This window comes from Raphanus sativus, chromosome 4, assembly GCF_000801105.2.
Source record: "Raphanus sativus cultivar WK10039 chromosome 4, ASM80110v3, whole genome shotgun sequence".
Taxonomy (NCBI): domain Eukaryota; kingdom Viridiplantae; phylum Streptophyta; class Magnoliopsida; order Brassicales; family Brassicaceae; genus Raphanus; species Raphanus sativus.
In genome coordinates, this window is record NC_079514.1 from 5,661,930 (window position 1) to 5,724,502 (window position 62,573).

A 62,573-nucleotide genomic window follows, 5' to 3' on the forward strand; every position below is an offset into this window, starting at 1 on the left:
TGTGTATCTTTTTATAACAAAAATGTTAAACCATTGTTCATTATAACATAATAATTTTAATATTTTTAATCATTTAATGTCATTTTTTCAATTCAATATATAACATATACGAAAAATCCAAATTTAAATTTTGTATCTAATTTGATTGTTTAATTTATTTTAATAATATAAATTAAACAAAAATGATTGAAGATATATAATTTGTTATCAAATCTTTATTATTAAAATCATTAATTGTCTTCATTTATGGTAATTCTTTAGATTTTATTTAAAGAAAGAAAATAAATAAATCAAATTAGACCATTCACTTTTTCAATTTCAATGTAATCATGACACGTATGATTAAATAACATCTTAATTGAGTGACATATAGGATAGGGGTTTATTTTAATTACTAACAATTTGAGGATCTAATTTTCGAAATGTTCCTCCTTCAATACATAGGGGATGGATTATCCGAACACATATCGAATCTTCAAAGATCCAAACCAAATCTGAATCGAAATTTATAAATACTGAATACAGATGAAATTTTTGATCCCAAAAACTTGAAAACCGAATATATCTGAATCAAATTCGAATGAAACCCGAACAACCATTCCTATATGTATGTAACATATAACTTTATAAAATACTTCACTCCGCGCAAGGCGCGGATCGTCACCTAGTAATTCAAGTATTAAGTGATCAAAAAAATAATTATGGAGTAAGTAGAAGGACACCATAGTAATTGACACAGACAAACCCTACAAAGCCCACTGCATGACCTACTCCTTTCCATCGCTGCAAATTTCCAAACTATTTTAGTATATGTAGCTAATTGACTCATTTTAATAAACATAAGATTTGACAACAACGTCGGGTAAGTAACCTCCCTAAAATAAACGAGGGGCTTATTTAATTGGGTGTTGTATATTATATATAGAGCGATTAAGAGATTTCAGCCGTTTTGAAATAATCAAATGCTAATGCATTTAATAATAACTAGTTTTTGACCCGCGCGCCCGCGCGGGTGTATATTTTTTAATTAATATATGTTAAACATAAAATTTAAACTTTCATATTTTTTTAATTTTTATATGTATTTTATTTTGTTTGTTCAGTGTGTTATTATAAAATATAATGTTAGAAAGATTTTAATTTTTTTAGTATGAAATATTATTGTGTTATTTTATTCAAATATATTAAAACTTGGTTATGTAAAGTATAATTTAAACATTTAATTATAGGATTTTTAAATAATATAACATAATGAAAATGTACCAAAACTTAAAAAAATAGAGATTTGTAAATTTTTAAGAAGCCCAACATTTTAAATTGGGCCATTTTGTTACTGTTTTGAACAATTATCAAAAATTTTAGCCCACACAATTTTTTTTCCGGGAAAACAACAGACATATTGAACAAAAAACATTTACATCGAGATTAACCACTTTTTTTTATGTCGGTCTCTCTCTCTTCTCTCTCGATCTGTCTCTCTTGTCTCTCGATCTTTCTGTCGAAGATTTTAACCGAAGAACAAAAATCGTTTGAAGAATCAATATTTATGAAAGCATTCACTTATCGATCAACCGGGTCAATCTTTGTACTTTATCTAAGGTAATTTACCTCTTTTTTTTAAATCAGATGAAACGATTTTATTTTTAACATTAGCCCTAACCATCAGTTTAATCGCTTCTTCTTATCTCGACAGATCAGTTATCTCCATGAGTAGATCGACTTCAGGTTTCGTCTTAGGAATTAGAAAAGTCTAAAACACACGAGTTTGAAAGAAGGGTTCAGCCTAGATGAAGACAGCAAAATCAACCTTGGTGCATGGTGGGTCTTTGATTGTGTCAGAGAAAGAGAGTATGGAAGATGTCGGTGGATATGCAGATGGAGCTAGAAATATCTTGTTTTCGAAAAGGTTGAGCTTCTGGTTCAGGTAAAGACCTCAACTTTGTTTGGTCTCTGTTCTGGAAATTGTATCTTAGACTCTTTATTCTATATTAGTTGTTCATCATATACAATAAAGGTTGAGCTTCGTACTTTATGTTATTTTTAAGGTTGAAACTTGATGTTAGCTTGGTCACTTCCATGCGTTAATCACCACCACGGCCTTCAACACCGCCATCTCCCATCCGTCAGCCATCTCCACCATTTTTCCGTCCGACTCATCTCCTCCTCGTCATCACCGTTCCTCTCCACCTCGTATCCTCCGGCCACAATATATTTCTCTCTGGAAATCGCAAGTTTATCTTCAAGAAAGCTCTTCGATTTCTGAGGTTTGAGATTTTTGTTTTGGAACCATATCTTTGAGCATGGACTATTTATTCTATATTTGTTGTTCATAGGATAATAATGTGTTACTGAAAACTGTAGTTGTCAGTTGTTGTACAGAGAAGAATTCTCAAAGATTTTGAAAGGAGAAGACGAACGGAGAACAAACAAATGTGACGTCTCCATATTCAGTATATACATAGAAAGGTACCTTTATTTTATATTCTGTGTTCTGATTTTATTTATAAAAATGGTGTAAGGGATTCATACGAAGAGCTTTCTGTCGGATAGGTATAGCTTGGACATCTCGGACAGAGTCATGGTGAAGAAAGGTGTCGGTGCATGGTCGATCACAACATCAAGTTTCATAGATGATGCATGGTTGGTCTTAGTACTTGCTATGGAAGATGTCGGTGGATATGTAGATGGAGCTAGAAAGATCTTCTTTTGGAAAAGGTTAAGCTTCTGGTTCAGGTAAAAACCAAAACTTTGTTCGTTTTATGTTCTGGAAATTGGGTATTAGACGACAATTTTTATACTTTAGGTTATTTTTAAGGTTCATACTTGATGTTAGCTTCTGAGGTTTCAGATTGTTGATTTGGAACCATATCTTTGAGAATTGCCTATTTATTCTATCTTAGTTGTGTTATAGTCTTTGTTCTGATTTTATTTTTTAAAATGGTGTAAGGGATTCATACGAAGAGCTTTTTATCGGATAGGTATAGCTTCGAGAACTCGGACAGAGCCATGGTGAAGGAGTCAGAAGGACCGGGAGAAAGTCATAAATAGAACATCTCTGAGAGAGTCATGGTGAAGGAGACAGAGGGATGAGATATAACAAAGGGAAGGCACACTAATCATTTAGTTAACATAAGTAGGAAAATTAGATCTTCATTTAGCAGAATCAACATATGCTGATATTGTCAGTTTATTGATTTTGTGCAATGATATTAGAGATGGAGAGAAGCAGGTACCAGCTATGAAGAAGCAAAAGAAGACTTCAATGCTTAGAGGACAACACAGTTACAATACGGTTAGTACTTACTGATCTAATCTAGCTATATGCGTAAGTTGAAAAGGATTATACAGTATACAATAAGTTTTTAGACTAAGGTACCCTGGTTTAGATTAGGGAAAATTGATTTAAGATGATTGTGGCTTTTTTTTAGTTTAGATCATCTGGAAAAAATGGCTAAGCGATTTCAATGTTATATAACTGTGGCTTTATTTCAATGTTGTTTTAAATGACCACATAGAATCCACACAGAATTCATGCGTTTGTGTGAATGAAAATCCCCCTCCCTCTTATTGAAATGAAATACTTGGTCTATAAAAAAGTACATTGTTTTTATACGAAAAAATAAGTTTGGGAACCAGCAAGCATTCATCCAACATAGATAACCAACGTACGGCTGAAACCTGCATAGATCAAAAATCAAAAATCATTAAAAGTATTATTATATAGTTCCTTACAAAAGAAAATGCAGAAAAGTACATTTTTTTGAAAATGAACACGTCAAAACATATACTGAAAAGACATCAAACTTAGAAATATACGTACTGTCTTACCTCATATGTTAAAGATTGTTGAAAACTTGTTTGAAAACTACATTCATAGTCTTCTTCTGTGGTTTCCCATCTTCGTCTAAAATCAGAATTTTCAATCCTTTTTTGGAAGTCACTCTAGATATAGCCACATACAACTGACCATGTGAAAAAACAGGTCTTGGTAGATAAAGACCTACTTGAGATAGAGATTGGCCTTGACTTTTGTTTATTGTTATTGCAAAAGCAACAGCAAGAGGCAGTTGTCTTCTCCTCATTTTGAAAGGCAATCTGGTGTCTGATGGGGTTATGAGCAATCTAGGAATATCAACTGTCTCCCCAACCCTCTCTCCTGTTAATATTTTAGCTTGAACCATAAAATCCATTAGCTGAGTGATCTGCAGTCTCGTCCCATTCATTAAGCCATCATTAGGTGCTATGTTTCTCAGAACCATAACAGGACAACCAACCTTTAGTCTAAGACTATGGTTTGGTAAACCAGAAACCTTAATTGTGTTTAGAAAATCAGCACTAAGAGCTTCATTGTTGGCAGAACTTGTATCAGACGGATCGATGCTATCAGCACTGCTATAGATTTTTTCCTGACCTGAAATTTTTTAAAAATAATTAGAAGAATCATAATTAAAATATGTTTCTGGGGAAATGAGAAGATGAATTCCTAGAAATTTACCCTGTAGTTTGTCCAACATATATTCATTAACTCTGTTAACATCTTCATTAGTTGGACAGAGGATAGCTCGTTCTTGAAAAAACTTTGGCTCTTTCTTTTCATGCAATGAAGTTGCTGTGCCATAAATCTCTTCGCAGATTGCTTCTATAGGATCATTACAGTCTTTAATCAAAAATTCATCTGGAATTTCTATCTCTGCCTCACCATCATTAGGCTCTGATAGTTTACCCTCACCAACTTTTAATATCCATTCTGAAAATTCTTGAAGATCCTTGGCCTCTGCTACTGACAAACCTGCTGATAGCAATCTCATATTTTTGGTGAGCTTGAGTAATCTGCAGCGCTTCCAAAGATATGATGAGTTAAGTGAGGCCATAGCTACTTCGGCTCTACCAGCACCATTTATAACAGGCAAAACCTGTCGAAAATCACCACCAAAAACGACAACCTTCCCACCGAATGGCTGTGTGTCGTGTTTCCCAACAATATCAGATAAACTTCTATCCAAAGCCTCAAAACAATATTTGCTCATCATAGGTGCTTCATCCCAAATGATAAGTGAAGATGCTTTCACTAAATTAGCTTGGTCACTTCCATGCGCCAAAGTACATGTAGAAGTTTCGTCCGGATTAAGAGGAATACTGAATCTGGAATGAGCCGTCCGACCACCTGGCAACAACAGTGATGCAATGCCGCTGGAAGCCACGTTTAGAACAATATCTCCTCTTGATCTGATAGCTGCAGAAAGCAATTTCCAAAGAAAAGTTTTTCCTGTTCCACCAAAACCACTGACAAAAAACATTCCACCATCTCCTTTATTAACAGTAGAAAGAATCTCCTCATATATCTTTCTTTGCTCGCAAGTCATCTTTGGTAGATCATTTTGCAGAGTCTCTAACAAAGCAGATCGATCATAGTTGCGTTCATCTAACACCAAGACGTTTGAATCGTGGCTACTTGTCTTTGGCAGTTTAGGCATAGTTACAAATCTTGCTAGAGAAGTTCCATTTCGTTTCAAGCTTTTTTCAATCTCCAGTAAAGCATACTTTTTTTTGTCGTCATCACTCAGCAACAGACCTATAATGAGCATGAAAAAGCGAAGACAGAAAAAAAAATGTAAGTCTGGAAACGCCTTTCATGTATCTAAATTTAAAAATCTCTGGTAAAAATAAAAGCATACCTGGTCTATTAAAATTCCTTCTCATAGAGTGCTCAATATCTTCAGACAAAAACATCCAAGTGTTTTCCCAAACTGACTCCGGTTTAGATAAAGTGTTACTCATAAGCATCATCACAAACACTTTACGTAGCTCACTTGCTGTGCTATCAAAACTTCTTCTTACTATGTCATCAATGTACTCCTGATCATCATCTAATAACCCACGAGCCCCGCATGCTTCTTTGTAGCTCGGATAGAGAACATCTTCGTATGTTTTAATGTCCTCATAACTGGTTGGTCCTCTAACAATATTCAACAATACACGCAAGTAATACGCATCTTCCTGGGTCCTTGGAGCATAGTTAATCCTCCCCAAAGCAAAACCCCGTTTCCTCCTGTTGAACTTCTTTGCCTTTTTGTCGTAAGTATAGAAGTTTGGGATCTGAGCATAGGTCAATGTTCTTGCAAAGGAGTCGATCTTGTTCAACTCAAACCAAGCTAGGAACATTGTATTTTCAATGAGTTTCCGGGTGACAACCTTTTTCAATTTGTCTTTCCCTCTGAATGTAATAACTTGCTTTCCAGGGAGATGGAAACTAAGTTTCTCAACAGCAGTTGCTCGATAGTGAATAGGGAATGCAAGGACTCTCCATGTTCCTTCACATGTCGAAACGTATCTGAAAAAAAAAAAAAACATCAAAATCTTAAGTCTTATACCAAACGAACTACACCTGTTCATTATTTTTTTTTTCATTTATTTGTCCCAAATTAATGAACTGTAAAATAATTTATGAACACATTGTTAATATTACCTGCAATCGAAGAATTCCTTGAGTTCATTCCTTTTCTTGTCAAGCTTCTCCTTAGTAAGCTCAACATCTCCTAACTCACTTGCAACCAAGTTGTCTGGGGGTTCAACCGCAATTGTGACACGGTCCTGTCCTTTGTTAATGTATTTGAATAAATACTTTATAGACCCAACTTGGTTGCACCACTCTACGTTGATATGAGCTCTGTAAAGAAGAGATAATTCCCGGTTATAAGGAATAACATGACGATTATCACATCTCACTCCACTCTTCATAACAAAGTTCTCTGACTGCTCACGCCTTTTGTACACCGGAAATCCTTCTTTATTGATAGTGGTCTTCTCAGCAAATGATTTAGGATAAGACTTAGAGCAGCGTCCATTCTCCATACATGGAGAATTTGTATTAGCTCTCCCACATGGACCATGAATCATCATATCCTTAATGACTTCATACAGCTCTGGTTCTTCCTTCTTGTTAGGAATCTCCGCAGAGATGATGTTGTCAATATCGTCTGTTGTAAGCTTCTTTGCCTTCTTCATGAATAAGAGAATGTGAGCATGTGGCAAACCACGTTTCTGGAACTCAATTGTGTACATAGCTGTTCCAAAAAAAAAGATTAGTCATAATTTTATCAAATTAAATCGTGAAAACAATTTAAACGAACAGGTCAGACAGATTTCACTTACATGAGTGAGTCTCTCCCAAAATATTTTTCTTGGTCAGAGTATCCATCAACGAATCTAGCTTCATCTTGAAAATTCTACAGATAATGTCTGATCTGTCTTCAGCCTTTAGCTTCCTCGCCTTAACATATCTCATGATCTCTGGCCATTTTGGATTACATGTGAAAGTGATGAAATAATCAGGGAATCCAAAATGCTTACATATTGCCATAGCATCCAAGTAACAATTCTTCATGTATCTAGGACTCCCAACAAATGAAGCTGGTAATGTAAACTCAGATCCTTGCTCACTCATGTCCACTTTGCCTGCGTTCTCAGACTCCTTAATGGAGTCATAACTATCTGATCGCAAAGAAGGCTGGTTTAACTTCAAATATCGCAGCCGATTAGACTCAATAGTTGTGAAGGCATCCACCACAAACTGCTGAAATAGCCTTCTAGAATGTAGGAGAGCGTGAGACTCATTCTTGCGCTCATGCAGACGAAAAGCAAACCATTGCCTCATACTGATATTAGGCTTCTTATGTTTTTTTGTCTTGGCTGTTGCTCCTTTCTTAATACCAAGTCTGAATCCATCTTCACCATATGTAAACAAAAGCGGATACTGAAGTGCAAGATAGGAAGCATGAATCTCGTTAATTCTCAACAGTTTCCCAGAATTATGTTGTAGAACAATATCCCTTTTGTCCATATCAAGACTAAAATCACCAGGAATCAGCGCAGCAACCTCTGAAGCTGAGGGTGTGTCATATGTCCTTCCATCCTTTAACCTCTCACTGACAATCCTCATATGGAAAGAATTATCAGGATCTGTGTTGAAGCGGTCCCTTGCTGATCTAAACTTTTTAACATATGGATTGACTTCATTCAACATCTTCATCAAAGTCTCAATAATATCTTTTCTGAGATGATCCTTTTTCTTCACCTGAATTTTATGTTTCCCAGAGCTAGCAAACAATTTAAATGGTCAAAATGTTAGTAATAAAAGAATTAAAAGGTTATATATTTTAACTGATTTGGAAAATTAAATACCTTATACACTTTGCCCTGTTTTCAACTTCATTCTCTGTGTCAACTATATATAGTTGTCCAAACTTTGGTTCACTTCCATCAGGTGGTGTTATACCAGCACCCAATAAATGGTAATTTTCTCCTTGAAGCTGAAACATATCAGGGCCCCTTCCTTTTTTGAGAGACCTCTCTACTCTTCCACCTAGAGAAGTGAAGGAAAAAACCATATTGTATGGCCTAATATGTTTCTGAAAATGTCTGCTCCTTGGGTCATCTCCTTGCAAGAGATTTTTTAGAACCGTCGGTGGTTCCTTCAGCAAAGGCAATTTCACTTGTCCTTGCATACAACATAGTGAAAATATAGGATTCTTTGCGTTTCTACGCTTGTTTAGCCGCTCTCCATACCACATGATAGCACCACAATGACAACAACTGTAGTCCGGATCACCTTCATCTAAGTAGCCTACAAATAAAATAATTTGTTATCAAAATAGAAATATGTACATAAGCTAGTATACTGCTATAAAATCGTTTGTTATAGTTTTAAATGAAAAGACAGACGTTCATTACCGTTTTCAACTAAAATCTTTTGTTTAGCTGCTTTTGGTGGCTTTACAACAACATCCGTGTGCTCTGAATTAGGTGTTATTCTCTCTCTCTCGTTTGGTTCAACCTCTGGCTCAAAATCCATATGATCATCTAAATCCGAGTCCTCAGTTTCTGTATCAGTGTTTTCTAGAGAAGAACAGTCAAAGACTTGTTCGCTATCGGTATCAATGATCCCTGGATAACAAAAATCAAATTTATCAATGATAAATAATAGATAAAACAACAACACAAAGTAGTAGCAATTAAAAGTTTAGCTACCTCCAAACAAATCAGTTCCGACTATATCATCTTCTTCTTCTATGGATTCATCGAATGCATTGAATGTAGATGATGATGAACTGGCATTTCTTGTCTTCAGATGTGCTATATTAGTAATGTCTTTCAATACATTACTTGAACTTCTTTTTTTCTGGCCTCCCTTAGTTTTCACAGATTTGAAACTACTCTTGTTTAGATCCTCTGGTATAAAATTAAAAAAAAGTAGTGATTAGTATAAACTGTAGAACCGGTTTTACAAAAGTGAAAGAAATAAAATTAACTAAAACTTACTTGATAATGAGGTTAAGCAACTGCTAAAGACTGGGGTGTCAATCACTTGGTCTTTCATTTTATCGAGACCTTGGAAACATTAGAAATTTGAAATCATGTTATATAAGTTGTAGGTTTTCCATATTTCACAGTGTTAATGAAATGGTGGTATAAAATGAATCACTTACCAAGCATACATCTTCTTTTATTTAAAGGTGTTTGTGGTGAAAGCTTGCTTATTTGTTGATATGGTGGAATAGTGTAGGTAGGAACAGGCCGATTTTCAATGGTTTCGAAGAGTCTATAGTAGATTGAACTTAATGGAATCGCCTGGACAGATTTGGGATTAGAAAAACTCTGAATCTCTTGAAGATTAGTCATATCACTGGCTGCCGTTTTTTTTTTTTTTTTTGCAGTGTCAAATCCGAGTTGCAACTCTTCTCTCTTGCGAGTCATGTCTCCTAATTTTCGGTATAATTTTTCCTTGCAGGAGAAAAAAGATTAGAGTTGTATGGGAAGAACGAACTTGGTTATGCTGAGATATGAAGTCATATTGAAAAGGTAACATCCTAATTTCCGGGGTGTATTTTTAGATTGAATATATATGGTTAGCTTAAATTTAGGAAAATAGTTAAAATCAGGATGTTAAATTAGGATATTTTCTTCTTCTGTGATTTGATTAAGTAATAAATAGTTAAAATCATTTAATAGTTTAGATACCTCCTTTCTTAATACAATTTTTATTCGAAGGATAATTTTCCATATCAACTTTTGTTAATATGAAAATTACACTATATGAACAGGTCTGATGAGACAAAACGATGGAACAGATTCGGCTATTTCTTTACACAGGTTCACTCTACTTCTCAAAAACGTTTATACTCATTTATCTCTATAACTAAGGTCGATAAGCTAGTTTTACTTTAGAACTATTTGAGTTGATTGGTTAGTTAAGTAGTTTAGATTATTTATAAATTTTACTGTCTTGATTGGTAATAAGTAAATTAATTTTTTTGTTATGGGAAACAATATCGAAAACCAGCATATTATTAAATAACTTAAAATTTGAAAACACTTTAACTAAAATAATGAAAATAAAATCCAGCATTGCAAAACATAAAAAGTACTGAAAATGCAAAAAGAAAAAGAACACATCTTGAAAGCCATATAGCAGATCATTTCATCTAGTAAACTCTTCTGATCATTCTGTCTTTGCCTTTTCCTGCTTGATCACTTTAGAACAAAGTTTTTTGGAGGTAGATGATTGTTCTTGTAGATCTGCATCATCTTCTTTGCGCTTCGAATAGGGAGTTTTAGGGTCTTCAGTTGAAATCGAATCCAACATCATCACCTAAAATGAGCATAAAAACGGTTAGTAGAATCAAAACAATAAGAGAAAAAGAAAAACAAATACAACAAACTTACAGCACCAGATGACATAGTAGATGAAGATGTTCCTACATCAGTAATTGCATCCGAATCAGTCTCAATACTTAGTAATTTATCACTACCAGAGACCTCTAAAACCAAGAAGGTGCTCGATCCACTTGTGACATTATCAGAATTTATAGACACACCAAAACAGAAAGATTTTCCCAGCAAAGCAATGATAGGTTCTGGTAGTATCTCTGGATCTTCTATCTATTAAAGATTTGAAACAATATGTGAGTTCTTGTAAAACTAAATCTAAAAATTATTTTCAATTTTTATAAATATACCTCTGCATAAGAACCATCCCATAGTTCTTCAGCTTTACTTCCAATGATAGAAGTTGCAACAGAGCCTAGTAACATTACATTACATGTCTCTGAATCATCTTTCACTACCATATGAAGTTTGAACCTAAATAAAATCACAAAAATTGTTATTTAATTTGTAGGCACGGGTAAACAATGTATGTAACATAAATATAATTCCAAAACTTACATGGGTGCTACATGAGTCACATTAGCATTGCAAATCTCACAGCGAAACATTGGTTTGTCTTTCACTGTCAACACTTCATAATCAATCTTGGGCAGCTTATTGACACGTTTTTTATGGCGGTTACACCCAATATAATACCAAGCATAATCAGTGTCTATAGACTCGACTGAGCAAATGATCTTGCAAATCCCAACCTGCACATCCATTTTTTTAAAGATAATTATACGATTAGGAATAACAAAAACGAACCAAGTGACATTAATGTATCACCATACAGACCTGATTCGAGGCAAGGACCTCTGAAATCGGTTTGATCTCAGCATCATTCCAGTCATATTGAATGCGTTTACCATTCTTCTTTCCAGTCGATTTCTCAACAGGAGCAAGTTGTAAATGATCATTTGACAGCCTAAAAAGTTTGAAAGCGAAAAAAAACATTCAATCAAGCGAAAACACATCCAAATTTGAAATTTTCGATATAATATTGAAGTACAAACCTCTCTGTTAACTCCAACACTTCAGGTTCAGTTGGATTGAGGTGCAGAACACTTGCACTAAAGGCGTTTGTGATTTGTACCTCTCCTAATACAGAAATATACACATCATTCCAGTTAAATTTTATATGGAGTCATACTTTTGATATAATAATGAAGAGCCAACTGAAATACCTCTGAAGAAGTTGATTTTCGCAAACCTTAACAAACAGACAACAGGGGTTTCATTGTATTTGTCAATGAAAGCTTCAATTTGCTCAGCATAAGGCCCCCAAAGACAACATAGCAGATCATTTCCTCTGTTAAAAGATAACTAATTTTATGATAACCAGTTTATCACATAATATTAAAATAGAGTTTTTGAGTACTTACTGTGAGTCCATTAATCGAAATTCCACCCTTTTTCTGTCTTCTCCTTGAGCTTTGACAGTAAGTACATTACCAAGCTCGTGAATTCTACCTATAACATCTGTAACATAAAAATATTCTGTTAGATTCAATTTCCAATATTATTTACAGAGAGCAAAATAATATGTAATTAAAAAAAATTTATGAATAGATATATGATACCTATAAGGTAGGGTATTTCTTTTTGGGTTTTGGATCCAATGTTTTCATAATCCTCAAGAGAAAGGAATATCCGATCATCACTTAAACTCGAACCTCTTACCACAGTATCATCTAATATACTCATCTTGTATGGGTGGCGTGTTGCTCGAAACTGGCCACCAGCTGGATTCATTTGACAATTTTCAATCACTCCCCATTTTCCCACTGGGATCTCACGTTGAACACGATACATGTGTGTCCTTTTGCAAGTGGCTTGAACTTTGTTTCCCTAATGTACAAAAAACAGTGGTAATATTAGCATAAAACGTTGAATAATTAGCTTGCTATAACTAAAAGGCTTAAGAAGGGGTATCTTACCCATTGATCGGCTAAAACCATCTCAAATGTGTCTCCATAACTTGTGTTCTGCCTCCAAGAATGTAAGCACTTCACTTGAACTCTCCAGTTGGTCTTGAATGGACGAAGTTTGGTGAGAGGTGCAAAGGTAGTAATTTCGGTCATTTTTAGAGTTTATGTCTCGAATGATACGCTTTTAGGTTTTATGAGTATAGGTATATATAGATCTTTAGGAAACGGGAGAGATAATATTAAATGATTTTCATTTAATTGGAGATTTAGCTTTAAATTTTGGAATATGCTCTATCATTTTTTTCCTAAACTGATTAGTTAGTTACTTAGTTAGCGGAATGTTATGGAGTTATTGTTTAATTAGTCGATTTCAAACTTGATTTGCAAGATTGGCATTTAAAGGAAATATTCTAGTAACTGATTGATATGGTAATTTATTTTTGATCCGAGTTTAATGTATATCACGAATTAAAAGTGTAGAGAAATAGGAATTTTGTGATACTTGATTGCCAAGAATATAGGAAGATCATTAATGTATATGTTATTGTTATTAATTTTGTGTTAATTGATTACCAAGAATATAGGAATATCTTGGTTATACTTCGAAGTCGGTTTAAGCCAAACATTGCGGTTTAATGTCACCATGTATTTTGGTTTAATTTTCCTTCAAATTTTGTCGATTTTTTTTTTAATCTGAGCTCTCTGTTTTTAGCAATCACTCGTTAACACAAGAAGGTTATGTTTCAGGCCCTGCTCCATGAAGGATCAAAGGACCTTTCTGTTTCATTGCCCTTCACAGTGAATCAAGCCTTACAGGTACATAAGTTAAAACTGGAATTTATGGCATGAAGGATCAAAGGACCTTTCTGTTTCATTATAATATTATCTAATGTAGTTCCAACTCACAAAGGATAATGTAGTTACTAAGGTTTCACGGTTTATAGCAGGTGTATGTAGTTAATTATCTTGGTTAATGTTCAACGTCGGTTATTAGGCAAACGTTCCGGTTTGAGGAGAGCATCGAAGTTGGTTTAAATTAAGTACAAAACACAGAGTTTTAAGACCAGTGGCATTTCATAGTAATATTTGTGCAACTCTATGGGTTAAGTACAAAATGTACTTCCCCTTTAATAGTTTAGATATGCATATGGCCTGGCCTAAATTGGTCGTATATTACAAGATACTCGACGTATTCTCCATGATTTATTGAACCGACCAGTGCTTATTTCTTCCCATTTCTTTAACGAGTTATTCTTAAGTTCACCCCCAAAGGTGAACTTCTAGATTCACCAACCAATAGTGTTTGAGTATTTGATATTTGATATCTTTTAAAAAAGGAAACAAAATTTAATTTCCAAACTATATTATATTTTTAAAATAACAAATATAAATACATAAAAATAGTAATAGTTACAAAAATAAATAAATTAATATTATTAAGCTTTTAGTAAAATACTAAACCTTATACCCTAAATCCTAAACCCTAAAATCTTAGTTAAATCCTAAACCCAAAAATTTACCTAAGCCTTTTGATAATCGTAAACCCTAAATCACAAATATTAAAAACTAAATCATAATAACACTAAACCCTAAATCCTAATCACTAAACCTTAAACCTTTGGGTAAACCCCGAACCCTTGGATAAATCATAAACTCAAACATTATATATTGGTCAGTGAACCTATATGTTCATGAATTATCCAAGAGTTTGAAGTTTACCCAAGGGTTTAGGGTTTAGTGATTAGAATTTAGGGTTTAAGGTTTAGTGTTTTTATGATTTAGTTTTTAATATTTATGATTTAGGGTTTAGGATTTATCAAAAGGCTTAGGGTTTATCTAAAATGTTTTGGTTTAGGATTTAGGGTATATGTTTTAGGATTTAGAATATAGGATTTAGTATTTTAGTGAAGATTTAATAATATTAATTTATTTATTTTTTGTAACTATTACTATTTTTATATTTTTTTTAATTTAATTTGGAAATTCAATTATGTTTCCTTTTCTAAAAGATATCAAATATCAAATACTCAAACACTATTGGTTGGTGAACCTAGTAATAAGTCTTCTTTAACGAGCAATATGTTTCCACTTGTCAGCTATTACGTTGCGCATGTGTAATATAAATGATCATTGGTCATTTTAACTTTGTTCAGATCCATTTTAACTCTTCTATGACTGTAACCATTCGAAGAAATACAAAACTCAATAAAAAAATGTTACGTAGCATGTAGTATATGAGTTGTTTCTATCGTTAGTGGATCGTGCATGATTGCTGGATATAGGATCTTTTGGTAAAGTTCCTGATCGACCAATCGAATTAGTTTGTTATAATGAAGTGGTTTCTGAATATCTTGACTATGGTGGATAAAACCCCATAAACATACTTGACAAAGAAAACTATTAGGAACATATACACAGTAATGCATATGTTATGGTAGATATGTGCATAATTCTTCAAAAGTTACCACGAACTTGCCATTAAGCAAATTTACCACATGATTTATGATGGATTAGTTTTCTTAGTTTCTGTTGCAACATTATTCGCATATCTTCTTTAAAAAAAACAGTATTCGCATATTTTAGAGTCGGATCATGCAATGCAATATATCATAACGAAAAGAAAAAAATGTTGGGACACATACGATATGAATTGAGATGCGTGGAGGCACATATGCAGGTGACATATAAACCACATTATATGTTATCATAACATCGTATAGTGTCGTCTTATCATTATCAGTCTGATAACATGTGGACTTTGACAAAATGAGCTTATATTTAGTGGTCGGCACGCATGATTTCTTAAACAACATTTTCTTTATGTGTTATTATTATATTATATATGATTTACCAAACCAAGTACCATCGATACCAACAAAAGAATAAAGGTTACTACAGGCTGTTTTCCTCTGTACAATAATAAAAAATAATATTGCAAAGACTAAAACATAGTAGTAGAAGAAAAATGACTGTGTTTTTGTCTTTTTCAACTGTATGTTTACACTGGTTTGTCGTCGTTTTTTAAAACCTTTTCGTGCACCATTTGTCGTCGGTTTACATTGCAATGCCAGAGATTGAAAGGATCTGATTAGGCCAACATATAATGTGTTATATCAAGATACATTGAATCTTGAATTTTTTAGCAAAGACAATAATCGAATGAATTAATTATGCACTCGCAATAAGTCTCTTATAATCTTACAACATTCAATTATTTAGCCAGAAAAAGGAGAGAGAGAGAATAATAAATGGCGACTCAAGAAGTTATCGATCTGTCAAATACTTAATTGGAACACTGAAAGAAACATATTTGTATACTATTTCTTTATAAAATCCGAATTCATGAATCCTGTCATTTTTAGTTGTGTCATAATGGCGTCAGCATATGTGTTGTGACTCTTCAATCGTCATAGGTGCAGCGTAGGATACACGTGGAGAACCTTCCTAAGATATTTGTATAAATTATAGCTGGTCTTCTTTTTTTTTTGAAAAAGTATAGCTGGTCTTTTCTGTTTATATTTCAATTTTTTTACCTTCAAATTTTTATTTGATTTAATAGTAAGAGAAAAATAGATGCAAGACCATTACTTCTTCATTGTTATTATAATTATTATAATTAATTTATATATGAAGACATTATTCTATAAATAATTATTCCCAGCTCCACCATGGCACCATAGTCCATGAAAAATTGACCAAAGTAAGTATAAAACTATCGGTTAGCTCCACCACCAATAAAGTGATCACAGAGAGCAAATCTCAGCCGTGTATTCGGTGCAGGGACCCTCTTTACAATTCAAACTTTCTGTTGGTCATTTATTTATTCCCGTGATCTTTAACTCTTCATCAGTTAACACCGTAAATAATCGTCTAACTTCTATTAAAATCCAAATTATCCTAAACAAATTACACATTTAGACTCAGCAATCACATCACTCCGTCATTTTCGTCACGAAAAGAAAACACTGATCAAAATATGGCACTTATAATATTTCAATACAAGCTGTGTTGTGTGTATCTGAAATTGGTTGAATGTCTAAATAATTCGCGAACCTTGTATACGAAAAGGCAAATGATAAATCAGATGGCGGAAAGAGACAACGGAACTAGAAAAAAGCCAGTTGATTTGTGGGGGGTCCATTAAGGCCCAACTAACACGTGGTTACAGCACCATCTTAAATGTAACACGTGGCGCTTACGCTTTATTCAACTCTCTTGACTCGTAACCACGTGTCTTTCACGAACCAGCTCCTTTTTAGGTAACGAACTAACGTCCGCCTTACGGTTGTTGTCTATGCACTAAGTTTTAGCTTTTTATATTATTTTTTCTTCTCTCAATTTGTTGTGATATAACATTTTATTAGTCAACAAGGTTTTAATAAATTACTTTTAATGTGTTTGTGGAACTTTTATATCTAGGAGAAATCTAGAACCGTTAGATATGGTAAATCAGACGGCTGTTTCACGCCGTTAGAAATATAATACTATAAAGATTTGGAAAGCACCAGAAATCCAGAATAACTATATGAAATGTAAACGCATTGCAGAACATTACCCCAAAAAATTGAGAGTTGAATAAATGAAAGACTCCGCTCCGCACCAGAAACAAAAGAATATGACTAAATGAGGGACTCACTAATCATAAAGTAATGTATTAATTTTATTTAGGGAAGCTAATAACGTGGAATAATAATAATTAAGAGCAGGAGGATGCGATGGCAATGTGGTATATAAGTCAAACATGTGAGGTGTATTCGACATTGAACAACAGCTTAATAACCTTGTTAACCACGTCTCTTTCTCTCTCTCGCTGTCTGTTTGAGAAACGGACCTGTTTTTTTTTTTTTTTTTTTAACAAGAGAAAGGGAGTGTATAAATAGCAAAGCCCATCATCCTTCATTTCCTCCCTTCCCCTCTTTCACAATCTCTTCCTGATTTTTCGTATATTCTCTCGTAATTTTTTCAGGGTTTTCGAGAAAAAAAAAAGTAAACAAAACAAAATCTCTATCTCTTCACTGATTTCGATCCCTGAGAATCTGTTTATCTTTGAGGAGATAAAAATCTGCATTCTTCAGAGATTTTCTCTTCTGGGCTCTTCTTTTGTGTTTTCCACCTCGTTTCAATCAGGTTTTTAAATCTAAACCCTAGTTTGATTCTTTAGATTTTAGCCGTTCGTTCGATCTGATTTGAGGTTCATTTTTTGCGTTTTAATTATCTTTTCTATTGACATTTACGCCTTTTTATTCCTATGTGATGTGATTAAACTCTGTTTTTATTTTTGTCTACAAACTCTGTTATCTCGTAAACCTTACAGCATGATTTATTGCAAAACCTTGTCTTTTGAAATCGATGTAATGATACTGAAAACTTTGTTCTCTTTTATTAGAATGGTCCTATGACCAAACCAAACTAAAGACTAGTTTAGTCATTGGTATGTTACTCGCACTTTTTTGGACCAGTTCTGTGAAACTATAAGCTTTTTGTCGGTAGCGTTATTAAATAATACTAATAGAAATGGTTGTCATATCAGAAAGGCAGTTAGAAAAACTTCGGTACTTGTCAAAATCAGTGGCTCCTTTTCTCTTCGTATCATTAAACAACCATTAAGACGATTAGGTAAAAAAAGAAAACAAGAGGAAGACGATATCAACAAAAACATAACTCTCGTGTTGACTTTCTTATGTACTGCTTTTTCTCATTTTCTTAAAAAGAACTTGAAAAAGGTTCAATCTTTTTACTGACCTTTTGTGAGAAAGAAACTTTAACAGTTTGCCTTGTCCTGTAACATTTAAAAAAAATCAGAGATTTGCAATATTATTTACTCGAGTTTATGGTGGTCATGTTATACAGGGTTTGAAATTGAAGCTAAAGATCAGCCTAAGAACGTATTTCCTGGTGAAGATTAAGTGATGATGAGGTAATGTGAAAAGAAAGCTTTCCATTTTTAGTTTTTTTTGTGATTCAAGAAACATACTTTTTTAAGTATTGTTAATGTTCCTGAATATTTGCTTTTTGTGTTCAGTGTTCACTGTTAATGGACCGTTCACCAACAAGCAGTGACAAGAAAACATTGAAGAAGTGGTTTTTCATTGACAAAACAGTTGGATAAACACACAAGTTCTTTAGAAGAAGTATCCCATCCCATCCCCCATTGAGTTTCTTACTTGAAAACATTTTGTTTTTTTCTGGACTTCGATGGATACTGACCCTGATTCACCAATCAACAAACCAAGACTCGGATCATCTTTCCCTTCAGGAAGATTCTCAAGGAAGAAGATCCCTAAGCTCGACGATGTCAGATCCAACGGTTGGTTGGAAGCAATGATTTCCTCTTCCCCACCACGTAAGAGGCTAGTCAAAGATTTCAACGTCGAGATTGCTCCTGAAGATGACTTTGCTCAACGGGCTTGGATGGTACTATATTTTCTTACATCTCATTGTGTTCTTTCACATTTGTTTAATCTCTCTGTTTTTATTCTCATTCCTCTCTTCTTGACAGCTCAAGTATCCATCAGCCATTACCTCCTTTGGTCACATTGCAGCTCAAGCGAAGGACAAGAAGATAGCTATGTTTCTTGACTACGATGGAACTCTTTCCCCTATAGTCGATGACCCTGACCGTGCCATCATGTCTGACGCTGTAAGAACCATTACCCTTTTGTATTTTTTGGATATGCTAAATTATGATGCTCTCTGGTCCGAAACTCTCTGTTTATCTCTCTCAGATGCGTGCTGCTGTTAAAGATGTCGCCAAGTACTTCCCAACAGCAATTATTAGTGGTAGAAGCCGTGACAAGGTTAGACTACTCTTAAACCATTATCAGCACAATCAAACTAAAAAGTTAAAAACGCTAAACAGTTTAGAGGTTTTCTCATATGTCAGGTTTACGAACTGGTAGGACTAACCGAACTCTACTACGCCGGTAGTCATGGGATGGACATCATGACTCCTGCAAATGCTAATGGCTCTCCTGAAGAAACCAACTGTGACCAACAGGTGAATATTATTGTACCTCAGTTCAAAATATATGATCAATCAACCTCTTCTAATCTCTTTGTTACTTGTTTTTGTTTATAGGGTGAAGAGGTAAACCTCTTTCAGCCTGCTAAAGAGTTCATACCAGTCATCGAAGAGGTTTATAAATCCCTCGTGGAGCTAACTAAAGGCATCAAAGGTGCAAAAGTAGAGAACCACAAGTTCTGCGCTTCTGTGCATTACCGTAACGTTGATGAGAAAGACTGGCCACTCGTTGCTCAACGTGTTCATGACCACCTGAAACAATACCCTCGTCTGCGTCTAACTCACGGCAGAAAGGTACTCTTCTTACTTTGTGGATATATAGTCTGTATAATGATCACATATGTTATGTTAACATGAGTTGTTAATATGATTCAGGTTTTAGAGGTTCGTCCTGTGATTGAATGGAACAAAGGAAAAGCAGTTGAGTTTCTGTTGGAATCACTCGGATTAAGCAACAACGATGATTTTCTCCCAATCTTCATAGGAGATGACAAGACTGATGAGGATGCTTTTAAGGTACTAAGGGAGAAGAAGCAAGGATTTGGAATCTTGGTATCCTCTGTACCAAAAGAAAGCAATGCGTTCTACTCTCTTAGAGACCCCTCAGAGGTACATAATATAATCTAATAGTCTATCTCATCACTTATGTTAATGTTACATATGCAATATTTTCTAATTGGGTAAAATGGTGATGCAGGTGAAGAAGTTTCTCAAGACTTTGGTGAAATGGAGAAAGATGGAAGACTCTACAAGTCTCTGATGATTGTGTAGGAGTATCAGAAGAGCTTCATTCAACTCTTGCTTTCTATTTTTTTATCACATTTTAGTTTTCTTTATCTTTATTAGTCTCTGCTATTATATCTTTAACTGATCATTTTTCCATATTTTCCATGAATTAAGCTGTATTAAAAATCACTCTCTTTTCATGATTTATTTCAACCCAGAGCACATATGAAGTAGAATGTTGTCTAGCTAAAATGGTAAATGAAACAAATCGTCAGCTCATATAATAATTATTCTGGTTCAGTTTACAGATCAAGGCATCAAGGAGAAGCAAATCCTTTACAGAAACCAAAGAGACTCTAGAAACTACTTTTAATATCAATCCCAAAGTATATAGTGAAGGAAAGTGGGACTAGATAGAGTTCTTAGCCGCACGACCAATATGCATTTCCTTACCTAAAAGGATTTGACGGTTCATTACCCGCATAGCATGAATTTTATCCCTTTCATCTGCAAAGCTAACAAAACCATATGTCTCTCCAGTTCCTTTGTTAACGCAAATCTTTGAATTCCTAGCCGAACGATAATGACTGAACTCCTGTAGTAGCAAACCATACGTGGTCTCTGGGGCCAAGTTCCCAACATATATAACGTGCTTTTGCTGCTGCTGCTCCTGCATCATGGGCGGTGGTGCAACCTGCTGCATCATAGGCGGATGCTGATTCGGGCCTGGTGCAAAAACACATCCGGGTGGAGCAAAATGAGGGAAGATCGGGCCAGCATGTGGTGGAAAGCGATGTGGATACTGCATCATGGGAGGACGATGATTCGGGCGTGCAATAACCAATCCGTATGGAGGAAAAGGCTGGAAGAGCTGGTCAGCATGTGGTGGAAGCTGAGGTAAATGCTGCTGCATCATGGGCTGAGGATAATTGTGGTGTGCAATATTAACCTCTCCGGATGGATCAAGGAGCTGTTCAGGTTTTGGAAGCTGCTGGTTAATGAGATGATTATCAAATAGAGAATTCTCAAAAGCCTGATCCTGCAAAAAACAAATTAATCCCAAAAATATAAAACATCTTTCTAGTACTATACTACTCATGTCAAAATCATTCTAAGATAGTTGTAAAAATTCAAGAAAGCCATGATGGGGGGGAGAGGTGAAGAACCTGATGTTTAAACCCTGCAAGAAGCTTGCATACGCTTACAAGAAAGAGAGCGATTTGATTCATGTTCAACACTCCAACAATGCTGGTGATTGTATCCTTCCTCAATTGATTCGCTTCACGGAAGATTCTCACAAGCTCCTCCATGATCATCGCACCACCACCATCCTCCTCCTCCTCCTCCGTCGTCACTGAAGTCGCCGTCTCCATAACTACCGTTTCACTCTGAGCATGAAGACGAAAGGACGATACCCACTTATCCGAGAAACGTTTTACGAAACGGTCCTGTGCTTCCGTCATCTCATCTTGTAGACGCGAGACTGTTCCGTTGATAGTGTTCCCGAGCTGGGAAGATAGTTCTTCCCACGCAGCAAGGTTACGGAAAGTGTGGACGGGATCTTGATCGTCGTCGTCGATGAAAGACTTGATGAGACTGGTGAAAAGACGAGGGTTGATGTCGCCGAGGAGGAGGATCGTCGTCTCGAGGGGGACAGTCACAGCCATGTCTTTAGGTGTTTGGACCAGTCGGTGAAGAAGTCATCGAGTTGATTGAAAGGTCTGGTACGTCGGAAGAGATCTTCAGACATTTCTGGGAGAAGAAGAAGACTGACGTACGACGGATGAGAGGGTTTCTTGAAAGGTTTTTCTTTTATTTTTGCTCTGTTTTTTTTGGAGGGAAGGCATGTATATAACGGACTCGGTCAAACTGTATAACTAACTCGAATCTCAAAAAGTTCAGTGATACGCTTCGCTTCGGTTAAATCACATGAACCATGCAAGGCAATAAAACCGGATTGGTTTGACTCTAATCAATTCGAACCTCATAAAATTCTATTTGGCTCGGTTAAATCACTAGAACCATGCAAATTTAAACCCAACTTTGCCTTTTTTATTTGTTTTTTTTTTAGAAAAATCAAAAGTCAACTGTGACAAAAAAAAAAGAAAAAAAAATCAGTTATTGAACAGATAATTTACTTGGCGTCTAACAATTGTTTAAGAACCTTTACATGTTTTCAAGCCCAATCAGCGTTGGAGATTAGGAGTAAAGACACTACACCATGCGACATTTACAAATTACAAACATCTTTAGTTTTTAGAAGAACACACCATAAGCACATATAATTTAAAGGCCCAAATCTTCACTCTGTGCTTGCAATCTTGTTTCTCTTTTCTTTTCTTTTACCAATCATATAATCTTTGTTAATCATCTTTTAGTTTTCTATATATTTAACAGTTTCTGCTTTAATATCTTTAACTGTTTTTTTTCCATATTATTAAGCTGTACTAAAATCACTCTATCTATTTTTTTCTCACAAGTTTACCCTGAGCACTTATGGAGGAGATTCTGTCTAAAATGGTAACTGAAACAAATCCTTACTTCATAGAATCTTCTGGTTCAGTTTACAGATTAAGGCATAAGAGAGAGAAGCAAAGCTAAAGAGAAATAAATCTTTTACAAAAACCAAAGAGACCTAGAAACTGCTTTAGTATCAATCTCAAGTATATAAGAAGGAAAGTGAGGCTAGGTATTGCTGTGAGCTGCACGGCGAATATCCATTGGCCTATTTAAAAGTGGAGCACCGTTCATTTCATGCATAGCACGTCTTTTCTCCCTTTCATCTGCAAAGCTAACAACACCATATTTTTGGTTACGTCCGGTGTCATTCTCAATCTGTACCACCCTAACCGAAGGATAACGTCTGAACATCTGTCGTAGCATATCACGCGTGACATTCAGGTCTAAGTTCCAAACGTATATATCGTGTAACCGTTCAGGTTGGTTCCGGATCATGAGCGGAGCAGTACTGTAGTTAGGTGGTGGAAGCTGAGCTGCATACTGCTGCATCATTTGCTGATAAGCAAGTAGATAATGTGGTGAAGCCTGGTTAGCAAAAAACCGAGCCGGTACATGTGCAAGCTGTTGGATCATAGGAGGGTTACCAAATTTTTAGATTAAAACATATAATCTCAAATATTTTCTCTACTAATCATTCACTAATCATCCTTAAGAAAAAAAAAACATATCAACCAAAAACTAAGTGTTAACCGGAAGAGAGTCAAAGGTTATTAGAGAAGAACCTGATGTCTAAACCCTGCAAGAAACTCGCATACGCCTTCAAGAAACAGAGCCGCTTGATTCTCGTTTGATAAATCAACAATGTCGGCGATCGTAGTCTTCCTCAGTTGATTCGCTTCACGGAAGATTCTCACAAACTCCTCACCCAACGTCACCGAAGCTGCCGTCTCCATAACCGTCACGCTCTGTCTCCCACGCTGAGAAGAATGAAACCACGAGACCCAATTATCCGAGCAACCTTGTATGAAACGCTCATGAGCTTCGCTCATCTCACGTAGCAGACGAGAGACCGTGTTGTTAATCTTGTTCTTGACGTCATCGACGAAGTGGTTCGCTGGAAACGCCAAGGCTCTCCACGCAGCGAGATCTCCGTGATCGCGGTTCGGGTCTCTGAAAGATTGGACGAGACTGAAGAAAAGATGAGGATGGATGTCGCCGAGGAAGAGAATCGACGTCTCGAGCGAGTTTACGCGCCACGAGGGGAAAAGGAAGTAGGAGATGGTGTCTCTGTTCGCGTAGTGGTCGATAGTGTCGTAGTAGGAGATCAAGTCGCTGAAGACGGCGCCGTTATTGACGGCGGAAGGAGGAGAATCCCGGAAGAGAGGGATGCAGCGTTTGTTTAGGTGTTCGGACCATTCGGTGTAGAAACCATCGATTAGATAGAAAGGTCTGTTACGTCGGAAGAGATCGCCAGCCATTTCTGGGAGAGGAAGAAGAAGACGATGATGGAGAGGGTTTCTGAGAATTTTCTTTTATCGTTAGGTTTGCTCTGTTTTTGGAGGGAAGGCATATACATAACGAACTCGGTTTAACTATGTAACCAATTTCAGTCTCATTAATATTCAAGATTCGGTTCGGTTAAGTCATCAGAACCATTCCAATTTAAAAGCTCGTCGTTGTGTTTTTGAGGGAAGGCAATTCGAATCTCATAAATTTTCATTCGGTTCGGTTAAATCTTTTTTTAAATGAATTTTAAATTTAAACCCAATTTTGCTTCTTTTTTAAAAATAATAATTTATTTTCTTATTCTAAGAATAAAAAGTCAACTATGAACAAAAAATGAATTAAATTTCAAATTACTGATCACATAAATTACCCTATTTCTACATTCACACTACCCTATTTAATTGTGTTTAAAACTAACAAGCACCGTTAGATTTTTCTCTAGATATTACGCACTTACAAACAATACTATTATCATGTTGTTTTGATTCAAGGTAAGAAGTTTTTTTTTAATTCATAATAGAATTTTACATTATATTTTTTTTACGTTTGTGTTTTTGAATAGTAATATATACTAGTTATTACGATTTATATTAATGAATGATAAGTTTGGAGTATTTTTACTCCTCGATCATATATGGTTCTTATATCAGTTCAAGTCATGGTAATCATTAGTGATTAGTGTAATATATAGTTTTCGGATATGAATGAAAAACATGGTTTAGGTTTAGGGGTTTCTTTTATCGTGTGGATTTGGGTCGTTGTGAGCTCTGTTGTATATTCACAACATTACGATTTTGTAACATGGCTAGATCCTAGACCAAAGAGAGAGGATCAACAACTAAAGGTGTCCGAAAACTTGCATAAATAATATAAATAGGAGAATACTTCAATACTCAACGGTCAACGTTAAACCACTTGACGGACATTTATCTGAATCCGGCCAATAAAACATTTAAACCAGTAATCAGTTTGTTGTTTCGTTCAACTAAATAAACCATATGGCACAAAACTGGAAAGAATAATAATATAGCAAGAAAGTATAACGAAAAAAGAAATCTGAAAATGATAGGAATAAAAAAAGACTAATGGATAATGGCGCACATCTAACAGTCATCCACAAAAAATTATGAGATCGTCTAATTGATTCGACCGATTATAGTACACTCCACAATCTATTAGTACTATAATTTTTTTTTTTTTGAAAAAAGGACTTTCTTAGTACTATAAATTTACCACTTTCTTTTGTATCTTTTTCAATTAATCGATACGTTGTATTCTACAACCTCATTCCTAATGTTGAGTATTATATGATTCATTTTGCTAGAAACTAGAAATAGCATTTTTATTAACTGTTCAAAATTTTAATAAGAGAAATACTTTTTCTATTCTCCATAACAATTATGCAAGCAAAATATAAAATATTAATATGATCTTCATGTACCAATAGAAAGTAAATTGTTTTCTTGTTCAAAGGAAGTGTTAGTTTCAAAATATTGGTTTACAAATTATGTTTTAGAAACTTGTTTTAATAGTTTTCTTAACAAATGGATTTCTAACTTAATTTGTGATCTATACTCATTGTCAAACTGAAATTAAAAGAGGAAAATTACTTATATTGGGATTTTAATATAGATAAATTTTTAGATTATTAAATTTATCTTATATTTAATTTATTTTATGATTTATACTTTTTATTACAAAATAAATATCTAAGAATAAATAACTAAGAAGTATTTATTCTAAAGGTATAGTTAATTTATAAGAAAATATAATTAGAAAAACAAAATTTTAAACTAAAGTTTGTACAATTTAATAATATTTGTCATTTTAAAATATTACTAAAACTAAATTAAATAATTAATATAAAATATCACATAATGTGAGTATAAAATCTAATTAAATAATAACAGTAAAAAGAATTTTTTTTCTTTGTTGTGTAGTATGTATATATATTTAAAAATAGAATAATAGTAAAAAAGTACTATTTTCGTATAAAAGTAAAAAAGTGGACTCACAATAGCTTACCAAAACTGGTCATATGAAATCTAGACATCATACATGACACGGAATAAAAGAGATTCGCCTACTTTTGAGGCAACAATATTGTTATTGCTACCGATAATATATGGTTTCTCTCATCAATGGGATTCGAGGTTCAGAAAATGTCATTAGAGTAGACGAATCACGCCACTGGACATCTTTGTCCCAAGTTAGATTCTGAGCATGGTTCGCCAGATTTAGTGCAATAATGGACGAGATCGACAGAATAACAACGAAAAGACTGGTAGGGGGGTATTATTGTTAATATGCAAATTCGAATTGAAGGAGTGGCCTATCAAAATTCAAAAGGTGGTGACCTTTTTTATCTTTATTCTAGACCATGGACATTGGACAGGCCTGATTAAAAGCTCCAGACAAATATTTAAATAGATAAATAAAATCTAAGATTAGTAGGAAAGAAGAACATCGCTTTCATTTTTATTTGTTTTATACATAAGTTTCGGAATATTTTAATTTACCGAGAGAGAAAAAAATGTCTCAAATAAAATATCTGTAACTATGGATTTGCCACTCTAAAATCCCACTTGGAGTGTGTGCAGTAAAGTGTGTTTAGATACGAGAGTTAGGCAGATTAAATCTGAAGGATCTTGCTCGATCTAGTTGATTTTTGTTAAGATTTTCTGTCTGACCGTAGTGTATGTTTTTGAAAACAATGAATTCACATTTAAATAGTAAACTAAGTGGTTATCCACGGAGTCACGGATATAAATATTATATGAAATATATATAATCTATATATAATAGTACAAAATATTGAATGATAATTAGAAATATTAAAAATATAATATTTAACTCGAAATAGATTGAAAATCTAAAATCTAAGAAATGTTTTTCTAATAGCATGAAATTTAGTGATAAATCAAAAATCTAAATCGCTAAAAATATTTTTTTTACATAATTTTGATCAATTGATTTATAAACTCATGATTACTGAACTGAAAATCTATTTTAAATCACTTTATAATCATCATATTATCTTATCTATCACTTTATTAAATGTTGATGCATATTAATTATCCGTTACAAAATTTCATAATTTGATGCAAAATACCTAATGAATGCTTAGTAATAACAATGTTGGTGGAATTATATATGCATTTATCACATTATCTTTTTATTTCTCTCATTATTTTTTATATTTTTATCACATTATTATCATTATCTTATTTATAACCCAGGTATAGGACTTAAAATCCGGATTTACGATCCAGTCTGAAAAAACTGATATCTGGGGAGTATGTGTCCGTGTAGTGTTTCTACGGATCCGGCGGATCCAGATACGGATCCGAATAGTGAAATTTTAGGTCTGAATATGTAGATCCGGATCCAAACCTATTATATATTTAAATTATATTTATATATGTATACCATATATAGTTTATATATAATATAACTAAAATTATAGTTTTACTAAATTTCAATAAATTTTCATTTAAAAAAATAATTTTAAATAAATTAAATAAATGATTAATTAGCTAGTTTTAATTTATAATTTTAATTTTTTTAAACGTTCGGATCTGGATATCCGGGGATATTTGGATTTTAGTTTTGATATCTGGAATGTCTGAATCCGAATCCGGGTAACAATTACACCCGATTAAAATAATTAAAAATTAAAAATCATTAACCAATCAAATTATAACAATTTTGTCAAGACTTTACTGGTGATTGATAATGTAAATAAAAATCGTGAGTTGTCAATTAATATATAGAAGGATAACAAATTCATAATGCTTTCTAGAGAAATTTATTTTACTTCTCAGTTACCTTTTATTTTTCTGTCATATAACATATGTGTTACTCTGATTCTAGAGAATTTATGTTACACGAATATGTCTTGTTGAAGTTAGATCATATTCTTTATGTTTCATAATAAATTAAATGTTGATTTTTTTCTTGCTATACAAAACTCAAAAAATATCACATTAGAATTTCAATGCAGATTATATTTACTTTTAATCTAAAATTAATTGTAAACTATATTAATTTTATAAATAATTATATTCATTTCAAATTCTATTGGTCAAATAAGCATAACTAATTACACCTTAAATACATTTCAGTCACATTTTTAATATGTGAGAAAATGTCAAAATGACATTTTTAGTTAGTTTGAAAATTTTGAACCTTCTATCTTAAAACATGTCATTTTAGTTGAACGGTTGAGCACGTCTTTAAAAGAAACGACATAGCCAAATCAAATTAGTAGTTAGTACATACTGATAATATTTATTTTAGTCGATATATTTTCCATAACTATTTTAGTACATACTTAGCTACGTTTTATCATAAAACAAAATCACTAGAAATTTTCTCATATCTATATATTTTTGGAAATTAGTATTATACAGAAAGATGAAAGAGCATTGACGATTTCATTGCAGAAAGTCATGGCATGCAGAAAATTAATCGTGCACGTAAAAGAATATCAAATATAAGTCTCAGTTTGCTAGGTATTGTATATGGTATTGAAATTTACTTCTCGACTTGCAAAGAAAATTATATTTATTTCCAATTAAATAAAATATAATTGGAGAAAAATCGATGAAAAACATCTCATATCGGAAATATAAAAATTAATCTACTACTATATAAATGGTTATGGTCAATCCACTCATTACCAATTGATTTTAAGTTGGAAATCTATAATTAATCCAAATCTAACATGGTATCATAGCGATAAAATCAGTTGACCTAATTTACTACAACAACTACTACTATACCGATGTTGGGCCCTCTGTGGATGTTATTTTCACATTGTCCACTCTTCTAGATATCTGAGCGTGAGGGAAGATATTGATGAAAAATATCCCACATCGAAAATATAAAAATTAATCTACTACTATATAAAGGATTAGGGTCAATTCACTCTTTACTAATTAGTTTTAAGTCGGAAGCCTATAATCAACTCAAATCTAACAATAAACTCTAACCACAAGTTTATTCAAATGATTTGTATGGAGAACTGAAAAATAACAAATAAAGATAAAGGAGTTTGATTATTCAAAATTTCTAATCAAGAAGATAAGATAACGAACAGACCATTTGTCTCTCTATACCTACGAGATAATTTAACGACGGAGGGCGACTTTGCCTTCTAAGCTTTTTGTATTTACTTTAATGAGCATGAGTATTGTTGGAGCTAAACCAAATAAAGACAATCAAGACAGACGAATGTTTGGACGACACGTTCAAAACGCTTCGATCATTTCCATTAATGAGACATAGATATGTCTTGTACTAGTCATAACACTGTTTAAAACAAAAATTTAAGAACTTTTTATTCGTTGCACCGAAAAGAAAACGAAAAGTGTATTCTATTTAAAATGCACTTTCAGTAATCAATATTTATAAATTCTAAATCACTAATTGCTATTGTATTTTCTACACTAATCTAATATCCTGTGTTAATTACTGGAATTCATACATAGAAAAACTTATATTTTAAAATTCAACATTATTCAGTTAAATATTTATATTATTTTTAAAAAATTCTTTATGGAGAATATATTCAATCTAATATTTAAAAAGAACTGGAGGGATTTAAAATATAGTAAATGTTTATATTATTTTGGTTTATTGTGCAAGTTGTTATGAGCTTTTAAACATATTATATAATTTCATTTAAAATTAAGAGATTTATAATTTAACTAAGAAAATCCACCATAACATCTTAACATCACAAAATTATAAACTCAATAGTCCTAATAAAATTAGACATAAGTATACTTCAAATCATTATTCTATTAACATAGAAATTATCATCTTTTTTGAGAAATAGAAATTATCATCTTAACACAAACCATTTTAAAATCTCTTATATGTTATCAATTGAATCAAATAGCTAACAATGTGTAAGTTATAAAAAGTATAGACTCCAACTTATTGTCTAAACCTACCTAAGAAAAACCTTAAGGATTATAGTTTCAATCAATACCCTGTTTCTAGAGATGATATAAAATTCTTAATTTTTAATCATGAAACATATGTAATTGATTTTAATGTAATAAAACATATTTTGACCAACTTATATGAAATATACATGTTTCATAAGAAAATCCGAAAAGCATAGTTAAAGGATATGATCGACTATATAAATTTTACTATTGTCAATCGATAATTAATAAATTAATAACAATTCTACATTGTAATATTTAAACTAGATTTTGATCCGCGCTTTGGAAGCGCAGAATATTTTACGATGAAAAATTTCATTAATAACTTAACAAATATTTTGATAACTTTTGAAAAGTGTGTATTTTAATATTTTTTGTATTTAAATCAGTGTTTTTAAATTCAACCCGATTGTGATTATACCGGTTAATCCGGAGATCTGACAATTCAATTTAGGTTTTTAAAATATTCATATTAAAAAATTACTAAAATCCGAGATTAACCGATTGAACTGATGGATAACCGATATGTAATCTAATTTGATTTAAATTGTAATAGTTTCATAATTTGTAATCTTATAATCCAAATTTTGAAGTTTATTATTTTGAAATTTATGAAATTATAACGTTTTTTTACAAAATTTTAAAGAGAAAATGATAGATATAAAATAACTAAGATTAATTATTGTATTGTTTGGAAACATTGATAGTCGTATAAAAAATATATTGTTTTTAAACATTGATAGTAGTATAAAAAATAAGTATATTATTTGGAACATGAATAATAGTATAAAGAAAGGAATATTAATGATTTAATGTAGGTTTAACTATAAAGTATAAATGTGTATTTAATTTAAAAACTTACATAATAAATATTAGGTCCAACAAAATATTTCTTAAAAGTTTTAATAAGATAGATAGTTGTAGTGATTTTTTTCCCTATCTCATTGGCTTTACAGTTGTACACAGAGATTTAAACACATTTTAAGCACACGCTATATAAGCACATAGAATCAGAGTAATGTTTAATAGATATAAATACTAGTAAGTGTCTAACTACTGCTTCACTTTTCTCTTTCTCTCTCCCAAAATCCTTGAACAAGAGAGAGAGAGAGAAAGGAAGAAACACAGCGGATTTCTTTATCTTCTGTTCTTCGTTGACAATGTCGGGAAACAAGCAAGAAGAGGATCCTCGTATTAACGGAATCAAAACTAAGATCCGTGTCGTTCCAGATTTTCCCAAGAAAGGTATCTTCTTCTTCTTCTTCTGCTGTTTTTTTTGTTTATGGAAGAGCTCTGTTTTTGTTTGTTTGTTACATGCTTTGATTCGTCTGGTAGAAAATGTTGTTTGTCTTAAAACTAGTTTTCTTGTTTTTAAACAAAAAAATTGTCAAAAATAGTTTTCTTGGTTGTTTTTTTACCGAAAATGCAGGTTTCTTCTTCTGAATTCTCTTTGCTTGCCGACAATAACATTTGATTTAGAATAATATTTTGGACTGGCCATGAACAGTGTTGTTGGTCTTGAATCTTTTTTGTTTGTTTCCGATGAAGTTGTAACTTGAGAAAACCAAGAATCGTTTCTTTTTAAAAAAAAACAAGAGTTAAGGTAAAAAAAAAGAGAGAAGAATTGTTACATAAGTATGAGTAAAAACGAATGTGAAGGGTAATGAAAAAGGAAGAAAATTGCAGGAATAATGTTTCAAGACATAACAACAGTGCTGTTGGATCCCAAAGCCTTCAAAGATACAATTGATCTATTTGTTGAGAGATACAGAGACAAGAACATCTCAGTGGTTGCAGGTATTATCTCTAATTTATAATTCATGATTTCTTTTATTAATTTTGTGAACACTGATGTAGTGTAATTTTACGGTGGATTTACTGTTTAAAAGATTCGACCTAATTGAGTGAACTCGAATTTTTTATTGGTTTCAAGAAATCTAGGTTAATTTATCGGTTTAAAACAGTAAATAGTTTATTTTGGTGCGTCGTAATTAGTGGAGTTTTTGGATTCAAATGGTGATTAGTGGAATCTTTAACATGTAGTTTCCGGTCTAAAGGTTTCTTCTCATTGTAATTTGATGGAAAATACTTATTAATATACATCTAAATTAGGTAGCTCAAAGTTTGTTATTTGAAGTGGTTGTTCTAAATACTTAGTGCTCAACTAATTGTTTTGATTAAAAACTATTGTTCTTGTTTTTGCATGTGGTTGTGTTTGATATTATTCAAATTATATTATTTTATAAATATAATATTACATACCCTTTTTGACATCATAATCATATATTAATTATGATATACTATCAAAATTCGAAAGTGAGATACATATGGAAAGAGACAATATACCGTTCGTACTAACGTTTGCATTTTTACTGACGTACATACATGCACAGTTGTAAAAAGAATCATTTTTCAAGTGTAATGCAAATTATCAAATATTTTCGTTAATATCGTTGCTTTGATCAAACTTTTGGTTGAGACAAGACTCTCAAAAATATAATCTTTGTGGGTGACTGAGTGATGGGATGAGATTGATTGCCTGGATCATTCTTCCTCCCAAATCATATAAAAGAAAAGTTTATTTATCCCATATACTCTTCCACTTTTTTTAAAGCTTATAATTGTTTGATCTTGCCTGTGTGAAAAAGCGCAAGTGTTTGTTTGTGTGTGGTGGGTATTGTTTGGATAGATGGGTAGTTGAGTGATGGATGTAACCCTTTTTAAAAGAGTTGGCCCCAAAAGAACTTGATTTGGGTTTTCTTTCTTTTTCCATCATCATTGTTTTGGCCAATTCTTTCCTTCTCTCTTTTTCTTTATGCCTCTCTTCTTCTGTGTAGTGAAGTACAAAGATTATACTGTTACTGTTTAGTGGATGTGAAGTATGATGAAGTACATCATTTCCTTTTACTTTTTAAATCTGTATACTTTTTTCAGTTGCCTTCTTTAATCAATAGAATTTTGTCTATACAGGTTTTAAACGAAAACGATTAAAGTAATACAAACTCATTTGATATATACCAAAATCTATCAGCGGAAAACCATGAGAACTCAATGCATGAATATGTAATGTTTCAACATTTCCATTAGGAATTTCTATTTGAATATTTTCATAAAACCGTGTTAAAGGATGTGCTTATATGTGCATAGCACATGGCTAGTAAGACATGACACAATCAACAAAAAAATACAGTTGAATAATATTCAATCATTTTTGTTGACAAAAAAATGTCAGTGTATAAAATAAGATAAACATCTATTGGGTTTGTTGTTGGGATATAGATAGCTTCACTACTTGTAACATTCGACCGTATCTTTCGCGTTAGTGCTATGGAATCTGTCGATTGGGTCTGTTGTTGGGACAGATTGTCATTCTTTCGCTTTTTCTTATATACTAATTTTATTAATGAGACTCCTATGACATCTTAATAACAGCACATATAATAACGTAGTTGAAATATTTATGCCACTTAATTAGACCTTCTTTGCTAAATGACATAACCATTATAACCACGTTTGTTGTCATTTCAGGAATAGAGGCTCGTGGATTCCTATTCGGTCCACCAATAGCGTTAGCCATTGGAGCAAAGTTCGTCCCTCTCCGTAAACCCAAGAAATTGCCAGGTACTCTAACTTCTTAAACTAATCAGAGTATATTTGTTTCAGACATTTTTTTTAACAAATAGTTTATGGTTAAACGACGTAAAATGTTAATAGGTGAAACGATATTTGAAGAATACGAGTTGGAGTACGGGAATGACCGGCTAGAGATGCACGTAGGAGCCGTTGAGGCTGGAGACCGAGCTTTGGTAGTTGATGATCTAATTGCGACCGGTGGTACTCTTTGTGCTGCCATTAACTTGCTCGGTAAATTCACCATGCTTGATTAAAAAAAACAATTGAGTGATTAATTTCAAACCTAACCGATTGATAGAATTTTTTGGATCGTGTCAGAGAGGGTTGGGGCAGAAGTTGTGGAATGTGCATGCGTGATCGAGTTACCCGAATTAAAGGTTTGCTGTCGTGAAATTAAATACATTATATTCGAAATAATAAATTAGAGATCTTTTATTTAGCAAAAAAAAAAATAGAGATCTTTTAAATTGGTGTGACATTTAATTCTGTCGAGGTGGGAATTTAATATTTCGCAGGGAAGGCAGAGACTCAAGGGGAAGCCACTATGCATGCTGGTGGAGTACCGATGATGATTTTAGCTGAGATATTTGGATTAATGATTTGGTTAATTAAGTTTTGGTTATGCACCGAAAATTCGGATTACGCAGACTTATTATTGGATTATACAATATTTCAATTGAAAATCTGGTGGATTAGCTGGAACAAATAATATAAATTTCTTTGCTGCTAAAAAGTAGTACTGCACATATATATATATATGAAAGTTTTTTTTTCGAAAAACATATATATTAGTTTTTCTCAGTGGTATATAGTATTAGTATATAGTATTTTCTACAAGTTTAAATTCGGGTGGTGAGACAACAACACCTTGTATTCTATGAGAAGTTGAGAACCTATATATATGAAAACATACACTATCTAGTTCTGTTTACGAGAGTAGACCACCTTCTTTTCTGACAGAGGAACTAATTACTTTGATGTTTTCAAAAGAAATTTAAACACAGCAGTATTTGAACTAGAAATCATGACTAGACTTTAAATTCTATAGTACTTATTCTCTTTTGTGAGTATATCGTCCACTTTTTTTCAACTCTGGCATGGGAATCCGTGCAAGTCGGTGGTAACTTTCATTCAACCAAACACATAGAAAAGGAGTATTTAGCCAATTTATGAGGTCGAATACTGAAATTGTCGCTACTGTTGTATGTTATTACTCTCTTGTACCTAAACGTTCGTATAACAGTAATTATTGTATATACTGACATCTATATATGCTTGGAGTGGTAAACGGCGTCCCGCCCTGTACCGCAGTTAACAATAACAAAATTCTCTACATATTATTATATATCTATAAGTTTTTATAACTGTTTGTTCCACATCGTTCAATCCGCCGTTCAATCCGCAAATCACCATTCGGAGCCATGATATGTATTTCCTCTGTTTCAATATAGATGATGTTTTAGAAGAATTGTTTTGTTTCAATTTACATGAAGTTTTGAGATTTTAAGGTTACTTTAACTTTATTGGAAACTGTTCAACCAATTAGATTAATCTATCTTTTTTATAATTGGTCAACTGACTTTAAAATTATATATATAAAATACTTTTTTAGAGAAAAGTAATTTTCTTAATCTTTGTGCATTGAAGCATAACATCAAGTATTATGAAATAGAAGAAGTATTATCTAATTTAAAACCACAATTATAAGAGACAAATAAATGATTTCCTAGGTCAAGAAGACAAGAGCTATGATTAGGATGTCCATTTGATATTGTAATTATAGATTATAAATAGTCTTCCACCCAATTCTGTTTGCCATGATTATGTTTTGCGATCATATTTTCTGAAGTCAAACTAAAACACACATCCCCACATAAACAAAAAGGCCTAACTCTTGCACTAAATTAACAAAATAAAAACTACGCCGTGTTGCTTTTTCTTCGTTTATTAACAAAAAGGCTCAGTGTTGCTTTTTCTTCGTTTTATTGTAGACCAATTTAACTATCTAAATTTATATAACGTTTGACCAAAAAAAATATATCTATATTTACATAATACTAGGTGTTTTGCCCGCACATGCGGGCATAATCGTTTTACTAATAATTATTAATATATGTATTATGATTTAAACACCATGATAACTTATTCTTTATATTCTTAATCATTTTAGTTTTTTCGATTTTTATTTCGGTCTATGTCTTCTTAACACAAATGAAAACTTTAAAACTATGAAACCATAAGAGCATAATTACATATCAAATATTGCACACAATAAATCACTAAAACACACATAATCCAAGTAAAAACAAAATAAATAAAAATTAAATAAAAACTAAAGTTCGATGATAATTTAGAAGATTAAAAAAACAAATTGAGATAATAACAATATTTCATTGGTTTACTTGATAAATATATACATTGACTTATCTTAATATTTCATAAATTTACTTTTAATAAAAGAAAAATAGATAATGATAGTTTTATTATTAAAGTTAATTTATGGTTAATTATATAATGATAAATCTTATTATTCATTAAAAATATATCAATTTTAGCCGTTTTAGAAAATAAACCATTAAATACATGTTCATAACATAATTACAAGGAAACTCTTTAAACTTAATATTAAAACATATTTTTTTATAGATTAAACAGTAATAAAACATACACATGAAATAACTACCGAAGTAATTAAGAATAACTAATTCATAATTCCAAACTCCATGTAACAAAAACGATTTGTTCTTATACTACTTTCAAGCTCAAAGAAAGAAGAAAAACATAGAACTTCAACTAAAAAACAAATATCAAAAGTACAAAATATAGATGTCAAAAACTATTATCGAGAAAATTTGGAATGAATGAGAAAAATGAAACTATATAATTTAAATCATCTTACATCATATGAAAATAAGAATTGGTCCTAACTTGTTTAAAATAATTATAATTTTAATTCCAATTATAAATTTTGAAATCGTTATATTATTTAAATTAATAAATTAATGATTTAAGCTAAAAACTAATAAGAATCTTGTGAAAGTTAAAATAATTATAATCATAGATCCAATGAGAAATTTCGAAATATTTATATTATCTAAATTAATAAATTGATGATTTAATCTTAAAGCTAATAAGCATATGACAAATTAGCAAAATTAGCTAAAATCAAAGAATATATATAAATTAATAAATTGATGATTTAATCAAAAAACTAATAAGAATATGACAAATAATCAAAATTAGCCAAACTCAAGAAGAATGTGACAAATCAGTAAAATCACTTCATAATAATAATACTTATATTATTTAAATTAATAAATTAATAAGTTAAGCTAAAAATTAATAAGAATGTTGTGAAAGTTAAAATGACTATAATCATAAATCCAATGAGAAATTTCGAAATATTTATATTATTTAAATTTATAAATTAATTAGGAAGTTTGAAATATTTATATTATCTAAATTAATAAGTTGATAATTTAATTTAAAATCTAATAAGCATATGATAAATAAGTAAAATTAGCTAAAATCAAAGAATATTATAAAATTAATAAATTGATGATTTAATAAAAACTAATAAGAATATGACAAATAAGCAAAATTAGCTAAAATCAAGGATATTGTGACAAATCAGCAAAATCACTTTATAAATAATAATATAGAAAACTAATAAGAATATGACAAATAAGCAAAATTACCTAAAATCATGGAATACATGACAACTAAGCAAATTACTTCATAAATAAATTTATAAATTAATTAGGAAGTTTGAAATATTTATATTATCTAAATTAATAAATTGATAATTTAATTTAAAAATCTAATAAGCATATGATAAATAAGTAAAATTAGCTAAAATCAAAGAATATTATAAAAATTAATAAATTGATGATTTAATAAAAACTAATAAGAATATGACAAATAAGCAAAATTAGCTAAAATCAAGGATATTGTGACAAATCAGCAAAATCACTTCATAAATAATAATTAAAAGTAAAAAAATTCCATGTGTACAAGTTTATATGGTAACATAAATACTTTTATTATGTAACATAAACTTAAAACACTAATGATTTTGAAATATTTAGTAATAAATCAATATTAAACTATTTTATATGACAATTTTTTTCAATATAATAAAATTATATTTGATTGCGTAAAATAAATCTGAAACATTATTATATACAACATACATATAGGTATTTATCTTATATAATTTAAAACTATTTTAAAAATATGTAAAATAATATTTTGAATAACCAAAATAAACTATTGTTATACAATGATAATTATCAAAATAATGAAATTTTCTTTTAATATATGGTTAATTGTATATTAACAAATATAATTATTCGTTAACTTAATAAAGACTTTACAACATAATATAAATTATTTTTAAATAATGATAATTACCAAATCAATATAATTCGTTTTTAATTTACAGTTATTCATACATTAATTTGATTTTAGTTTCTGGTTAATTGATACAAACTATTTTTAGATAATTATAATCATCTAACCTAAGAAATTTGTTTCTAAATTATGGTTGATTATATATTAATTCGTTTTTAGTTTATGGTTAAGAATGTATGAATAAATTCAACTATTTATTAGATGTAGTAATAAATCATTAGGAAAAATCCTAAAAATATGATAAAAAAAATTACCTAAAATCATGGGGAATATGACAACTAAGCAAATTTACTTCTCAAATAATAGTATAGATAAGTAATAAGTTATTTATTCAAGAAACTACTTTAATTTACATTTACAAAAAACTTTATTTTAGTTTATTGTGATTTTAATCAAAGTAATTTAAAAATTTATAGTTGAAAACCTCCATTGTATTTAAGATTTTCAAATAAAGACGAAAGTAATTATTTCCACTAAAAAGAGAGATAAATTATATTTACATTAATTAGCTTTATGAAAGAAAAAAAGTTTCTTTCCATAAAATCACTATTTGCATGAGACTTATGAACACAGAACTGCACGGAAAGAATAAGTTTGACCTTAATTTGAATTTTATGTTGATTAGAAGAGTCTCTTATAAAAAAAAACAAAAGAAGAGTCTCTTATCTGTTTATAAGTTTAGTTTTGAGGATTCTTGTGTTGCGTTCCAATACTTTATTCAAAGTTTGACAGCTGCATAGTCCACAGAACTCCTTAATCCAAAAGTAAAAACTGGTATGATTGCTCAATGATTTCTTAGGAGTCCGTGTTGCCCCCTTGAAGCTTAGCTCCTTGAGAACTCAAAGCTGGTGATCGTAGTCATATCACCTTGTGTATCTGTAGGTACACAGAGAAGAGCTGTAAATGTTTTGGACATATACGAGGTTGATGTCTGAGTGTTGGTTTCACATTTCTTTTGTCCATCTTTCATGTGGATGTGTACACCACATGGTGTTGATAAAGTGTTTGATACATCCAAGTCAAAGACTTACATGTTCATGTGTCATATCTTGAATGTTCTATCGTATGATTTGAAATTGGAGTGACATCTATTTTTCCCCTTTTCTAATATTTTAATCATGCTGGCTACTAAGTGATGAGAGTTTTCTTTTGTGCAGAAAGCCAATCTCAACGCTGGAGAATCAGGGAACTATGACAATGTCTACAAAATAACAAAGCATGAATTTTCAGTCTAGTGCTACATGCTTTAATACTTAATCTCACTTCCTACTCTGCTCCATTTTTTTTGTTTTGCTTTGAGTTCTAATTCATTTTCTCAGTGTCCTCTTTTTGGTTCTTATGATCTTTGTATAATTCACTGAATGTAAGTCACAGTGATATGCTTTGTATAGTATGTTGCAGCTGAATACTTGGAAGTAACGCATGATCAAAAGACAAATTGTCTGGTAATAAAAGCTGCAACAATATTTGGTAAATGGGATGATAGTCCTTACTATGTTGCTGGTGAGTGGAACCAGCAAGACGAAAGTCAGTGATCCCGCATAAATGCCTCGTTTCTGTGGAGAAGGACCAAGCCACCACCTAATGTCACTAGACACAACTTAACCTCATTCTCCATCACCTTGAACGAGCTGACACCTGGATTTGTAACCTTTTCTATACTTGTGTTAACTCTCATGGATTTAGGAGATGCTTCCTCCGACAGACTCATAGCTCTAGGCTAAGACTGGACCAACGGCATCTGGCGAACGGTGAATATGAGAAGGCAAACTTAGAGAAACAAGGGTTAGAAAGAAGACAACGAATGGTACGTACGTTACCATTAACATTTCACTGGTCCATGATGATCTCTCTAGGCTGATCTTTTAACCTTGGACGACTGTTGTTTGTCTGTTACATTACGAGATCTCTTGCACTGTTATTCTGCAGTTGCGGCAACTTCAAGAAAGCCTGTGCAGACCTAGATGGTTCAAGAAACAAGGAGAAAGTGAAACGTTCAAGTACAGGGGCAGTATTGTGAAGCACGAGGACAACAGGAAGTGGGATGATTGCCCCGACATCTTGGGGGAGAGCAGCTAGCAGATTCTCGGTTTCATTTCAAGGTAATATACTCTCATCCTATCAGATCTTTAAGCATTATATGTACCTTGATAGAGAACCTGAAGTCAGATTTTTTTATAACAGTTTCGTTTCTTGCATTGAAGTCTGCTTAAGAGAAAAATTTTCATCCGGACATAAAGCCTCTGCATTTATCCCTCTAACGGAGAAAATTTTCATCCGTTTCTCGCATTGGGCCCGAGGCCTTTTAATTTTATAATATCAGTTGGTGCACAAAGAAAAAGAGAAAATTTTCATCCGGACAACATTGGAGTTGTTTACACAGAATCTTGAGATGGAGAATCAAAAGCTAATGTTCTGCTTGCAAGATGGGCATAGAAAAAGATATCAGAAAGGGTTTTTGCCTTTTTGGTTATATTCTTTTTGTAAGGATGTGTATTCATTATCTCCTAAGGTATCTGTATATTCGTATCTTTGTTTCTTTCCTATTAGTGAGAGCAATATGGGCCTCAACGTAACGGTCCATAGAAGTGGTGAAGAAGTAAGCCCAAGTCTTCCTCTAATTCAAAACAGAGTAAAGACAAATCAGAGCCGTTGCTCTGTGTACGAAGAGGAGGAGCTAGCGACGAGGAACCGATTTGATACCTTATCCAGACTGGTCAATGTCGACTCATAGACAGGCTGGCGAGAAGATAAGGCTCAGCCAATGATCTAGAGGGTTCTCATAGAGTTGTATATATTCGCTTGTAAGGTTTCATTGTAAAGCATCCGAAACAGTTATAAGAAAATCAAAGTAAAGTTCAGTCTTTGTCAAGTTCTTTTATGGTATCAGAGCCATTGTAAGCTCTAACAGGCGAATCAATGGCAGATCCACCGTATCCGTTTCCCAATAAAGTCCATGTCGTTAGCTCAGTCACGTTGAAGCTTAACGATAGCAACTACTTGCTATGGAAGACACAGTTCGAGTCTCTCCTCTACAGTCAGAAGCTCATCGGGTTTGTCAATGGTGGAGTCGTCCCACCAGAAACCACACGTCAGATCGAGAATGGCGGCGTTGTCACGACGGAGCCAAACCCTGTGTACGAGTCCTGGTTCTGCTCTGACCAACTTGTCAGGTCATGGCTGTTCGGAACCCTGTCGGAAGAAGTCCTTGGCTCAGTCCACAATCTCTCCACGTCAAGGGAGATCTGGATATCTCTTGCGGAGAACTTTAACAAAAGCTCTCTCTCAAGAGAGTTCTCACTGCGAAGAAACCTTCAGCTTATCTCCAAGAAAGGTCGCTCCTTGGCTGAGTATGGAAGAGAGTTCAAAGCGATTTGTGACGCACTCAGCTCCATTGGGAAGCTAGTAGACGAATCCATGAAGATATTCGGTTTCCTCAATGGTCTCAGCCGTGAATATGATCCCGTAACAACGGTGATACAAAACTCTCTATCCAAGTTCCCTTCCCCAACGTTCAACGACGTCTACTCTGAGGTTCAAGCCTACGATACCAAACTGAAGTCGTATGATGAAGCTGCTGCTCTGTCAACTCATCAAGCCTTTCAGGCGCAGCAAGCTGGCTATACCCCCAACGCGCCTCAGTACAACCCTAACTACAGAGGCCGTAGTGGTCGCTCACAAAACCTCTTGGTCGCAGACCGTTTGAAGAACTGAGACACAAACTTGGCGTTGTCTTTGCCCCCACGCCAAGTTTGCGGGAGAATATTAGCGAGAGCAACATGGGCTTCAACGTAACGGTCCATAAAAGTGGTGAAGAAGCAAGCCCAAGTCTTCCTCTGATTCAAAACAGAGTAAAGACAAAACAGAGCTGTTGCTCTGTGTACGGAGAAGAGGAGTTAGCGACGAGGAACCGATTTGATACCTTATCCAGACTGGTCAATGTCGACTCATAGACAGGCTGGCGAGAAGATAAGGCTCAGCCAATAATCTAGAGAGTTCTCATAGAGTTGTATATATTCGCTTGTAAGGTTTCATTGTAAAGCATCCGAAACAGTTATAAAAAAATCAAAGTAAAGTTCAGTCTTTGTCAAGTTCTTTTATTTCCTTCTCCACCTCTCTCGTTAAATAGTTGAGATTAATGTTAGGCTGCTCATACATTTGGAACAAGTTCTTTGTGATCCAAAATGTATTTTGTTAAAAAACAATCTGTGAGGAATAGATTAAGGGTCAATTAGCCCAATGGAATCCCTGTTGAAGCTTATAGCCATCATATTTGGGTATTTAGTCCATAAACCGTTATTCCTTTTTACCACTGATGTATGATTTATTACAAATTATAAAAAATATTATATCAGACGATTTTATAAACCTCCGATGATTATATTTGAGATTAACAACATTTAACGTTTATACTTGTATACCATGCAAAAGTTATTTGTAGTATAAAAAAATTAATGAACTCTTACTTAATTCTAATCAAATCACTATATTAAAAAACTTTCACAATAGCTTCTTATGTTTTTAATTTTGAAGCATGACTTTCAGCTTCCCAAAGATATTAGGTTCAAGATATCTAAACCTAAGTTTTGGCAAGGAACATTAGTTCAACCCTCAACGTTCTACAAAATTCTTGACAAAATTGTTTTCGTGCTTGAGACATTTTCTCTCTATTAAGTTTTTGGCAGGGAAGCTTTCAAAAAAAAAAAAGCTTTCAAAAAAGATTTGGCAAGGAATATTTACTAATATAAATTTACCATTGGACCACTAGCTAAGAGGATAAATATGACTTTTGGCATTATACGTGTTCTTTTCGTTTCATAATAATTGATGCCTTTAACGTACTGTTTTACCTTGTTACCCTTTTTTAGTAAATTACAAGGTAAAAACATTAGACATTTCGGAAATTCTTACAAGAAAAATGCATCCCCACCAAAATTTGATATTTTAATATGAAAAGAATATTACAAATGTTTTATGTTTTTTTACGAATGTTTTATGTTTTACTGTGTGAAAATGGAACATTCTAATAGTATACGTGTGCTCCATAGAAAAAGGAGATTTAGTGGCACATATTTTCAAACTAGCCTTGCGTAGAGACTAGCCGGGAAAGGTAACTTAAAACTCAAAAGTATCCCTGGTCTATAGAGAAAAGGTTTGGCGATAAAATTAATGAAAATCGAATTGCGATAAAAGTCAAACTTTCTAACCCATAACCTTAGCCTAATGATTAAGATCTAAATGCTTCTACACCCAGATCTGGGGTTCGACTCCCAGACTATACAATTTATTGCAGATTTTCTCAAATCCAGGTTTCAAGTCCCGGAGAGAGCGCGACTTATTAGGTAATTATACAGATTATGGAAGGAATGATTACAGGCAACTATGCGATTATGGAAGAAATAATTACAAGAGATTTTCAACATGGTGCAAGTAAATCTGGTCAGACATGGATCTTCATAGGACGGCTCAGATGATGCAGTTAGGCGTAGATCTTCATAAGACAGATAGTATTGTCGGTTGTCGAATCGTCTATGTAATGTTCCTAATAATTGTAATATCATAATAAATCAGCGTTAAAAAAAAAGAGAAAAGTCAAACTTTCTAACCCATAACCTTCTTTTATTTTTATTCAAAAGGACAAAACCCAAATATACAAAACACAAAGAGTTAAAAGCCCAAACTAAAACAACTAAAAATTATGTTGAAATGTAAAAGTTAAAATCATAGACGATAAAATATAAAATTTGAAATGTAAAAAAAAACAAATTATGTTGTAAAAATAAAAAAATAATATAACATTTTGAAATCTTAATTTAATAATAAAAATCAGAAAACTTAATATTATAGCATCCAAAAATATCATATATCGATAAAATTTATTAAAATAATAGGATAGATAGTGCTATGTATACAAATTACTAAAATAACAAAGCTACATTATTTAAACATGGAAATATATATCATAAAAAATATCAATCTACTGCATAACTAAATTAATTTTAAAATGTATTGAATACAAATTATAAAACTTAAAAAGCTATATTAAAGGAGATTATATATTTGATTATTTCAGATTATAATTTATATATCAAACTCAAAATATATTAATAATTAATAACAATCAATAAGAATATGAAATACATAAAACAAATCAATATATTTTAATAATCACGAATAAGAAGTTAAAACAATAAAATTATATAGTTGTAAAATATAAACACTAAATGTAAATTATATATTTAAAACTTCTACAACAATATAAAAATTATATATTTATAAAATAAAAATATCCGCACGAATGTGCGGATCAAAATTCTAGTACATGTTAAAATTAGGGAATGTGACTTTAAATGTTATATAACAGATGCTGGTCGAACTAGTCATTACCGACTGATTATTCTTAATTACTTTTACTATAGAACTAATATAAAATACGAAACCCATAATTTTATGAATGATACAAGAGCTCCAGTTCCATCAGTCCCAAGTGTACAATCTATAAGAAAAAACAGAATTTAACAAAATGATTTTTAGACAGTACAATTGCCATATTTAACCAAGGCTCCTTGGTATACCTCGCTAGCTCGCATGTCTTGCCATTTTGACACTTCTACTAGATGTCATATTGAGATCGTCTAAACGAACGTGTTAACATAAAAAAAAATTAGCAAAAAAAAACATATGAATGTGAATATAGAGTCACGTAAATAAAATAAAATTAATTCTCAAAGGCCCTTAATGTAAAGACACGCGGCTCTTACATGTAGAGCGACGCACATCTAACTCTAAGCCTAACATGAGAGGGTTGGCAATAGTAAAAAGTGGCACATACACATCGTAGTGAGTATCTTAAAACCCTATAAATACTAACAAGCTAACTTCATTTCAGATCACCAATATCTACACAACAGTCCTGCGTTGAGGACATAACACCATGAAGAAAATGAATCCAAAATATTCACGAACAACCTTAGCTCTCTTCTTTGCACTCACCATTTTTCTCTTGGGCCACACTGAAGCAAATAGACCAACTCGCCCCCGTGCACGTCCACCTCCACCTCCACCACCAAAGGCAAGAACGCCACCAACTTCTCCTCCTCGTGCATCACCAGTTTCTCCGCCAAGAACGCCACCAATCTCTCTTCCGCGTACACCACCAGTGTCTCCACCAAGGAGTGCACCAACGTCTCCTCCACAAAGACAACTAGTGTCTCCGCCAAGAACGCCACCAACCTCTTCTCCACGTTTACCGCCGGCATCTCCGCCAAGAAATCCACCAATGGCTCTTCCACAAACACCACCCATTTCTTTGCCAAGAACGCCACCAACTTCCCCTCCTACTGCGCCACCAGTATCTCCACCAAGGAATGCGCCAATGATTCCTCCACGAGCACCACCTGTTTCTCCACCAAGAACACCACCAACTTCGGCTCCACGTCTACCACCAGCGTCTCCACCAAAAAATCCACCAATGACTCCTCCACAAACACCACCAGTGTCTCCGCCAAGAACACCACCAATTTCTCTTCCAATAATACCACCAGTTCTTCCGATAATACCACCAGTTCTTCCAAGAACACCACCAATTTCTCTTCCAACCATACCACCAATTTCTCTTCCAAGAACACCACCAATTCTTCCGATAATACCACCAATTTCTCTTCCAAGAATACCACCGATTTCTCTTCCGATAATACCACCAGTTCTTCCAATAATACCACCAATTTCTCTTCCAAGAACACCACCAATTCTTCCGATAATACCACCAATTTCTCTTCCAATCATATCACCAATTTCTCTTCCAAGAACACCACCAATTTCTCTTCCAATAATACCACCAATTTCTCCCTCAAGAAGTCCGCCAACGGTTCCTCCAAAGGCACCACCTATGTCTCCACCAGAAGCACCACCAACCTCTCCTCCGCGTGTACCACCTGTGTCTCCCCCAGTACCTCAACCAACAGCTCCTCCACAAACATCACCAATGTCTCCGCCAAGAATGCCACCAACTTCTCCTCCACGGACACCTCCGGTCTCTCCACCAAAACTTCCACCAGCTGCTCCTCCAAAGAGAGTACCACCAGTGTTTCCACCAACTGCTCCACCACGTGCACCACCGGTACCTCTGCCAAGGTCCCCTCCACCACCTCCACCTTCCCTGCTTGGAACATGCCCTCGTAGGATTGGCCCCCAGTTACGAATATGTGGAAGTATCCTAAGCATTATCGATCGTATTATAGGAATTGGAAGGGTGCAGCCATGTTGTCTTATCCTCCGTAACCTGTCTAATGCTGATGCACTTGCTTGTTTGTGTGAGTCAGTTAGAGCACCACGTGGAAGTCTCCCTCCTAATATCAGCACCCTCTTCAGGAATTGTGGCGGCAGTATTCCTCCAGGCTTCACTTGCCCATGACCACTTCCTTTTGCCACCAGTAACTAAAATTATACTCACTATACCCTCAAATCGTAACTCTCCTATTCTCATATAACTTGAGCTTTGTAACTTTTATACTTTCTTTTTTTTGAAAAAACTTTTATACTTTCTTCCAATAATGAAATAAAAGAAGTCTATAAAGATTATATTGGCTTACCATTGCGTGTTTTTTTTTTTGGGCAAACCATTGTGTGATTATATTTGTTTCTTAAACATACGAAACCTTCGGAGTTCATGGATAGGCTGCGAAATTTTTATCGAGCAACTTGATACATACGTAAACGCAAATCTCAAACAAAATGCATGCAGAAGCTAATTAATGTAGATTTTGTTTTTTTATGAACTAATTATTTAATAATATTGTAAACAGAAATACGTAATGTTTAACCGATTGGATGACACACATATAAAAAACTAGATCCACTAAATTAATGAAAAAATGCATACAACCATGAGATTAAAACCGTGCGCATATGTCCATTTATTGGGAAAATTGCCAATAGAGAACAAAAAAACAAGGGTGTTGTCCCTTTGGTATAAATCATTTTTTGTCCAATTTTTCTCCTTTTTACCCTTTGTATTTCTGAAAACTAATGAAATAAATACTTTTGTGAATCAAAAAAAAAATTTAAAATATAAAGAATTAATAAAACATCTATATACACATGCTGGTATTTTTATTTTTTTCAAAAAGTTGATAAATAAAAATTTGAAAATACGTTCTACTAAAGGTAGAATGTGCCTTCTACGGAAAATGGTATAGTAGAAAGCGATTTCTAAAATAAACACGTTCATCTACTATTTTTAGAAAGTACATTCTACTGTTTACTAATTTTCTAAGAAAGTGGAATGCGCATTCTACTAATCCTAAAGCTATCTACTTTTCGTCCGAAAGCATCTTCTACTTTTATTAAGTATTCTAAATTTCGCGGAATGTGTTTTCTAAAATGTACTCTTCCGTCTACTAAAAGTAGAAAGCGTGTTCTAGATTTTTGTCAATGTTCTAAACTTTTAGAAGGCACCTTCTACGGATAAGATACCTGTTTTTTGCGAAAATTAATGAAAAATTCAGTTAAGGAAATATTCTAAAAATCTCCTAAAAATATTCTAACTTCCTAAAACGTGTTATTTTCGATTTTACTTGTCAAAAACTTTTAAAAAATGATTATACCTTGTCTTCTTCATTAATCTATGGGTTTTCCATAGTTTTTCTTTTGATTTTTTTTCACAAACTCTTATTCTCTATGATACATATCTATACAACATGTGGTGTTTTGAAATTAGGTGCAATTTTTTGTAAAGTTTAATTTTTATTTTATAAAGTTTACAAATTTTATTTTTATTAAAGTTTTATTAAAAACATTTTTAAAAGTTTTATTTTTATTAAAAAGTTCGATAAAATTCAAAGGTCACAAACATTTTAAATTTTTTATAAAATAAAACTTTGTAAATTGTTTTTTTATAAAGTTAGTTTAAAGCTTTTATTAAAAAAAATTAGTAAAGTTTTATTTTTATTTTTATAAAGTTTAAAATTTTTATTTAATTAAAGTTTTATTAAAAACATTTTAAACTTTTTATAAAAATAAAACTTTGTAAAATGTTTTTAATAAGTTTATTTATCGTTTTATTAAAAAATTGTTAATTATTTTTATTTTTACAAAGTTTATTTTTATTAAAAAATTAAAAGTTTTATTTTCCCTTTTTAAACGTTTTAATTAATTTTTTTAAAAATTCTTTTAGTTTATTGTGTTTAATAAAAACTTAAACAAAATTTATAAAATTTGTAAACTTTATAAAAATAAAAATAAAACTTTACAAAAAGTTTTTAATAAAATTTTAAACAAACTTTAGAAAAATACATTTTAATTTTTTTATTTTTATTAAAATTTTTGATAAAATTAAAAAGTTTACAAACATTTTAAACTTCTTATAAAAAATAAAACTTTTTAAACTGTTTTTTATTAAAAAAATTGTAAATTATTTTTATTTTTATTTTATTAAGTTTTAAAAAGTTTATTTTTATTAAAAATTAATTTTTTTTTAAAAAAATCCCTTTTTAAACGTTTTTTAATTATTATTTAAATTATATTAGTTTAATGTGTTTAATTAGATTAATCAAGGGTTAGTTTTGGGATTATGAAAGAAATTATACTAAAGGGACAACTAAATGATGGTTTTATACTATAGGGACAACCATGCTGAATTTTTGTTCCGTTTTGGCAATTTTCCCTTTATTTATCATATAAAACCACTTAAGAAGTTATGTTGTTATAACTGATATTGCGTGGAAGAATCTCAAAATAACATATTGCAATTTGCAAGAAGGGGTCTTACCTAAGCATCCGTTTAATGTGTATGGAGATGAAAAAGGCGTGCGATAGAGCGGTCAGAGGCTCACAAGTCCATACCAAAAGGATCTCGTTGCATACTTAAATTTGGCTGCTGCCTCGCTGATAAAAGAAAGATAGCATGGGCAGGCGGAAAAATTCAGTTGACAGGTTCATTCCTCGATGACGTATTCGATTCAAATCCGCAAAATAAAGAAACAAATAAAATAAACTAATATATTAGAGAAATATTTATTCTTATTAACATTTTAGAATCATTTGTTATAGATATAAATATTTTAAAATTATAAAGTGATTTGTCGTTATCACATTGTCAGAACGAATAAAAATGACCTTAAAAACTCATAAGCTCAGAGATGCGTAAAGGCAATTAACACTTGCCTAACTCTTCAAGACCTCATTTAATTATAGGAAGTTACTGTTAGGCAATTCGAGTTAACTAAAAAAGATGACAACGATTATGTTCAATGCTTTTCATGGCTCTATAAATACCCACATAGCCTCACCACAAGCATCCACACTTAAAATCAACAAAATACAAAAAAATGGTCTCAAAGAGCTCAAACACCATTAGCCTCATCATCATCTTCCTCATCTTCAGCCTCGCTGAGGCTGACCTCTTGCTCTCGCCTTCGCAGGGCTTTGGTACGTGTCCTAGAGACCCATTGCAACTTGGTGTATGCGCCAATGTCCTTGGCCTAGGCAATGTCATTGCTGGCGACACCAGAGCACGGCCGTGCTGCAGTGCTATCACTGGCCTTCCGAACGTCCAAGTAGCCGATTGCCTCTGCTTTGTCTTCAGGCCACTTCCTTTGGTTTTCGTATCGATAAGGCCGTTAGAACAATATTTTTCGCTTGTAATATGGTTTTTCCTATTGGCTTTCAGTGTCCACCACCACCAGTATCTAGCCCTTAATCTCACCTGATTAAGAACAAGAACCCTATCCAGTAACTACTTACAACGCAAGTATGCTTATACAGTGTTGATGTGTGTTTCGTTGTTAAACAGGGCGTAATCTCCTAGTCTATATTTAATAAGTGATTTTGACATGTGTCATCACCATATTAATTTTGAAAGAAAAATTATGACATAGCACACTAACATTGATGACATGGCTTGAAGTAAATTATGACATGGATATTTACATTTAGTGTTGATTTATATTTAAGATAATTTTTTAAAATATGGTAATAACTTATAGATCATTATGACATATTTACATTTAATATTGATTTATATTTAAGATAAGTTTTAAAATATGGTAAATAATAAATTAAATAGAAATATAATAATAATTAAAATTTCGAAATATTATTTAGCTATATTTTTATAATTTTAATTACAAAAAACAATTCTTCAAAATACTATGCATTTTTAAGAATAATTTTTAAATAGTGACATGGACATTTACATTTATTATTGATTTGTATTTTTAGTAAGTTTATAAAATATGGTAATAACTCATAGATCATCATTAATATAGAAATAAATAATATAATGTTATAAATATAAATATAATATTATTTTGAAAATTTTCAAAATTTAATTCTATTTTATAATTATTATACTAAAACAATTTTTCAAAAATTAACAGTTTTTAAATGTAATTTTCTAATCCAATACTATTAGTTTATTTTTAATATCCATAAATTTAGAAAATTATTTAGTTTATGTTTTGATAATTATACACTTAACAAAATTTCTCTTATATTACAAAATTTGATTTAATATATTTTAACAAAAAGATATAAATTAAAGAATATTTCAAAATTGTAATTTTTTATATATATACATATATACTAAATATACATTGAATAAAAAATATTTTCTGCACATTGTGCAGGAAAACACCATAGTAGTGACTATATATGTTGTTATGTGTACGAAGAATAATACTTGAATAAATATGTCGTGTGCGAATATTAATATATAATTAAGTGTTACTTTTGTCTTGTTCCCCACATATCATATGTTCAAAAAGAGCAGATGGCGGATTTAGTATGTGAGAATATAATTTCCCAAAAAATTGGATAGAACCTAAATGAATATATAAAGATATGTATTAGTTCACAGTTGAAAATATATGATATTTAACATATAGTAGTATTAGAATCTGATGTATATCCGAGCTGAAATTGGTTCGGTCTATAAAAAATTAGCCAATCGATTTTAATTGATATCGACCTAACCCAAATTAGTCTGGCCAATTTAACCTATAATTATCCTATACGATGTAATGATCATCGATATAAGTGGATAGACATATTCTTATTACAGGGGTGATGGAAATATTCCTCATGGAAATGTAAATAAGAAGTAAGTGATATACAAAAAGATATGAGATAATTTATTTTTGTCAATCAATTTTAAACTCAAATTGCACGTTTCATGTTGCTACTTACTATATTTAGAGGGAGAGAAAACAGAGTGAAACATGGCGAGAAGTTGATGCAATTAACTATGCTAAAAAAGTTTGCAGACAAGTGTATCAGGAACAAGCTTAGTCTGGTCAGATTGAAGGGGAAAAAAGGTATGGAGGATATTCTTTGTTATTGGTTCCAATCTAGAAATGTAATCGGTTTCTTTTTGCAATTTGTTATTTCTGGTTGGATCCTAAACTAGTTGGCACTCTAGTGTAAAAAGGCTTTTTTGAATAAATTTAAAATTCATTCAAAAAAAAAATATGGATAATTCAATTATGTACGTTCACTAGTAATTCGTCATCGAAAAATGCTATTCCATACTGTATGTTCAAGGATGAAGAATGGGTCTTTTTCATTTAACTGCATGCGGTCCCGAATTTTTGTTTTATCATCTTTGGAGAGAGTTGTCAACTTGTCATCGACGAGTTTTTTTTTCCCGAGAGTTGTCATCGACGAGCTTTCACTTTTGCCCATTTTATGGCGAATTTAAGTTTTTTTTTATATACTTTGTACTCCCTCTATTTTAAAATGTTATATATTCTAGACTTTTCGCACATTTTAATAAAACACATTAAATTTGCAAAAGAATGTATGATTATTTATTTTCCATAATTTTAAATCAATAAAAATCCAATAAGTGCAATTAATTTCTTTCTAAGTTTGCAATTAGTTAATGAAATATGCATTGAAAATGTAAAAATAGAACATTTTGAAACAATTTTTTTCTAGAATATGTAATTTTGTAAAACATAAAGAATATCATTTAAGTGGTATTTAATGTTTTTATACAAATATTTTAAAAAAAAATATAATTTATCTTGATTACATAAAAATAACATTAAATCAAATAAGTTCAACCATTGTAATTGGTCATAAATGTCAAATAATATCAAATTTAATCTTGATAATGAGAACATCATTTATTAAATAAAATATTTAAACACCATTTAAAATAATACAAAGAGAGTATATACTTCGGTTCAACTTCTTTTAAAAGTTTGGTTCTATTTGGTAAACTGAGAAAACGATTATCAATTCGATTTGGCAATTAATTATTTTGATTTCTATATTTCAAAAAAAGTATAATCAAACCATAAAATGTTCAGCCAAAAATTTGAATCTAACTAACCAAACTAGATGCAAGTGGTTCCATTAAATGAGTTGGAAGAGATGAACATCCATGTGACCCTCTCTACCATAATTTCCTATTCATTTACAATTTATTCTTTTATTTATCTTCCTAGGCCCAATCATTGTTTTCGGAGGGCTAGTAGTTTGAAGATTTGAGGATCACTTAGAACAGATTAAATTTAAGGAGGATGAACTAGCAGTCTAGCATCATGGAAAAGTGATGGAGAATTGACCAAAGCATCCAACGATCAAGCATAGTGGCAAGAGTCAATTCCAAAAACGGTCGGAAAAACAAGAGAGAGAGAGAGAAAATATTCTCTCTAGAGTCTCTCCCCCCCCAATCTCTTTAACCTAGCGCCGCCATCATCACAACCCTGTTACGGTGAAGAAGTTCGACGGCAAGTTTGCTGTCCTTCTTCGCCACCCCATTTCCTCTTTTCTTCTCTCTTTTGCCTCTATCCTCCATCCTTCTTCTCTCCATCTATACCGACATGCTTTTCTCCTCTGGTTTCTCTGGTTCACCGGTGATTTAGCAACGGCAATGACGGGCGTCCGTTAAGCCGCTGGAGGAGAAGCGAGGTGTAGCAAGTTGAAGTGTTTGGTGGCGCCAGTAGGTTATCTCTCGCACCAAAGGGTTTTTTCTTAGATCTGGGTCAGATCTAGGGGTCTACGGTTCATCGGGAATTAATGGAGAGCGTCGCTGCCTCGCCTGGAGCCTTCCTTACCGTCTTCCAGACTCTTTGTCGTCGATTTGCTACCCACTGGTCTGTATGAGTTCCTCTTCTCTGTCTCCCGCAGGTACACGATGTAGAGGCCATCGTGGAGGTTTACTCTGTCGCTCGATCTGTCTCTTTGCACAGCAGTGCGTTTGGTGCTTTCGGTTTGGTGAGCTCCTCCTCTTCGCAGATCGGCAAGGATCTTGGGCTGTCTCGTAGTTAAGCCGCCGTGGCGTTTGGAGTCTCTCACCTTTGTCGTAGCTCTCGCCTGTTTTGAGAGCTCTGCCTCTTCATGTCCTAAAATCATTTGATTGTTTATGGCTGCCCAAAGATGTTAGCTGCCTTTCTTGAGTCTCGTCGAGCCTTCCGACTTGGTATGTGGCCGGTTTCTGCCGTTTCCCTACCGCCTGCTTCCACACCGTGAAGCTCATGAGTCTTGTAAGGCTTGCTGTTGTTGATATTCCTGGAGGTGGTAGCGTTGTCTGTGCTGATGCAGAGCTTGTCACCTCTTCCGGCTAATGCGATTGCAGCCTCCCCGCCCAAGGGGACCTCTGATTATCAGACTTCTTTGATGCTATTGATCCTTTAGCAGGCTCCAGCTTAAGGTGGCTCAGTCATTTCAACTCTTCAAGTGTATAGTGCAAAGTAACACATCATTAGTCTTAGCATTAATCTAGTTCACTAGATTAGTCCTATTATGTTCTACAAGCTCTTTTAACTTTTTTTGCGGCTTGTACAACCAAATTAGCTTCTTGAAGCTCTTTGGATTTCAAGTTTCACCACTTGTAATCTTTTTCATTACTAGCTAATGATATTAACATTCTTAGCAAAAAAAAAAAAGAGTCAATTTCCAAGGATTCGAAGGGCTTAATCATCCTATAAATGTTGGTACCTGTGTAGACTGACTATGTGGAGATTATTATGAAGTTCGCGTAAGTGTGTTCAAGGCTCTCATATATACATTTTGATACATCAAAGACTAAATCCACCCATATGCATCATTCGTCGTGTATCATTAATTGCTGCATAAGAATCAGAATATTGTCAATGGTGTGAAGCTGTACGTGGTGAATAACCATTTCATATCCAAGAACAAGACTGAATAAGCCTCTTAATCCGAACAAGTATAAGTACCAAAGACATGGAAGAATAATAGCGCCATGAAACAAGAGATGGAATCCATTGTAAAAGTTAGAATGAATAAGATGGGACATATAGATTTACAGGTAAACGAACCTGACACTACACAAGCATAGGGACTTAAAATCATATTTATAACCAAAAACAATAGCACAGTTTCTTTGACTAAAAATAACACAATCCATAGCAGGAACAGCCTGTGTAACTGAAGATATGCCACTGATTAAACTGCAAGACTAGTATAATATGTACCATTACAGAAACGCCATAGAAGTTAGTGAACAAAGAAACATAGAGAGCTTCACAATGTTCAATTGGAGGCACAAGCTATTCTTCAGCTATCTGATACATTATTGTAATATCAACTTTTTAATTTATTTTTGAATTGTTATATATCAAACTTTTAGCAGAACTGGATTCTCAAAGTGTAGACTTAAACGACACTAGTCACAGTAATTAATTTCATTTAAGGACCAGTAAAGTCAATGATAAGTAAGAGGTCCAGTTTCATTAACTCAGCTGAAGTAACAATTAACATTGAAACATTGTTTCAGGCATAAAATCTGCAAAATGGCACAAATAATTTCATTTCAGAAACTTTTCAAACTGCAGATTTCATCTCATGCACATACATATGGTAGAATGCAAATAATTCCAAACGGTAGAACATAGTTAAAACACATATCATTTTACTGTTGTCTTTTTCCTAGAACATACATTGGAAAATGGCGTTAAATACAAAACATCCGCGCCATTTGACCAGTAGTAACACTAGAGTTTTCATAAGTAAAGAAAATCACACAGATTCCCTGAATACTGTAAAATACTAAAGTACCCTAACCATGTCGATACACAACCAACTAAAGAAACAAAGAACCCAAAGGAAGACGAAAAATAGCAGAGCATTACAGGAAGTTAAAAAGTGAAAATGGTCATTCTTCCTTTATCAGAGTTCTTCTACACCCCCAGGAGTCATAAGTAGGTTCCCTAGATACACACCTGCAAGAGAATTGTCACACATAAGTAACCCCAATGCTGATATATAAACAATCATAATCAGTGAAAATAAAGCTTTCACTTACAACTAGTAGTTCCTAGTCAATTAGTCAGAACCAGAAGATATCAGGAAGGCTTGTACATATGGCGCCTTAGCATCTCATTTATCCCCACAGCTGAAATGCTTTTCACACCCAATAAGATCACGGAGCTTCTCATCACACTGAATAGCCATTGGATTTGTCTGGTCCTGGTAAACATGTTGAAAAAGCAGAACAATAAAGGGTGCTTAGTTGTCTAGTCTGTAATCCATTCAAAAGGCTCTAAAACATATGAAGATGTGAAAATCAAATCCCACTAAAATAAGCTTTGTTAGAAACAAAATAAAAAGAAGCAACTAGAGTATTCACTCACCTCTAGGTTGTTGAGTTTAATGTACTCCCAAACACGGCGAATAATCTCTTCCTCCGTCATCTCCGTCTCCCCCGTGCCAAAGAACTTTGCAAGTGGCTCAGATAATGCAACAGCTGAAGTTGAACTAGCAACAGGCTCTGTGTTTTCTGTCTCAGTCTTAGTCTCCCTCAGCTTTTGCCCGTTTCGCTTGACCAGAGTCCTCTGCCAAAAGATAAACAGTCAGTAACAACGAACTAACCAATAACATATGTAGTTTGAGCAATTGAAACCATTACTTGATGGATCAAGCGGGAGGATATGCTTAGCAAGCAACTTATTCATCTTGAACATGTCAGTGCAATCACACTCAAAAACCACACGCAACGCATCATCACATATGATCTTCCGCTTGTTACTAGGGTCTTGGAGGTTGTTCTTCCTTATGTAAGCCCATAACTGCCTCACAATCTGAAAAAGACAAAACCCAAAACAGAGCAACACTATTATAACAAACCCCCCAATTGCTTATACACACTGGTCATAATCCTGAATGTAAGAAACTGTAAAAATAACCTCAGTTCTGGGAAGAGCAGGTTCACCAACAACAACTTCAAGCTCTGGAGAGACCCTACAGACTTTGTTAACCCACCAGGACCACCCTTTCTCTTAGTTCCAGCTGGAGCACTGCAACGGAAAGAACATTACACAATCCCCCAACTCATAAAACTTGCAATAACTTCATAAAGTTTGATACTTTGGGTAAAAATTACAAAACTTGTTAATAAAAATCCAATTTTTAGGATTAACACACTATAATAGAGCGGTGGGTGTGTACCAATGTGCTAAATATAACTCTAGATTGGGCAAATAAACCTAGAAACCAGTAAAATGAAGAAACTTGACCTAAAGATTTAGACTTTCCTAAACCGGAAACCCACCAAAATAGTATATGATGCAAACCCTAAAAGACCCCAAGAACAAACCTTTCTTTAGGGGCTTGTGAAACCAGAACAGAGGGTCCTTGCCGCGGAGACTGTAGCTGCTGCTGGTGCTGCATCGGCGGCATGTAAGGCGGATACGGCTGCCGGAAATTGAGGTCATAAGAGTGGTAAGGAGGAGGAGGAGGCTGGAGAGCGAAATGAGGAGGGTATTGTTGAGAATGCGAAACAGAGAATTGAGACGGATGTTGAAGTGCGAAATGACCTTTCCCCTGAACATTGACGCCGAAATGCAGCTGCTGCGACGGCGGCGGAGGAGGTTGTGCGGTTGATGCGGAAGCGGAAGCAGAGGAGGTTGATTGGTGAGGACGGAGGAGGAGATTTGATCTGGTCTCTGATGAAGCTTGTCTTCTCCGTGAGGTCTAACCCTAGCTTAGCTTCAAGCTGCTGAACGACGCTGGTTAACGATGTGAGGGAGCTAAGGTCGGATTGTCGGAGCAGAGTCTCGACTCCTTTAGCTAGATCCTGGTCCGACACCATTGTACAAAAGCAAACAAAAAAAACAAATCTCTCTCTTTCTCTCTCTCTTACCCTTGTCCCTTTCTCTCTCTTACTCTTGTCCCTGTTTTACCTCTCTGTCTCTCTCTTTATAAGTCTTTGAATGACGAATGTACCCTTTATTGGTTGGTTTTGATTTATCTACTTAGTTTAAATGTCCGTATTACCCTTGTGAGTCACGGTGTTAAAGTTTATGGGTAGAGGGTAGTATCGTCGTTTTTGGTGACCTCGTTGCTTTAACTTCCTGGCCAGCTGGCTGTAACTTGAACCCATCTTTTCACTCGATTGTTAAATGTCCTCTACGTCCCCTGAGATTTTGACGCGTTTTATTGTTGTTGGTTTCGAGAAGCTTGAGGATATAAATGGTATTTTGTCATCATTGGATCGTGAATCTTTAAGTAAATTAGTACAGATTGATAGTTTGTGACAACAAAAAGATTACAGATTATTATCCTGTGACAAGTAAGATTTGATGTAAAAAAAAATAATTATCTCATCCTCCATTTATTTGAAGAGACAAGGAATAGTATATAAGATAAATATTTTAAGTTATTTCAAATAATTAATTAGAATGTTGACAGAAAAAAAAATTCAAAAATTAACTTTCAAAGTTTTCTATTTTTAATAATTAAAAGTGATAAATTATCAAAATTAAAAGTAATTAAATTTCTTGAGATATTATTAATTTTCCATCATTTGACAAAATTTTAATATTAAAGATACTTTTTTAATATAGATGAAAATCTATATTAAATATTAGTATATCATTAAACTAATATTACTAATGGGCTAGAACAATAAGGCCCAATAAGAAACATTAAGCCTGATTCTCACAATAGTCGTCGGCCTCTAAAGCGACCGCGAAGTTCTTGCTGCTCGAATAGATTCACGAGTCGACTCTTCTATTCGAAGTCTAGGGCAATTGTTGCGCAAGGAGATTCTTCTGAGGATGAAAAGTGAGAGAGAAGAAGTCAAGAACGGTGGTTTCGAGAAGGAGGAAGAAGAAAGAGAGCTAAAGCGTAAGAGAGCAATGGAACGGTCTCCACCAATAGATGAGCTCGAAGACGACGAAGGCGACGCCTTTAAAGGTCGCGGGAAGCATTCGCGCCACGTCGAAGTCCGTCGCGATTGCCCTTATCTCGACACAGTCAACCGTCAGGTAAAATCACCATCTTACTTACCGACCAAAGTCTTGTGCTTTTGCAAAACTTGTAATGTAATCTAAATCTTTAATGTTTTGGTTTGGTTTGCAGGTATTGGATTTTGATTTCGAGAGGTTCTGCTCTGTCTCCTTGTCGAATCTGAACGTTTACGCGTGTCTCGTCTGCGGGAAGTACTTCCAAGGGAGAAGCCAGAGGTCTCATGCTTATACGCATAGCTTGGAAGCAGGACACCACGTTTACATCAATCTTTTGACCGAGAAGGTCTATTGTCTTCCTGATAGTTACGAGATTAATGACCCTTCTTTGGATGACATTCGACACGTCTTGAATCCAAGGTTTGTTGGATCTTCTTACTACTTATCTTCTTGCTAGTTCCTTCTTATCAAGGCCTTGGTGATATACATTTGTAGGTTTAGTAGGGGACAAGTGGAAGAGCTTGATAGGAATAAGCAGTGGTCTAGGGCTCTTGATGGCTCTGACTATCTTCCGGGAATGGTAGTTCTCTCTCTTTCTCTCTATTTGGGATACAGTTTGTCATTGAGTAAGTTTTGTCTCCTAAAAGCAGTTAACTTTATGCAATAGGTGGGGTTGAACAACATACAAAAGACTGAGTTTGTGAATGTTACAATCCAGTCGTTGATGAGAGTTACTCCTTTAAGGAACTTTTTCCTTATCCCTGAGAACTATCAGCATTGCAAGTCTCCTCTTGTTCACCGCTTTGGGGAACTCACTCGTAAGATTTGGCATGCTCGAAACTTTAAAGGACAGGTCTGACTCTATTATCATGCCTCACTTTTTCATATCCTCACCTAATGAGAGGACCGACCTTGCTAATTTAATTTACATTTTGGCAACAGGTCAGTCCACATGAGTTCTTGCAAGCGGTCATGAAGGCTAGCAAGAAACGATTCAGGATAGGCCAGCAGTCAGATCCAGTAGAGTTCATGTCGTGGCTGCTCAACACTCTGCACATGGATCTTAGGCCTTCAAAGAACGCTAGCAGTATCATCCATCAGTGCTTCCAGGTATGCTTCTATCCTTTTGACACGTCAACGTAATGTAGTTCGATACAACTTCGTGCGAAAAGATGCATTTTCATATAATCTGGTAATCATCATCACAGGGTGAGTTGGAGGTTGTGAGAGAGTATCAAGGCAATGAAAACAAAGAAGTCTCCAGGATGCCTTTTCTGATGCTTGGGCTAGATTTGCCACCGCCTCCTCTTTTCAAAGATGTCATGGAGAAAAACATTATTCCACAGGTAATCACACACCTCTTGCTTTAGACTTTTAAGTTACGGCTATTTCAACCTTGCAAATTTTGCTGCGGTCCCTTTTACAAAACGCATTCCAGAAAGGGGGACATCATGATGAATAACATGTGCGGTGTGTTGAGCTAGAAAACTTACAAGGTTACTGTGTGATGTTTAGCATAGGGTTGACCGTCTTTTTGGAATCCACTTTATGAGTTAGAAGAGTTCACTTGAGTCCTTTTTGGTTTGGAATCCACTAAGGATTGCCATTGCGTCTTTGAGTTTTTAGTTAGCAAAGTGAGATAAGCAGGAGCTAATTTTGTTTATGTTTGGTTCAGGTTGCTCTATTCGATTTATTGAAGAAGTTTGATGGAGAAACTGTGACGGAGGTGGTCCGCCCTAAGCTAGCCAGAATGAGATATCGTGTAACCAAGTCTCCTCCTTACCTGATGTTCCATATGGTTCGGTTCAAGAAGAATAACTTCTTCAAGGAGAAGAACCCTACCTTGGGTGAGTCTATTTGGATTTTTGTGACATTAATGTTTTACAAGGATCATTATTGCTTGGTTAATTTTGACTCAAATTTTGTCCACGGCACAGTTAACTTCCCAGTGAAAGACATGGAGCTGAGGGATTACATACCATCACTGCCTACTGCTGCAGAAGGCGAGAAGGTCTCTTCAAAGTACAATCTAATCGCCAACATTGTGCATGATGGTAAGCCTGAGGATGGGTACTTCAGAGTCTTCGTGCAGCGCAAGTCACAAGAACTATGGTAAGCTTTTATCCTTGTAAAAAAAGTTGTGCTTCTTTTTTACTTGCGTGAGATAGGAATGTCAAAAATTTCACTTATCTCGTGTGTTAATGTTTCGCAAATGAGCTTTCTAGCATATCAGATATATCTCAGTTCGAACACACAGTGACGGGTATGTTAGCATAAAAACTGACGAATATTAATGTCAATGCATTGCAGGTACGAGATGCAGGATTTGCATGTGGCAGAAACACTTCCCCAAATGGTAGAACTATCAGAAGCATACATGCAGATATATGAGCTGCAGGAGGAATAGAGCAGAGCAGGAGACAAACTTTTACTCATCGCTTTAAGAGTTAGTTTTCCAGGTTTTTTCTTGGATTGAAGACTGAGATTGTAAACTTGTTTCACAGCTTTTGGGAGATAATATTGTTCCTCTTAACTAGGCCAGAGAAAACCTGTAATAGCTTTGGATACATCATTTTGAAAGACCATTCAAGGAAAAACAAAATATGAGTTTTGGGAACATCATTGTGAGATTTTAAAAAGTTCATTACGTAAAAAAGTTAGAGAACCCACTTCTTTCTAAGGTATTGTGAAGACCTTGAATCAAGCTTTATGACCTGACAACAAATGTTGACGAAACACAACCCAAAAGGATTGTTGTTAAATTGATTAAGAGAACCTTGATACTTGAGAAGGAAGAATGTGATCAAGTTAAAGATGATAATGCACAAAGACAGCGTTTCAGCAAGTTAAGAAATCAATTCTTCATAAGATCATCATCCATTCATCCCCAAGAAAACTAATACAAAGAACAAAAAAAATTCTAGACTCTGAGAGTACCTTCACTTGCAAAAAATGAAAACCAACGTCGAAATTCTGACAAAACGATGAACAAAAAAAACTATATTTATGATCTTCTGGGCTCTTTTCCCCCTCATTGAGTTTTTGGCTTCTCGATCTTGACGTAAGGAAGAACTCCCAGAAAGTACTTCACCTTCGGATTCCATCCACGCTGCTGAGCTCGACAGAACATCAAGAACGTGTTGGCACAGTAGGAGTTGAAACTCATGAACACATGCCACAGGGCATGCCCTGAGGGTTCACAGGCCACTGAGATATCCTCTCGCAGAAAACACGGTCACAGAACCAGCAAACACTCCCCACAAGAATCGTGGCGACATACCACTTGGCAATCCTTTTAGCCGCGGTATCCTCGGTGTGAATGTAGTACTTGTACATCCGAGGGATGCAGAGAAGGCAAAGGACCACGTAGTGGACCTTGAAACCGATCCAAACCTGAGGAAAGCGTGGACAGCAGCGAAAGCAGCACCGTAGAGGAAGAGAAAAGTGGGCATGGTGCTTCTGTAATGCCAGTCCGGCGAGTAAAGGATGTACATGTAGAGAAGTATCTCCCACACCATCGGCGTCTCATCGCTCTGCTGTTGCCTGCGCTTGGATCAATCAAAAGAGACCAAAACTCGAATCAAGAAAAAAGCTAACAAGCTAGAAACTTTTTTTTGAAGGGTAGTAACTAACTTACACGTGCTGCAAAGTGGCATGGTAGAGCATGCTGCCGATAGCGAGGATCATGTTGGAAATGTGGAGGATGCTGAACCTCTTCTCGAACCGTTGCCTTAAGCGTGACGAGACCGATGAGAGCCAAGAGGATCCCAGGGACGTTGGAGATGGTGTTGTAGAACTCTGCAATGTAAGAGGAGTAGGCGTAGTTCTTCTCACAACACTCTATGGTGGAAGTCACCGGACCCCAGAAGCTCGATATCCCATCTGCCATTTTTCTAATCCTTCTCGAAAACTCAAGTGTGAGACTTTTGACACTACAAATACAAAAGTAAACAAACTCATCAGAAAACTAATCTCAAAAGAACCACACAGAAAGAGCTAAAAGAGTGATGGAGGATCTAGGTCAGATAATACAAGGGATGATCCAGAAGAAAACCCAGATCCAAAA

At 33.5% G+C, this 62,573-nt stretch overlaps 7 protein-coding genes, 1 non-coding gene and 3 pseudogenes across 8 annotated transcripts; 4 read left to right on the forward strand and 7 right to left on the reverse strand.

Annotated features, from left to right (window-relative positions):
- Positions 1 to 3,643: 3,643 nt before the first annotated feature.
- LOC108853762 (uncharacterized) lies at positions 3,644 to 9,376 on the reverse strand. The gene is made up of 10 exons (XM_057006994.1): positions 9,319 to 9,376; positions 9,028 to 9,228; positions 8,731 to 8,943; positions 8,182 to 8,623; positions 7,153 to 8,096; positions 6,467 to 7,064; positions 5,676 to 6,331; positions 4,496 to 5,572; positions 3,968 to 4,411; positions 3,644 to 3,678 (listed from the first exon to the last, which is right to left on the reverse strand). The coding sequence occupies exons 1-10, from the start codon at positions 9,374 to 9,376 to the stop codon at positions 3,644 to 3,646; spliced, it is 4,668 nt and encodes a 1,555-aa protein (XP_056862974.1).
- Positions 9,377 to 10,498: 1,122 nt separating this feature from the next.
- On the reverse strand, positions 10,499 to 12,788 carry LOC108850083 (uncharacterized). The gene is made up of 10 exons (XM_018623670.1): positions 12,645 to 12,788; positions 12,288 to 12,555; positions 12,090 to 12,186; positions 11,892 to 12,016; positions 11,721 to 11,805; positions 11,503 to 11,632; positions 11,224 to 11,417; positions 11,016 to 11,139; positions 10,723 to 10,938; positions 10,499 to 10,648 (listed from the first exon to the last, which is right to left on the reverse strand). The coding sequence occupies exons 1-10, from the start codon at positions 12,786 to 12,788 to the stop codon at positions 10,499 to 10,501; spliced, it is 1,533 nt and encodes a 510-aa protein (XP_018479172.1).
- A 4,694-nt stretch (positions 12,789 to 17,482) lies between these two features.
- LOC108848807 (probable trehalose-phosphate phosphatase G) lies at positions 17,483 to 20,571 on the forward strand. The gene is made up of 9 exons (XM_018622252.2): positions 17,483 to 17,762; positions 18,486 to 18,552; positions 18,658 to 19,049; positions 19,135 to 19,275; positions 19,361 to 19,432; positions 19,519 to 19,632; positions 19,714 to 19,950; positions 20,032 to 20,265; positions 20,354 to 20,571. The coding sequence occupies exons 3-9, from the start codon at positions 18,831 to 18,833 to the stop codon at positions 20,414 to 20,416; spliced, it is 1,080 nt and encodes a 359-aa protein (XP_018477754.1). The 5' UTR covers positions 17,483 to 17,762; positions 18,486 to 18,552; positions 18,658 to 18,830; the 3' UTR covers positions 20,417 to 20,571.
- Positions 20,572 to 20,734: 163 nt separating this feature from the next.
- LOC108848806 (uncharacterized) lies at positions 20,735 to 22,301 on the reverse strand. Its single transcript, XR_008944238.1, has 3 exons — positions 21,549 to 22,301; positions 21,265 to 21,421; positions 20,735 to 21,066 (listed from the first exon to the last, which is right to left on the reverse strand). It is a non-coding gene; the product is annotated as an uncharacterized LOC108848806 (transcript).
- A 630-nt stretch (positions 22,302 to 22,931) lies between these two features.
- On the reverse strand, positions 22,932 to 24,413 carry LOC108853201 (protein INAPERTURATE POLLEN1). The gene is made up of 2 exons (XM_018626648.2): positions 23,625 to 24,413; positions 22,932 to 23,463 (listed from the first exon to the last, which is right to left on the reverse strand). Exons 1-2 carry the CDS (start codon positions 24,318 to 24,320, stop codon positions 23,068 to 23,070), a joined length of 1,092 nt encoding a protein of 363 aa, XP_018482150.1. The 5' UTR covers positions 24,321 to 24,413; the 3' UTR covers positions 22,932 to 23,067.
- A 6,915-nt stretch (positions 24,414 to 31,328) lies between these two features.
- Positions 31,329 to 34,671, forward strand: LOC108851447 (adenine phosphoribosyltransferase 3). Its single transcript, XM_018624879.2, has 6 exons — positions 31,329 to 31,550; positions 31,992 to 32,102; positions 33,834 to 33,926; positions 34,020 to 34,169; positions 34,257 to 34,315; positions 34,454 to 34,671. The coding sequence occupies exons 1-6, from the start codon at positions 31,466 to 31,468 to the stop codon at positions 34,505 to 34,507; spliced, it is 552 nt and encodes a 183-aa protein (XP_018480381.1). The 5' UTR covers positions 31,329 to 31,465; the 3' UTR covers positions 34,508 to 34,671.
- A 10,416-nt stretch (positions 34,672 to 45,087) lies between these two features.
- On the reverse strand, positions 45,088 to 47,021 carry LOC130510563 (glycine-rich cell wall structural protein-like; annotated as a pseudogene).
- Positions 47,022 to 49,652: 2,631 nt separating this feature from the next.
- Positions 49,653 to 50,224, forward strand: LOC108853191 (lipid transfer protein EARLI 1). Its single transcript, XM_018626638.2, is given in 2 exon segments — positions 49,653 to 49,952; positions 49,955 to 50,224. Coding segments are annotated over 2 exon segments (369 nt in total). The 5' UTR covers positions 49,653 to 49,678; the 3' UTR covers positions 50,050 to 50,224.
- A 5,427-nt stretch (positions 50,225 to 55,651) lies between these two features.
- On the reverse strand, positions 55,652 to 57,433 carry LOC130511576 (transcription factor rlmA-like; annotated as a pseudogene).
- An 869-nt stretch (positions 57,434 to 58,302) lies between these two features.
- Positions 58,303 to 61,129, forward strand: LOC130511575 (uncharacterized). Its single transcript, XM_057008735.1, has 9 exons — positions 58,303 to 58,588; positions 58,683 to 58,927; positions 59,003 to 59,087; positions 59,175 to 59,360; positions 59,450 to 59,617; positions 59,716 to 59,853; positions 60,183 to 60,354; positions 60,445 to 60,619; positions 60,818 to 61,129. Exons 1-9 carry the CDS (start codon positions 58,379 to 58,381, stop codon positions 60,912 to 60,914), a joined length of 1,476 nt encoding a protein of 491 aa, XP_056864715.1. The 5' UTR covers positions 58,303 to 58,378; the 3' UTR covers positions 60,915 to 61,129.
- A 169-nt stretch (positions 61,130 to 61,298) lies between these two features.
- Positions 61,299 to 62,441, reverse strand: LOC130511577 (alkaline ceramidase-like; annotated as a pseudogene).
- Positions 62,442 to 62,573: the final 132 nt, after the last annotated feature.

Excerpts from the sequence above, each read along its gene's own strand:
- LOC108851447 (XM_018624879.2), top strand. The coding sequence starts at position 31,466 with ATGTCGGGAAACAAGCAAGAAGAGGATCCTCGTATTAACGGAATCAAA. Across the intron at positions 32,103-33,833 it reads GAACATCTCAGTGGTTGCAG|GAATAGAGGCTCGTGGATTC; the intron begins GTATTATCTCTA and ends TTGTCATTTCAG. Across the intron at positions 33,927-34,019 it reads TAAACCCAAGAAATTGCCAG|GTGAAACGATATTTGAAGAA; the intron begins GTACTCTAACTT and ends AAATGTTAATAG.
- LOC108848807 (XM_018622252.2), top strand. The coding sequence starts at position 18,831 with ATGGATACTGACCCTGATTCACCAATCAACAAACCAAGACTCGGATCA. Across the intron at positions 19,433-19,518 it reads GTGGTAGAAGCCGTGACAAG|GTTTACGAACTGGTAGGACT; the intron begins GTTAGACTACTC and ends CTCATATGTCAG. Across the intron at positions 19,633-19,713 it reads AAACCAACTGTGACCAACAG|GGTGAAGAGGTAAACCTCTT; the intron begins GTGAATATTATT and ends TTTTGTTTATAG.
- LOC108853201 (XM_018626648.2), bottom strand. The coding sequence starts at position 24,320 with ATGGCTGGCGATCTCTTCCGACGTAACAGACCTTTCTATCTAATCGAT. Across the intron at positions 23,464-23,624 it reads TTGCAGGGTTTAGACATCAG|CTTGCACATGTACCGGCTCG; the intron begins GTTCTTCTCTAA and ends ATGATCCAACAG.
- LOC108853762 (XM_057006994.1), bottom strand. The coding sequence starts at position 9,376 with ATGAAAGACCAAGTGATTGACACCCCAGTCTTTAGCAGTTGCTTAACC. Across the intron at positions 8,944-9,027 it reads CGGAACTGATTTGTTTGGAG|GGATCATTGATACCGATAGC; the intron begins GTAGCTAAACTT and ends TTTGTTATCCAG. Across the intron at positions 5,573-5,675 it reads AAGGAATTTTAATAGACCAG|GTCTGTTGCTGAGTGATGAC; the intron begins GTATGCTTTTAT and ends TGCTCATTATAG.
- LOC130511575 (XM_057008735.1), top strand. The coding sequence starts at position 58,379 with ATGAAAAGTGAGAGAGAAGAAGTCAAGAACGGTGGTTTCGAGAAGGAG. Across the intron at positions 59,088-59,174 it reads CTGACTATCTTCCGGGAATG|GTGGGGTTGAACAACATACA; the intron begins GTAGTTCTCTCT and ends TTTATGCAATAG. Across the intron at positions 60,620-60,817 it reads CGCAAGTCACAAGAACTATG|GTACGAGATGCAGGATTTGC; the intron begins GTAAGCTTTTAT and ends AATGCATTGCAG.
- LOC108850083 (XM_018623670.1), bottom strand. The coding sequence starts at position 12,788 with ATGACCGAAATTACTACCTTTGCACCTCTCACCAAACTTCGTCCATTC. Across the intron at positions 12,187-12,287 it reads AGAAATACCCTACCTTATAG|ATGTTATAGGTAGAATTCAC; the intron begins GTATCATATATC and ends TTTATGTTACAG. Across the intron at positions 11,418-11,502 it reads AGGTCCTTGCCTCGAATCAG|GTTGGGATTTGCAAGATCAT; the intron begins GTCTGTATGGTG and ends ATGGATGTGCAG.